Raw genomic sequence first — 72,089 nt, forward strand, 5'->3', positions numbered from 1 at the left:
ACAAGTTCAACCAGTTATACAGAGAACAAATTAGTTCATAAAACATAGATTTTATCTCCAAATTGAAAATTTGGCCTAACTCAGTAACAGATACTGTCATTTGACTTTTTTTTCCCCCAGCAGGGGAATTTTGGTTAGCTGGCATTTTCAGAGGAAGAGTAGCCATTAAGAGTGAGGTAACATAATTAGGAGAAAAATAGATTCCTATAGAATGTCAAAATGAGTCCATTGATAATATTAACATTTGCACCTATTTTTTAAAGACCTTAACTCTATCTGGTCATTGACACCAGTGATTCCAACAACTGTGGTTTGTTGGAATCACCATGCCTCATATCCATACAGTTCTATTTTTTAGTCCAGGGCAGGGACCTAGGAGTCTCCATTTTTTTTTAAGATTTTATTTTATTTATTCGACAGAGATAGAGACAGCCAGCGAGAGAGGGAACACAAGCAGGGGGAGTGGGAGAGGAAGAAGCAGGCTCATAGCAGAAGAGCCTGATGTGGGGCTCGATCCCATAATGCCAGGATCACGCCCTGAGCTGAAGACAGACGCTTAACTGCTGTGCCACCCAGGCGCCCCAAGGAGTCTCCATTTTTAATAAGAATCTCAAGTACTTTCCATGCAGGAGAACCTCAGAATCACTTGGAGCTCATAGGTTTGCGAACTCAAACTAGGCTTCTGTCTAGACCGGGGCAAGGCAAGTACCAGAAATGAGTGAATCAAGCTTGATGGGGACCATGGTGAACAAAGAAAGCCATGCTTCTCCTTCAGGGCGCACAAGGTACTGACATAAGTCAGTTTTTGCCCTGAAGAAATATATATCCAGTTTCCAGGTATTTCAATATTTTAAGAGAGGCCAAAAGCCTGAATTTTTGTGTGTGCAAAATACTCTGATTTTTCACATGTTAACCTAACATTTAAAATACTATGCAGATTAAACCACACATTTGCAGGCCATACTTTAACCAGAGAGGAAACTTCGATACCTCTATTCTAGGCCAGAATTCCTTGCAGGTTATAGATTATGGGCCTTAGTCATGAATGAATGAATGAATAACATGCTAATTCTTCAGGATTGCTGACCTTATTCTGCTTCTAGGGCAAAGATCTACCCTACCACTTGACAGTAATTAAAAATGACCGTTCCTTTGTGTTCAGTGGAGGGAATGGTCCAATAAAACAGCTATACACTTTCGCATTGTGGACACGTCCTTCCCTCAACAGTAACATTTTATTTTGTTTCGGGTGCGGTTGTCTACCTATCTTTCATGGTGCAGCTCATTGCATTTTTAAAAGATGTTTTTTCCAGGAGCTAATTGAGCTTTATCTATGTGAGTGAGCTAGAATCTGTCACTGACAGCCTGCAGAAGGCCATTTCTTCAATTGCTTGAAAGAACTAAAGAGTCAGACATGACAAACTGCGGCTTGGAATACCTGGCAGCAAGCCCATTAGTGCTGCTGTGCCAAGATGTGCTAATAAATTACTTAGAGAACACAGACTCACTTTATTTCCGTCATGAAACTCGCCACCCTAAAACCAAAGGAAAAGATTTGATTTTTTTTTTTCTATCATAGTTTGTCAGGGCCTTTTGGAAACAGAATGCATTATTTATTTTTCAGAAAACATAATTGCTGGCAAAACCACTCTAGACTATGAGAACAGCTTTCTTTTGTTTCTTGTATGATTTCTTGAGAAACAAACCTTGGGCTTTCTTTCTACTCCTTACTGTCTGCCAAGAAGCAACTGTTAACATAGTAGCAACTGTAGCAAATAAACAAAAATCAAACCGTGTATTTTTCCCTATCCTGTGTTATAAACTGGATACTTTTGCTTTAGCTTTCCTTGTAATCTACGAGACAATTAACTTTTTCCTAAGGGATGGAGCAAAAGTACCCATTTTACCAGAATGTCCTCATCAAACGTTGACTTAAAGGATTACGAATAAGTGGTGAAAGGTGTCTGCCTGTATCCTGGGGATTTGCTCTATTTAGTTTGGATCAAATCCTTCCATAGGCAAAGTAGGCCAGATAGGATTCTAGGTCTTAAATTGATGAGTTCCTCTCTAGACAATTCTCCGAATTGACTGATTCTGCTGTCCTCATCCCAGCTCTAATGTTCATTTCTGGTGACAGAGCACATACTATCTCATGGATTTTGGTGTTTATCTTTGTGTGATCCTGATTGTTGATACAGCCTTTGCCATCACCGAATCACCGCAGCCAGGGAAAGGGAATTCCCTGCCTGGCCAGCCCAGGTGGAGGAGCTTTTTGAGAAACAACATGAAATGGGGAAGGGGTACTTTCCCAAATGAAAAGTAGGTTACTATTGCCAGATGATAGGGGACGGAATGTAAGCAAGGAACAGCAATCAACACAAGCCCACTAAAAATCAGTCTGGGGCCCAAAATATGAATGTGATTTTCAGAGACTGTGAATTTTGGTCCAAAGAAAAACTTACACAAGTGTTTTTGAGCAATAGAATCCTCATAGGAACAAACGCACAGATTCGGAGGGCATGTATTGCATGGTGCACCGGGTGTTATACGCAAGTAAGGAATCATGGAACTTTACATCAAAAACTAGGGATGTACTGTATGGTGACTAACATAACATAATAAAAAAATATTTAAAAAAAAAAAGAAATATCCCATCACGAACCAGTGGCTTCACTGGAACACTTACTTATGTTGATAAATAATCTATTATTCATCAAAGGAAAGTAATTCTAAAAAAAAAAATGTGCACAGATTCCCAAGAGACCTTTGGCACTAGTAAGAGTACTCATTTGTTGGTAAGATTTCTTGTAACGATTGCAAATGCAGTCTCAGTGTTATTTGCTCAATGCTGTTGATACGAAAATCTGACAGAGATGGGTAGGCTATCAGAGGACTTGAAGCATCTTCTCCAGCTCATTCATCACTAGTCATTCATTTGATGCAGTTCTCCAAGAAAATCATCTTGACAAGGAAGCAGCTGTTCAGCCAATAGCCTGAATCACAGGGACAGGAGGTGAAGATTTTTAAGGAGTTCCTGTGCTCACCGACCTGCCCCGCTGACCAAGCCCCACGGAGTCATGGAATTGGTGTACGGAATCCAGGACTAGGCCACACTGAAGTTATTATTAGCAAGTTCAATCTCTGTGTTCTGAACCGTTCTGGGTTGAGGTTGAGATGGAAAGAAAACAAAATTCTGGTACTCATACTTTTTTGACAGACTCAAAGTTCAGAATATGTTCCCTTTATCAAATATTCCCATCATGTACAAGCCTTTTGAGCTTACATTGGCAGCAGCTTTGAGAAAGAGAGATCAACCTACTCTCTCGGTAAGGTTGCTCACATACATTTCCAATAAAATGAAGACTTTTGCTCCTTGCTACCTGGGTCATTTTTTTTTTCTTCACTTAGATGCCCCTCCTTGGAGAAATGCCTGCTTGCCTGTTCTCTGTGTACATCTGAATTGGCAGCCAAAGGAATACAATCAGAACCTAGTATTCTCTGTGTTCCTCCAGCCATTTCCCCTCTGTTCACAGCCTTTGCTACTAGCAACCATTATCAATTTTCCCTAAATTAGTTCCTCCAGATATGGTTACTCTCTTTGCTAAGTCTTTCTGGTTGATTGAGTCTCTCCTTCAGCAAACATTTATTTTCTGCCTTCTCTGCATCAGTACTGGGCATTGAGAATAAACAATTAACTGTTTAATTCAACCAACATGTGTGTGCCAGGCACAGTTTCAATGTCCTAGAGATCTCATAGTCTGAGAGGGAAGACAGGCAAACTGGAAGATACTTATGATAGAGAAAGGAGGTGATGGTACACTGAGCATGGTATGTTTTGGGGGACACAGAATGGATGTGGGATCTGAGTGGACCCAGAGATGGCCGTGGAGAACAGGAGTATTTCTTTCACTGTGGCTCAGCCAAATTCATGGTATGGCTGTTTTCCAAGTGTCTGTGCATATGGAATGGGACATTTGACACTGGATGCTCTTGTTCTAAAGAAACCTGATAAACTCAAACATACCATGGTATTCTCTTTTACCTCACACCCCATCCCTTTCATCTCCAGCAATATGAGTACCTGTTCTACTGGGTTCCTCTCCTATGTCACCCACCAGGCTGACAACGTTGAACAGAACACTCAGAAAAAATTAAAATCGAATCAAATCATTTGGATTGTTTTCATAAAATTAGTTAAAATAAAATACGAAGAACAGCCAAATCTCATCTCATCTGTCCCTGTGGTTAGGATTCATAATTTACGAGAAACATCACATGGGAAGTTTGCTCCCTTTCTTTGATCTTTAATGCCACGTGATTCTAGTCTATTAACACCTGTTGAGCTAGAAGACAGTACAAATGTCAATCTGTTGCAAATTTCATATGGTTTCCTTTTCTCCGAAGGACTGAGCCATCACTGGATGGAGCTCAAGGTTACGTATTCCTATTCAACATCTATATAGTCCAAGAGACTCAAAGCCACACTAGGCAACATGCACTTGCAAATGTAATGGTTTATAGTTGTGGTACATCCCCTTGCTACCTGGGCAAACTTGGGCCAGTGAATAAAATTCTCTGAGATTTAGTTTCCTCTTCTATAAAATGTGAAATTGTAGTAAGTTGAATGTGGCCCCCCAAGAAATGTCTTCACCCTAACCTCTAGAACCTACGAATATTCCTTCTATGAAAAAAGAGTGACTATTGCCTTAAATGGAAAAAAAAGTGACTAAGTTAAAAATTAAAAATCTTGAGGGGTGAGCTTATCATGGAAAATCTGGGTGGGCCCTACATGTAATTGCATTTATCCTTATAAGAGAGAATCAGAGGGAGTTTGGGTAGCAGATACACAAAGGAGAAGACACATAGAAGAGGAGGAGTCAATGTACAACAGGGGCAGAGATTAGAGGGCTGTGGCCATAAACCAAGGAGCCCCTAGATCCACTAGAAGCCAGAAGAGGCAAGGAATGGATTCTCTCATGGAGCTGTTAGAGGGAGTGTGGCCCCACTGACACCTTGATTTTAAGTGGCCAGAACTATGAGACAATAAATTTCTGTTATTTTCAGCCACCAAGTTTGTGGTAATTTGTGATGGCAGCCACAGGAAATGAGTACAGAGATAATAGCCACCTTGCTGGGTCAAAGTGAGAGTCAATGAGAAAGCAGTCAACTGGAAGGAAGTAGTCACTCAGTAAATAGTGACTGCTAGAATTATTATTATTATTACTGTCATTAGTATTATTACCATTTCCTCACTTCAGAGTATGCATTCAAGTGTCAAAGTTCCAAATGTTAACAGAATAGGCCTAATTTTTTTTCATGCTTCCAAGAGATGAAGAACCAACAAATGACCCAATTCACTTTTCCAGCTTTATTTTCTACAACATACCTTATACTTCGGATAACTACACATCCAGTTTTCCCAACATGTCTTAGTTTATGCCTGTTGCCCCCTTACAATTAGAACTATTTCCTCCTGTCACTCTCAAAGGGGCCTGAGTTAGACTAATAAACAATGTGGTTGGCCCCTCCACACACGAGGCATGATGTAATAATAATTACAAACAATCTTTGCATGTGTACCACAAGTTAGGAACTATTCAAAGCATTTAACCTGTATCTATTCATTTAATTCTCACAAAGATCTATGGATAAAAACACCAGCTTTATCCCCAGCAATAGAGTTCATGTTGTTCCCCGGCAGGCAGAATGTAGACCTATACTCATAATTATTCTGCTCCACCGCCATTTCGTTTCTTGACAATGCTCCAAAAAGTAGAAACTCTCATACCTCTTTGCATCTGCTGATGGCTCTCAGCTACAATGCTAAGTCATTGCTATAGTCCAGTCAATTGTGAGAAATCCCATATAGTGTTTATTACTACTAATAATGAGGGTTACATCAAATTACTCGTAAATAAATTAGAGCAGATTCAAGAGTAGCCCTGCAAGAACACAACACCTGCTTACTTGAATTCTTGGTCATAAGAGAAAGAAGGAGGGAAAAGCTGCAATGACAACAGACGTAATTCCTGGTATATGGAAGCACCACTGAATATGTACGTTCCAGTGGTGGGGAAAAGGCTGAGAAGTTTCCTCATCCTGTTTCCTTTGTCTGAAACATCTCCCTTCACCAGTCTCCTGTTGGAGGTCTACTATTTCCTCTCGTCTCAATTCACATGGCCACGAACACGTCCCCAAACACCCGTGAAGAACAGCTCCTCTTCAGAATGTCCATCGTTGGTAAATCATGTTTGCCATGCATTACACCATGCTATGTTGAACAGTGATCTAGATGCTGTTCTGTGTCCCCAGCTTCTCTGCAGGACCCTGTGGGCAGGGACTGCATCTTTCTTTTTTCTGCACTTCAAACATCAATCACAGTTCTGCACAGAAAAGTCTTCCAAGATGTCAGTTTGTGGACTGGACTGTGTCTCACAGCATATGTCTCTTTACCCTAGGCTGCCATTCCATAACCACTCTGCCCACTAAATGAACAGTCAGCACTGATTGGTGACAACTTGTTGAGTACCCTCTCTGTTCCAGATAGGCAGCCAGAACCTAAGAACATGTGGATGAACACTACCATCTCTTCTCACTAGACAGAGATTCATCTAGTGATTCCTGGAAGAGGGGATACCTGTATTCAGCGTGCAGCTTTAGAAGGACTTACAGACACAGAAGAAGGAAAGGGCACTCTGGGTCTGTGATTCTCAACGTGTAGTCTTCAGACCAGCAGCCTCCGTATCACCAGGGAGCTTGTTGGAAATGCAGAATGTTAGACCTTTCCCAGATCTACTGAGTCAGACCCTGCCATTTAACGAGGCCCCCACGTGTTCCCTAAGCTCATTAAAGCTTGGCAAACACTCCTGGAGACAGTAAGATAGTGAGCGTGTGAGGAGGCAAGAGAGAATGCTTTCAGGGGGGCACTGTAAGTTGTTGCATGCAGCTAGAGGGAGAAGTGCAAATTCGGGAGTGCGGAAAGGTGAGCCTGGACGGGGTCCGATTTTGAGGTGGGGCACCATCGGTTACCCTGGGAGTTTGCATTTCATCAGGAAAGCCATGAGGATTCATGGAGGATGATGCACAGGAGAGCGGCACGATCACATGTCCTGTGGAAAGATCACGTGGATGCCTGAGGGGAAAGTGGTTGGAAGGGGGCAGTCTATAGGCAAAGATTAATTAGGAAGCTGTTTTAAAAACAGATTTGCAATTGCAGTTGTGGGGGGGGAGCTGAGAGAAAAAAGAAATGCTTTAATATACATTAAAAGAGTTTTTATATTCACGTTAGATTGTTCTTTAGGCTTGAACATTTTACTATTACAGCCTTTATGGTGACTGTTACTATGATGAGTAACTGTACTCAATTCTGGGTTACAAAAAATAAAGAAGCTATAACTCCAGCCCTAGAAAGTTTACAGACTCTTAGAGGAGAAGGTAGACAAAGAGATCATTAGCAGACCATCTATTCGGCATGAACAAGTACTGTAAAATCACAGAGGCGGGCAAGAATTACTAAATCTTGACTGAGCCAATATGAGAAAGCTTCAGAGAGGTGGTTACATCTGGGCAACTGAATAAAACACAGTAAGAGGGAGGCACTGTGATGTTACGGTTCAGAGCATGCGTTCTGGAGTCAGACTGCTTGCGCTAGAATAAACCGGTTCCACCATCTCTATGTACCTGCCCTATACGACCTTATGCAAAGTACTTAATCTTTCTTTGCTTCATCTTTAGAGTGGGGATGATCATAAAAGGCCCATCTCATAGGGTTGCCATAGAACCAAATGAGACAGGTTCAGTTTACAGCACAGTGCCCGAAACCCAGGAAGTGCTCAAAAAATGTTACCTATTATTACTACAATATATGAGCTAAATTTTAATGATAAGAGGGTGTTTTCCAGAGACAGAAAAGCTGAAAATAATTCCTGGCAGTGGTGTTTGCACAGGCCAGGAAACATGAAAAAGCTGGCACTGAGGCTGGGGAATGGATAAGGCATTCACAGTAGTCACAGTGAAGAGAGGGTGTCCGGCAAAAGACACTGAGGAAGGAGGTTCAGGGAATGTGGCAAAAGGCCTGGAGTGACATTCTCAAAAGCTTCTGTTTTATCTTGAGGACAACAGGGATGTGGATACAAAGGAGTACTGGGATGATATCAATCTATTACGGAGTTTCAAAGGTGGAATAGAGCGAGAAGAGCCTGGAAGCACAGTGAGCTATTAAGAGTGTGTTGCCACAATCTTGGCAAAAGATGATGGTCAAAATAATAATGTTAGTGATAAAGAGGGGCATGCCAGATTCAAGAGACATCTCTGAGATAGAAATCCTAGGCTTCGGTAATAGGATGACAATGAGTTTCCTGTCGAGGGTGACAAGACAGACAATGGTAAAGCACCTCGCCAAGCTTAGGGGCAGCTACAAATACCAGAAAACCAAAACCAGCAGGGTTTAGAAACACAGAGGTTTACTTCTCTCAAGTAATAGTAGTTCAGAGCTAGGCAGTCAAGGACTGAAACAATGCCCCAGGGTGTCAGGGACCAAGTCTCCATTTTATCTTGTGGATCTCATGCAAGGACTCTCTTCCAAAGGTCACCTCATGATTCAAGTTCCTGCACTGGCCCTGGCTCCGGCTCCAAACATTGTCTTCTCATTCCAGCCATAAGCAAGGAAGAAATGGATGAAGCAGGTAGAGTATTTTCAATGGCAGTCATTTAAAGAAGGTTCCCAGGGCACCTGGATGGTGCAGTCAGTTGAACATCCAACTCTTGGTTTTGGCTCAGGTCGTGATCTCAAGGTCATGAGATCAAGCCCCACATCAGATGCTTCACTGAGCGTGAAATCTGCTTGAACTTCTCTCTCCCTCTCTCTCTGCCCCTCCTGCTCATGCTCTCTCTCTCTCTCTAAAATAAATAAATAAATCTTGAGAAAGAAAGAGAAAGAAGGAAAGAGAAAAGAAAAGAAAAGAAAAGAAAATTAAAGAAAAGAAAAGAAAAGAAAAGAAAAGAAAAGAAAAGAAAAGAAAAGGCAGTTCATTCCCAGAAGCTGTCACATGACCACTTATATCATCTTAGAAAGAATGAGCAAAGGAGGTTGAGAGGTATGTAGATATTATTTTGGGTGGCCTTTTGCTCAACTAATAGAGATTCTATTACTATGTTAGAAGGATACAGTAGATCCTGGGGAATAAGAATCAATCCCTGTCACAACCAAACAGGGGATGGGATAGGGGAAGCAAGTTTAACAGAGGGAAAAGTAATATTTGAGCCTAAGGTAGCTATAAGAATTTCAGTGAGAAATATTCAGCAGGTAATTGGAGACATATCTCCAGAGATTAGGAGAGAGATGTAAAGACATGGGTAAGAAGTTTACATTCCTTCCCTCCTGCTTTCAGTTGTCATGAAATAAACCTTTGAGGCTCTGAAAGTAGCCTATTTATTCCAAAAATAGATAAATTTGTTGGCATGACAATAAACCTGCAACAGAAATTATTACATTATGATTGTCAAAAACACAGAGTAATTCACAAGGTTTACAGGTAAGAACCTTCTCCCAGGATTGCTCAGTAGCTCTGCTAGTGATGCCTATGGGCTGTTCATATTTTCCCCATGTCGGATTTTGGAGCTGACATTTTGCTCCATGATTTTGAGGCTATGAACATTTGAAATCCCTTATAGCAATGTCTTTAAAACAAACTTCATATCCAAGTGCTTATGCTCTGTCAGGAAACACATTTATTTTCATGACTCTGAAATTACAGAATTTCTTTAAAGAGACAGAACCCTTCCTAGATTTCATGGTACCTGGAAAGTATGGGTACCCCACTGTGCCCCAGAGTGTCATACCCTCAGAATAAAGGTCAATACTGTCCTCAAGTTAACCTTATATTCCTAAAGGACTCCTCATTGTAGTTCTATGACTTAAGAATTTAGGACTCCAGAGACAAATCCATACACTCTTTCCAGGAAGGAGACTAATGGACTTCCAGAGTTGACCAGTCACAAGTTAAAAGTAGCACTGGCAACATGAGGAAGTCCAGAGAGTAACTCATATGGTGAAGGGCCTAAAATCAAGTGCATATGGGACAGTTTGAGGAATCTTGAGAAGAGGGAAGCTTAGCAGGATTGCAAGTTTCAAATACCAGAAATATGAGCAAGAAACACACTTACTTATAAAATGAGACCAAAAGGAAGAAGTTGCAAGGAAGCAGACTGAGCCTGAAATTAGGTATCTTTTCTAACACTTGAAAATAACCTATTGAAAAAAAGTGTTTTTAGTAAAGTAGGAAAATTGGAAGCCATGCTTGATGTAGTAAAGACTACATAGCATCAACCAACATCCCATTTAAAACTAGAGGCATTTCCATTCAAATCAGAAATAAAACAACAACGCTTATTGTTGGCACCGTTGTCCGACATTATTCTGTAAAGTCTAGAGATTGAAAGATGAAAATTTAAAAAAAATGAGATGTATAATCACGGGAACAAGGTGACAAGACATTATTTGCAGATGATATGATTTATATTTTTACCCAGAATCCCAAGCAAATCAACTGAAAGGCTATTTAAACTAATAAGAGTTTAGGAAGATAGCCAAGTATAAAAAATGTAGAAAATCAATAACTTGCCTATATATCAGTAGCAGTGAATTAGAATATACAATGGAAAATTATCCTATTAATAATGAAATGACAAATATCAATTTCTTGTAACATGCCTAACAATTTGCTGCGCTAAGTATAAGGGCACATAAGCAGAATAAGCAGAATCCATCTGATCCCCCCAAGGTCTTATTATTCCAATGGGGGCCATGCTTAGGCTGAGCAGTGCTCCAGGAGAGAGCCCCTGGCCTTATCACTTCACTTATTTATATGAGGGAGGAGGGGAAGTTAGGGGAACCCAACTGACTGTGCAATGATGTGAGCTGTATATGTTCTGGGAAAGAGCCTTATATAAAAAGGCAAAAAACAGGCATCCTGAGCTCATCCAGGAGATCTTAAAAATCAACACTCTCTTCATCGGCCAGAGATACTGCTGTCCTATTGTTGAGCTAACACAGGCCTGCTGATAGCTCATAGCAAAGCTAACGGAAAGGGGCATGAGACTGCCTCTAAGGCCACACAGGGCACAAAGATTTGTCCCTCCTCTCAAGTCAATTGCAAGACCTCCATTAAGGAGAAGAATAATTTTTCTGTAAGGTATTAAAGAATATTTCAATAAATATATTTATTCCATCTACTCATTCATTTACTGAAAAATATCTTTTGATGCCACAAGCATGATGGGTTGGAGACTGGTAAGAAGAGCATCAATAACGTGCAGGAGAGAAATGATCACGGCCTGAACTAAAGCACTAGCAACGGAGATAGAAGAGGGGAGATCCAAGTAGTATACTGGAAATACAATCAAAAAGAATTCTTTGGGATTATACGTGCAAGGCAAAAGGGGAAAGAAATCAAGGAAGACTTCTGGGTTTCTGGCTTAAGCAACGCAGGTGGTGGTGAAGTGGCTTAGGAAGTGTTTAGGGGAAGGGAGCTCAAGAGATCAGTTCTGAACGTAACGAATTTAAAGAAGTTGTTAGACATCTTAGAGGAGCTGTCAAGTAGTCAGTCAGCTATAAGAGCCTGAATTCCAAGGAGAGGTTTAAGATAAAAATATAAATGGCACTGTCAGCATATCAATGGTTTACTCCAGGGAAAGAATGAACAGTTTAGACAGTGGTTCCAAACCGAGTCACGATATCTGCCGTGCCTACGTGGTAGCATGTCTACGTCCTACCATTCACTTAATACTTCTTCTAAAAATCAACTAAAATGTTCACTGAAACACCCACTGTAATCTCTTCCAAAGTAATCATATCTGTGATATCTCCTGTTTAATATGATGGTTATATTCTAGTTTAACATGCATTGAAAATTAACTTTGATTCCACCAGGAAAATGCATATCACAACTCAGGGAATAATGACATGAACAACAGGAAACACTGAGAATATAAGAAAATCTAGGACTGAGTGGAAGAACTTGAATATTTAAAGTTGGGATAGATGAAGAAAACTTTGTGAAAAGTTTGCAAAGATAGAGCAGCTAGAAAGGAAGAAGGTAAACCAGAAGAGCAGAGTGGAGTAAGTTATTATAATATGCCACTCAGAACGCCCTCCACTCAGAAAATTGGTCTCAGCTGGAGAGGGGGCCACACTCCCTCCTCAGGGGGCAGCCATATCCCATGACATCCACATCCAATGATTATCCAGAGTGTCTAAAGGCCATTCCCTTCACCACAACTCAGGACTATTCTGAAGAGCCTGTTCAGCTTCAGAACTCCCTGTGAGGTTGGCCAAAGTCTTCATAGAGCCTGGCTTCTCTTTCTGCTCCATTTTATTTCCTTCCTTTCCCTACAGGTGTCAATCCCAAAAGGTCTCCCTAATCAATTTCCTCCATGTTGATAGAAATCAGCTCTAAGCCTCAAGGCAGTTTCCTGGGAAACTCATCCTGCATAATGTGGTATTTCAGAAGGCAAGAGGGAAAAGTGCTTCAGGGAAAAAAGGATACTGAGAAGTCAAATAACAAGTCATAACATATGGGCACCTACGTGGCTCAGTTGGCTGGGCACCTGACTCTTGATTTTGCTCAGGTCCTGATCTCGGGATTGTGAGATTGAGCCATGGGTCAAGCGTGGAACCTGGTTAAGATTCTCTCTCTCTCCTGGGCACCTGGGTGGCTCAGGAGGTTAAGCGTCTGCTTTTGGCTCAGGCCATGGTCCCAGGGTCCAGAGATCAAGTATCTCACTGGGCTCCCTGCTCAGTGGGGAGTCTGCTTCTCCCTCCCCTCTGTTCATGTGCACTCTCCCCCCCCCCAAATAAATAAATAAAATCTTTAAAGAAAAAAAAAAAGATTATCTCTCTCCCTCTGTCCCTCCCCACTGCTTGTGTATGCTCTTTCTCACAATAAATAAAATATTTAAAAAAAAAAGAAGTCATAACATAATTCTTGGTGGAAAGTCTCAGTGACTACAAAAATGTAAATTGTCATCAAATTAATGTGGGTATTATTTGGAAGAGGAAAAAAAACAATTGATCTAACTGGAAAATAAACAAGTGAAAGGCATTTTTAAAAAATCTCTGAAAAAGAAAAATAATGAAAAAATTCCCATTTCTCTAGAATCTAGATATTAAAACACACTGAGGAGTTACAGTAAGTCATGCAATATAGGATTGCCAAAAAAATAAAACAGATTAAGATAAATGGAAAGCTCACAATGGACTGAAATCAATATGTATATAAATACATAGGTATAAGCAGGAGTTACTCATGCAAAAATGAGATGTAAGAGTTTTCCAGCAAAAGAAATCGTGTGTTCAAGGGCCCCAATGTTTAAGGGGAAACAATTCAACAAACTGAAATTTATTTTACCTAGGGCAAAACAAAGAAGGAGGGTGGGGCATGAGATAAGACAAAAGAGGTAGTCATTGCAAGAGCCTGCTGAACCATATAGGTACTGAACCATAGAAAAAATTTTGGATTTTGTCCTAATGGCAATGGGAAACCATCTAATGCTGTGCTGTCCAACATAGTGGCCGCTAACCCCATGTGTCCATCTTGTACTTCAAATGTCATTAGTCTGAATTGAGAAATGCTGCAAATATAAAATACCCACCAAATTTTTAATTTTTTTATATTTAAAAGTATATTAAAAATTCATTAGTAATTTTTATGTTGATTATGTATTAAAATCACAATATTTTGGTTATATTATAGCAAATAAAATATATTATTAAAATTAATTTCACCTCTCTTTTTTCACTTTTGAATGTCACTACTTGAATTACATTTATGGCTCCCATTTATGGACCATATTATATTTCTGTTGGATAGGGTTGACATGGGGCCTTCAAGCCAGGAAGTGAAATGATTAACTTTGCATTTTTAAAAGACCTCCCTGCCTTCAGTGAGATTCATCCAATCTCCTCTCATTCATGTGCACGCGGAGTTCTTGATCTGCACTTCCTCTTCCAGATCCTCTCACCACCCCCCTGCAACACCCTCCCCTCTTTTACATTATCCTCTTAGGAAAAGGTTTTATCTTAATATGTACAGGCCATTTGCATAGGATTTCAGGTGTTGGAATTTTTTGTCTTGTTTTGTCTTTAATTGTAGAAAGTAAGATTTTATCCCCTCAGGAAAGAAGGGCAAGTATGGGGAAGCCTGGAAGATGGATATACAATATAGCATGTGATGTCACCTCAGGTTGCTGAGTGCTCCCTGTCCAGAAAACTTTCACAGCACGATCATTTTCCCATGTTGGGCGTTATCCCCACGACCCCCAAAGAGCAATCATTCCCTACAGACGGCCCAATACTGAATCTGCTCCTTCCTCATCAGCAGTGCTCATGGCTCCCAGAAGCCTCTGCTACCCATTCCTGCAAACAGAAATGTCCTGAGGTAAGAGATCTATGGTGTGCTTAAGGAAAGACCCCTCCTCACTCATTAGCTTAGAGTATTCCCAGCAGTTAAATTCAGGGACTTCAAGGGTGACTTGACTAACCTAACCTTTACCAGCAATGGCCACAGCTTTTCATACGCATAAGCTGTTGGGGATTTGGGGGGTGGGGGGGTTTGGCACCTGCTGACAGCAGTTATGGGAGGCCTATATTAACATCAAATCTTAAGAATACCAAGTAAGTGCTAATAAGCTTCCTCCCCTCTGTGTCCTCAGACCCCTACCCCTCTCTTTAGCTCATATAAGCTTCATGTTGCCTCCTTGTCTTTGGAATTTCACATCTGTGTGGAATTCCCATACAGACACCTATTAAATTTGATTTTCTCCTGTAAAAAAAAAAAAAAAAGAATACCAAGTAAGAATTTATTTCTCCTTAGGTGATTAGGTAATTGTACAAGAAGCTTGAGCTTGGAAAAGCCAATGTGTATGAAAACTCAGTAACTCATCTATAGCACATGTTTGATGATTGCTATTGAATCTGAATCTGCCCTGCCTTCAAGGGGCCATCGCTCTCAAGCGGTTATAATCATTATTAAAGGGCTAGGGATCAGAGGGAAGACCGCAGAGCAAGGGATCTTCAAAGCCAGGCAAGAGAGCAGGGCTGCTGTTTTCTAGTTGCAGGTGGCAAATTGGAAAGCCTACCAGAACCAGGCAGGAAACATGAATGAAGGAAGCAGGCAAACATGGAGCAGGGAAAACACATCTCCAGAGTTTATAAATGAGACTGTTACAGTTCAATACCATGTGTTTTGCCAGTTTCTAAAGAAGCTGGATTAGGGATTGGTTTTATGTGAAATTACTCACTTTTTGAAAGTTAGCAGCTAATTCTCTGAATACATACACACAGACTCACACACGCTCATTCTACATATACTATTGTGCAGACCCAACAAAACTCCCCTGTGGGTTTCTATCTGGGGCTAACTAGTTCTCCACATACCTGGGGCAGGCCAGGTTGTGTGGCTTTGCTTTAGATCAGTGATTTCTTTTTTTTAAAAGATTTTATTTATTTATTTGACACACAAGCTGGGGGAGCATTAGGCAGAGGGAGAAGCAGGCTTCCTGCTGAGCAAGGAGTCCGATGCGGAACTCAATCCCAGTACCCTGGGATCATGACCTGAGCAGAAGGCAGATGCTTAACGGACTGAGCCACCCAGATGCCCCCAGATCAGTGATTTCTAACTGGTGATCTTTAAATCTATGGCTGCTGTTGTTTATGTGTTAATGTTTGTTGAACTAACCATAAAAAATAAGTTAGCATCAGTTGGTTTTTAATATTAGAATTCAAAAGCCAAGTCAAAGCTGTTAGCAAGAGCAAGAGGACTAGAAGCATAGAGGACGGAAAGCAGAGGAACAAAGATGATGACAGAAAAATGCCTGGTAATAAACACAGTGTGCACCGGATAAAGAAATTACCTTGTAAACATGCTTTGCTCCAACTCAGTTAGCCTAGTGTGGCTGGCATTTATTTTTATGTAAATGGTTATCTCTACTGAGATCCACACATGGGCTAGCTAATTTGCATACAACACAAACAAGACCAAGTCTCATAAAAGAGAGTAACCTGCCACCTTGACAGTTCACCAAAAGGGCTCTTTGAATAGAACCTCTGGGAGACAGAGCAGGGAGTGGCTTCTGCCTTGCACAACAAGCCTGGGCCTCCGCTTGGACAGCCAGACAAGGAGATGGCCAGGCAGCATCCTGAGGCCTCAGCAGCAACAGCACCAGAGTCCAAACCATCTGCCTTGCTTTTCCCTTGTGGTCTGTGTAGGGCCTGTGGACAGTAATGATCCTTCTGGCCACAATTACTATTCATTATTCAATATCACTCTTACTGGCTATCAATCCCAACACTTTGCAAATCACAAATTTGTGATTGCTGGTAACATACCTGGTTGTGAACTTGGAGGTGACCAAACCAGCAATGAAAGGACCCACTCGGTGTGTGGGTGGTTCAGTCGGTTAAGTGTCTGACTCTTGATTTCGGCTCAGGTCACAATCTCAGGGTCGTGAGATGGAGCCCTGCTTTGGGCTCTGCGCTGGGCATGGAGCCTGCTTGGGATTCTCTCTCAGCCTCTTCCTCTGCCCCTCCCCCCCAATAAATAATAAATAAATCTTGAAACAAAAAGGGGGACCCACTCATCAAATGCCAATGTGTACCAGACACTGAATATCTGGAAATCCAAAAATAATGAAGGCTCTCTCCTATCTAGAAGAGCTTAGGTTCTAGTGGCAGTAAGTATCCATGACAGTATCCATGTATGTAAGCTTGCCAACAGAGAGAGATTTTCATCTCCCACCTCGTTCTTCCCCCGGTTTCTATGTCCCTCCAATCAGAACATTCCATGCCACCACACCTGGTATTATTCACAAGTTTGTAGTTTTCAAACCCTGAAACTGGAAAGAATTTACCATGTGCCTCCCCACCATGCCCCAGGAGGCTTAGATTCCATAAAGACACACACACACACACACACACACACACACACACACACACACAAAAACCTATATTTAAGATAAAAATCCCCAGAAGGGTTTCCTGTGATCACCTTGGCTAGAGCAGCCTGGTTCTTACCCCTCGCTTCACTCTCCGTCCCCAAAGCCCTGACTGTTTCCGCTGGTTATTGAACTACCAGCCTCAGGGCCTGAAAATCAGAAACGTGGTCCTGATCACAAAGCTCTGTTCACAAAGACTGTTCAAAGCCATAGAACGCTCTGGCTCTTTCATAATTGTAATAGATATTGAAATGAAGCACATTCTATTCTCTCCACAAGGAGAGTTTTTTCTTTTTTCTCTTTCCGTTCAAAGACTCCTCCTGGTACCCTGATAGCATAATAATTTGCTTTTCTTTCCTATTTATGCGTGCTTATGGACACAAACTCCTCTGTTTTGGTCCTATTTCAATAAAAATTATTGACACAAACTTTACAATAAATGGCTCTGATATAACTGATTGTTCTCCCGTTGAGTAATAATACTCATAAAAAGAAATGGAAAGCACAGGAGAATCAGAGAGTGGGCAGAAATTGGAATCGTAGAGGGAAACTGTTTAGCATTTATAACTTCCATAAACTTAACCTTGTATTTGTGTCAGCTACTTTATAGTTTTCCAATTTACTTTTTAATTGAGTCCCTTTTTTTAGTCATGTTTGGAAGATATAACTCTAAGTCGTCTCTCAAAACCGTCCCACTTTAGTTCAGTTCAATTGATCGTTGCTTGTATTTATTATTCTTGTGCCCAACATACATCACTTTCCATTTGGCCAACTGCAAATGCAATTTACCATGCATCAAGCCACTTACACAGCAGATCTGCATTAGTTAATATTTTATTTGGAGCCATCCCTTCCATGTTTGCTGTTAGCCCTGATCGCTGCCACATACCATATTGCTCACGTTACAAAGACAGAGGGAATGACTCAGGTGAACTGATTTACTTGCTGACTATAGTTTAACCATGGGATGTGAGGCTGCTGTTAGAGGCACGTAAATGTGAGTTAATTGAACCGACTTTGGTCCCAGACTCTTCAAAAATTCCACAGGGATGTAAAAAGTGCCCTTTCGGGCTTCCTTTTTAGTGCAGTCTCCTGGAAATACCCTGGAGTTTGAGAGCTCTAGTCCTGGATCTGCTACTTTCACGTTCTGTGCATAGGCACTTTCCTCTAACTTTGCTTTTTGTCTGTTGCCTGATCCTGGAATTCCCTGAGAATACCTCCTAAAGAGACGTTTCATTGTCATTCTTTGGAAAGGTGAATCAAGAAAACCTGGTCAATCCACAAAGAGAGGGATCGAGTGAGTAGCAAGAAGGGAGAGAGGTGGAGCCAATAGGGAGTCTTTTTTTTTTCTAATTTTAATGTTTTTTTATTATATTATGTTAGTCACCATACAGTACATCCCCAGATTCCGATGTAAAGCTCGATGCTTCATTAATTGCATATAACACCCAGTGCACCATGCAATACGTGCCCTCCTTACTACCCATCACCAGGCTATCCCATTCCCCCACCCCCCTCCCCTCTGAGGCCCTCAGTTTGTTTCTCAGAGTCCACAGTCTCTCATGCTTCATTCCCCCTTCTGATTACCACCCCCCTTTCTTTATCCCTTTCTCCTCCTACCGATTCTTCCTAGTTCTTATGTTCCATAGATGAGAGAAACCATATGATAATTGTCTTTCTCTGCTTGACTTATTTCACTTAAAAATCCAGGGAAAGACAGTTTGAGACACTGGAGTGGGAACAGGCAAATAAGAAATGGTTTAATTTAGATGCAGAGGGACTGTAGCTCTACTTAAAAAAAAAACAGGCATCCGTGATGCTGGGGATCACGTCTGCCATTCTCAGGGCATCCAGAGAACTGGACAAAAGTCATGGGAAGGAGTTTTGGAGGGGCTTGTTTTGTTTTGTTTTGTTTTGTTTTAAATGGGAAGGAGTTTTAATTAAGTATGTAGCTGGGTGCTGAAGAACACACTCCCTACCCTCTTGGCTCTCAGGTTTAGAGACTTTATAATGCAAAAGACTGGAGACAAATTATTACCACTATTATTGGTCTGTTGAAATGAGATCAGTTCTAATTCTCCCTGCTAATTCTCCCTAATTCTTTTGAGGTTTTTAAATAAGTGCCACTAAAATAAGTCTCACCACTGTGAAAGTGCCATGTGACCAGTCCCACAGTTTTCAGGGACTTAATTCAACCACCTTCCCAGCTTCTAATACAAATTCTAACCCTCTCACTCAGAACATGCAACCAGCTTCTAATTCTTAGTCTACACAAATTCTAATTTCTCCACAAACCGCAAATATTTGTTTAAAAGATATATATTTATCTGAAGACACCTCTGATTTCTATTTATATCGGCAAAGTCCCATTTAGACTTAATCATTCTTCCTATATGCCCATAGAACTTTCCCCATGTATCTGTTACAGAGACTATCTGATTGCATTAATTATTTCTACTCAGTCCTTGAGGACAACAATCATGTCTTGTTTTTGTGTCACTGGCACCAAATGCAATTACCAAGCACCTACCATGTGACAAGCACTGTGGAAACCACTGGAGATACAGAGAGGATTATGTTCCCAGCTCACCATCAAGTGGGGCAGACATATTTGTAAACAAATAAGTGCAATCATGCCTTATCAGTTGCATCATTTAGCATGCTACAGGCTACAAGTAACACAAAAGTTTAGAAATAAACTTTAGGAATAAAGAAATTTCCCTGCCCCTTCCATCTTTATTTCCTTTTCCCATTTCCCTACCATTCTCATGTCCCCTTCACATCCCACTGCGGGGCAGAGGTGCTAGAATGTCCCGAAGCAAGGAGATCAGTGGGTGCAGCATGGAAGGGGCAGAGGGAAAAGATGACTGCAGTACTCGAAAACTGAGCAAATAAGTTGATTGATAGAGCAAATAAGGAAATGCATTGAGGATCATGGAAACCAGGTTTCTTACTCTCTGGGAAGGTATTTTACAAGCATAGAAAAGGAAAGGCTAAAAGAACCTTGAAGTATTATTAGATGGGGATTTTAAGCCTCAGTATGAACATACAGGCTTTTCCATATTCAGATTCAGATAAATATGGAAACAGCATTTGATAGAGATGTGTGTGTCCATGTGCACACATATACATAGACAGGCACATTTATACACTTCCTAACTCTGTCCTATGAGAGGGTCTAGATGCAGGAACACCCTGGTGCCAAGGATCACATTCAATATCCAGATGGTGGTTTCTAAATTCCATCTTCCAGTAGAGTCCGGTCAGAGGGAAACATGAGGCAGGTCAAAATGAACAGCCATACTGTAGAATGAAAGACCTCTATCCTCTAAGACTACTGAGGACATGGAGACAGGAAAAGACTGAGGAACTGTTCCAAACTGAAGGAGACTGATGAGACATGACAACTAAATGCAAACATGCTCTTGGATAGGATCCTGGACCAGAAAGGAACAAGAAGCATCACTGGGACAGTTGATGTAGATTACACTTTGACCTTAATACATGCCTGTGAGTTGCTATTTAAAGATTTAAAACTGTAAGACATTTCACTCAACTGTTTTTAGCACTTGCAGAAGCCCCATTACAAAACTTTTATTTTTCCCCAAACATTTGTTGCCTTCATATAGATGAATAGCCAGTAAACCATTTTTAACTGACACATCTGATTTCAAAATCACTGTTTCTGAGAAAATCATCCCAAAGCCTCACTGTGACTGATAATAAAATGGGGTCACAGTTATGTTAATACCCAAATTACAATGGCTTAGCGCCTCCACCTGCTGTATCACAACTCAAAATACCCACACCCACCATTGCTTCTGAGTCTATGTTCTTCCTGTTCTGGTTCTTCATCAGCAGCCCGCCCCCCGCCCCCGCTATGGCCCCCAGACATGATCTGCTGCAACTCTGGGATCACACAGGAGATTTTGGAAGTTGTGTTGGTCTCCCAATGTCACTCAGTCCCATATCTGGAAGAGAACCTTCCCTTGATTCTCTACAGCATCACCCAGACCCAGCTTGAATTTTTTTTACAAAATATTGAAAGTTTAGGCATAAAATAAGGAAATAATAATACAACTAGTAATGTATTCATACGTGAGACTCTGAGAGCCCACAAGCCCCAGGCTTATCCTTAGTGATGTCTCCTAGATTGTCACCCTGCCTAGTTACCAGCCTGCCTCCAAAGGATCAACTCCACCTCATCCCCACCACTATGTGCTCCATATTCCCTACATTCCAAAGTCCAGGTCCATCTGCCCTGAAGATTCTCCATTTCTCCAATCCTTGGATTTTCTTTTTGTCTGTGGATCAGTCTCTTCCAGAAGAGTGGGACATGCCCCATGATAAACCATGACCATAGTTTTAACCTATGGACCCAAGAGAATCACTGCAAAATAATATGCCCTGAAATCTCATCACATTCCAGGTTATTATATCTGAAATACTGTGTAAGATATTGTGTAAGATATTGTTACGGGCTGAATTTTGTCTCCACCCCCAAATTGAAGTCCTAAGCACCCTAATACTTCAGAATAGGACTGTATTTAAAGATTGGGTATGCACAGAGACAATTTAGTTGAATGAGGTCATTAAGGTATAATTCAATATGACTGGTGTCCTTATAAGAAGAGGAAATTTGGATATAGACACGTATAGAGGGAAGGTGATGTGAAGACAGAGAGAGGAGACAGCCATCTACATGTCAAGGAGACAGACTTGGAACAGATTCTTTTCTCAAGGCCCTCAGAAGTAACCAACCCTGCCAACACCTTGGTCTCAGACTCGTGTCCTCCAGAATTGTGAGAAAATAGATTTGTTATTTAAAGCACCAGTCTGTGGTACTTTGTTACAACAGCCCTAGCAAATTAATATGGACATTAAATTTGAACTGTGTCAGGTTAAGTCCAGTTTCCTTTTGGTCCTCCTTCCATTGGTAGGTAGGAGGTAAACCTTTTGAGTCTCAGTAGTATTACATTTTTTGCCAATGACTACTGACAGGAAAATGAAATTTTCTACAAGAATTTTGTACCTCTTTCAGAGACTCAAAGCATCCTGAATCTAAAATTTACATATAGAAAAAAATCATTTTCTTAACGCCTTCCCCACCTCCACCAAGAAAATAAAAGCCAGCAAAGTCTCCAATATAGATTTCTGGCTCAACCACAAATAGTCACTTAAACAGAAAAAACACTAAGATGTTCAATGTAAAAAAAAATCTGCCTCATGATTTTCAACAAGAAAACTTACAAATATGTAAAACATAACAAAGGTATGATATGCCCCAAGGAGGAATTCAAATCTCTATCTCTTAACAAAGAGAAAAGGGTTTAGACTTCAGAATCACAACTGTGCCCACATTTGACCCATCAGGGAAGAGCTGAACTTCATTCAAGTCGCCCCTTCGCATTCCACAGAACATCATTTGTGTCCAAAGTATCGACGAATGCAATCAATGGACGAAAGTGAAAGAGGGTATTTATTTCCTTCTCTGCTAGGAGCGTAGAGCTGCACATCATCCGAGTCCAGCTCTCCTGAGGACCAGCTTCTTTCTCTCCATCTGAGCCCATCCTTATTCTTTGTGCCTTCCCCCTTATCTCAGTTTGCATCACCCCTATTTACTCCATCACCAACCTCTTTCCCATTTCTTTCCTCTAGCTCGTATAATCCCCTTTTCCTTCCAGGCTGCTACATGGATGACCGCCTCTGTTCCGAGTGGGAACACTCTGTGTCATGAATTCAGTTGACAGAAGAGCCATCAACACCAAGAGCAGCAGTGTTCAGAGTGGGGTAGGTGGGCCAGTGGTAGCAGATGAAGTCATTTTAGGGAGTCCACAAATGAATTTTTAAATTTTAATAGACGTTTTCATTTAAATGTACATGAGAAAAATAGAACTGGCACATCAAATCTTTAAATCCTGACATAAATGAACAGATGGAGGAAGAATTTGGAGGCTCAAGAGCGTCTTCCAGGTGACCTTGAAATCAAACCACATTAGATTTTATAAACCTAAGTGCTTTTTCCGACACAGTCAACCACTGAAATAGTGCCGGTCTCCTTGCTATAAAATCGCAGAGCACTGTGTACCTCTCCTTTACAGCACTTAGCCCAATTATAACTCATTCTTCGTGCAACTGTTTGTCAAGTGGTCATCTTTACTACTAGACTGTTAGCTCTGAAGATGGGCCCGTGACTGCTTGTGTGTTACCATATCCTTAGCTCTCAGCTCACTCTCAGGTCTATATTAACATTCCTTAAGTCTTTGTACAATAAATGTATGAAAAAACAAATGGATAAATAAAGCTTGCCCTGATTATATAATATACCCATCACTTTCCTAAGAAGATTTCTGAGCAAAAGAACAAAACCCTCATCTGAGAATCGGGCCCACCATGAAATGAATGGGTTAAGTGCAGAGTGTAGGGAAAAGAACAATAGACTCAGAGCTGCAAAATCACCTTCTGAGTCTCAACTCTGCCAATAACTGGCAGAGTGACCTCTTCTTTTTTTTTCTTTTTTTAAAGATTTTATTTATTTATTCGACAGAGATAGAGACAGCCAGCAAGAGAGGGAACACAAGCAGGGGGAGTGGGAGAGGAAGAAGCAGGCCCATAGCAGAAGAGCCCAATGTGGGGCTCGATCCCATAACGCTGGGATCACGCCCTGAGCCGAAGGCAGACGCCCAACCACTGTGCCACCCAGGCGCCCCAGAGTGACCTCTTCTTTAATCCCCCAAATCACTCCACCTCTAGTGGCCTTGTTGTCACGTGTGCGGAATGAGCAGATGTTCTCTAAGACACGTCCCTATTCTAGGTGCTACACCATCAAGTTCGCATAGTTCGAGAAGAGTTTCCTTAAGGCTGTGCCTTTCTTCCCCTCTTCCTCTGTATGCATGTGTTCAGTGACTATTATTTGGGACTAATAAATACTTCAGTCAACCACGCTACTACCAGTGGAGAAGCTGTCAGACGTCTGGCGAAGCAAAACACATTTAAAGAAATCATACACTTTAAAATAACAGCGGAAACATGAACAGAGCAGCTGCTGTGGAAACCGCTTGGGCCTTCCTCAAAGAGTTAAACAGAGAATTCATGACCAGATGACTCAGCAATTGCACCCTAGGCGTATACCCCAAAGAACTGAAACCAACGTTCAGGCAAAAACTTGTACGTAAATGCATACAGTAGCATTATTCACAATTGCCGAAGGTGGTAACAAGCCAATTGGGGAGTGGACATACAAGATGTGGTTAGGCCCATACGGTAGAACAGTACTTAGCCATAAAAAGGAATAAAGGACTGATACATGCTACAACACGGGCAAACCGCACAAGCATTATGCTAGATCAAACTCACCATACGCACAGGCCAGATATTGTATGATTCCATTTATATAAAATACCCAGAACAGCTATATCCACAGAGACAGAAAGCAGGTTAGTGAGAAAGACAGAATGAGGTGTGACTGCTTCAGTGGATGCATGGTTTCTTTTTGGGACGATGACAATATTTAAAACTGGGTAGTGGTGATGACTGCACAGCACGGTGAATGCGCTAAATGCCATTGAATCTTACATTTTATAATGTTTATAATGTGATTTTATATGCTGTGAATTTTACCTCAATCCTTTAAATCCTTCGGGTTCTATTGTTTGAAGATAGACAATTATCTTTACCAAAAATAGTCACTTGATACCAAATAAAGGCTTTTTTATGAAAATCTCTGAAAACAGCAGGGAAGAATTTTAGACAGGACTGAGTGGTCCTCCGCCCATGCCTGTGGCCTTCTGACCTTTAAGTTGTGGCCCTTGATATCACAACAGCCACGAAGATCTCAAAATATCCAAGCCTCCAACCAATAATTCCTATCATGGACTCACATGCCTGCATTTGGAAAACCGTTCCTGAGCTGAGTGATTCCAGCTAAGCCTCCTTCAGGGATTACAAATGCTATATTCTGTGAATTTCAGTCATGTTGTTATAAGGTTAAAAACTAAGTTAAAATGATCCAAGAAACCCATCACTTTCTTCACAAACACAGTAAGTAAATAGTCTAGAACTCCAAATTGGTCCCATATCCTGCTAGTTGAACCCACAGCGGTCTGCATGCCAAGTTCTAAAAAAAGTGCATGTCAATTAAAAGCTCCAAACTTAGAAAAGTCATGCTTCTGAGTGCAAAAAGACTTTTGCCCAAAAATAGGAGCAGAAAGCAGAGCCTTACCGCTCTCCTTTCCTTTGATATTGCCACACGATTCCAGGAGCAGAGCTGCCATGACTCACACACACCAAGAAACTGCCCAGATGTGAAAAGATAGGCATCCACACACAGGCTCACTACCAGCTCGCCAAGCACATCTGCCCATGCCCTTCAAGACTAGTCTGAAAGGCAAGCTTCACACTTTATAGAAATCGAAGACAAAATCCTCTTTTGAACTTGTTTTCTAAATGCCCACTAAAATGGCTCATTTGGTCAGCTTGACAATGTGTTTTTAGAAACAGCATTGATGTTTTGCCACAGGATACGTGACTACACAGTGTGGTACTTAAAGGATCAGGTCATGAGATACCTGTTAGAGGGCAGCACCTATATTGTATTGCATATTTTTCCTTTTTCTTTTCCTCTATTGCTTCCCTTTTTTCCTAAGTATACAAGCAACGCAGCAAACATCAGAAGACTTGGAGAAAACAGAAACATTAAAAAAAAAAAGAAGAAGAAGAAGAAAAATCATCTAGAGTTCCACAATCCAAGCTAAATCACTACTAACATTTTAACCACTGACTTCTAACCCAAGTCTAATGATTTAGTGAAGTTTTAATATGCATTTTCCATTTTACTGTCTTTCTCTGTACCATCAGATAATAAGAGCATTTTCATTATCAGGCACTAAAGTTTACGTTAAATGCTCTATAAAGTATTTTTGGAATAGTTCAGGCCCTTTTGAGAAAAACAGTCTTATCTTATAATCACCTCCTTCCAAGTCCCAGCTTCTATGTCACCTCCACAGGGAAGCCTTCTTAATTCTCCAGACCACGTTAGTCCCCCACGTTAGCACTTAGGTGCTCTCGCAGCATCCTTTGCTTTTACTTCTCAGCATCTGTCACAATTAACCATATGGATCATGATCAGCTATTTTCCCCAACTACAACATAGGCTCCCAGAAGGAAACAGTCTTACTCTCTCTGTTTTCCAACAATTAAGTGAGTTTTATATATAAAAGATACTTAGCCAATAGTTAATGTGTGGGTGGATGGGTGAATGACCAAAGAACAAACCTTCTCAGTGATGCCGTCTGGAAGCATGACTGACTGAAGATATGGAACTGGTGTAGCAGGATAACTGCATGGATAAGAGCTGAGTTTATACTGGGATGAGTTTATATCCTTTAGATTCTCCTTCTCAGACACCAGGACGCTGAGGCAAGACCGCTGCTGTGTGTAGAGACCCTGCTCAGGGAACTTAACCCGGTGTGATCACAATGCACAAAGATTCTGGACAAGATGGAGTCCCGGGGACTGGATTTCCCCTTCCACTTGAAACAACTAAAAAGAAAACAACAACAACAAAAAAAACCCAAACAAACAAACCCACAAAATATGGCTTTCAGACATTGAATATCAGGGAGCACAGGACAGTGGTCCCTAAGGTGGGGCAACAAATAAAGTTAGCCCTATCGCCGCCCCATCTTACTGCCTTGAGAGAGTTTTCAGGCTGCCGAACAGGAAGGACGTACCCAGGAGGTACTGATATTCTCCCTGAGTTTGTTAGTTCACATTATCAGGTAAATTTTAAAACTGGCCCCTACATACAGAAAGCAAAGAAAGACTGAAGAAAGAGGCAGACCACCCCCAGATTCATAGGTGGGGGTTTTAGCAAGGAAGGGAACATACACAGGCGGCTTGTCTTGGGCATCCGCAAGACAAGCAGATCTCCACATCCACCACCACAATCTGAAGAGTTTATATGGAGGCCTTAACAGCATTCAGTCATGTATACAGTCCAGATGGTCTCAACAACACATTACTTTCTCAAGGCTGCATCCATGAAAGGGCTTCTGGAATGGGAACAGTGATTGGAATATACATTCCAAGCACAGTGGAGAGGGTGAGGAGTCTCCAGTTGTCCATGTCCAGCTCAAGAGTCAACTGGCAGTCACATCCTCATGACCTCCTCAAACACAGTAAAGGAGAAGGAGCTCATTGTCTGGGAAGGTCACGACAGCCAGTGCCAGGGCAGAGTAGTAGAGGAGAGAGAGCTACACAAAAACAGAACTCCAGAGATCTGCGAAGGTCCCCTCCAGTCTTCAGCTGAGTCCATGTAAGTGAAAAAACTACCTGAAGCCATGGAAAGCATCACCTAAAGGGATCAGAGGGAACAATCCAGGCTGCTCATACAGGACTATGAATTGTTCCTGTCCTCATGGGTCAAAACAGAAAGTCTTCAAATTTCACGAAGAAGGTGGTATACTTCAGTAGTGGCAGAAAATAGCTCTGGTCCCACTGTACCCAAAAGATCAAACCATTTCTAAGTACCTTAAGTGAATACTTTGACAAAGCCCAACAGTCTTTATAGAAATACAAAAATACTCAGCACCCAAAAAGGTAAAATTTGCGATACCTCACATCCGATAAAAATAATTAGGCCTGCAAAAAGCAGGAACATCTGACCCATAATGAAGAGAAAATAGCAATGGGAGAGAGAGTATCTGAGGGAGGAAACAAAGTGAAATCCTGGCAGAGCATCTAAAAATATCATTAGAGAAAAAATCTGGTATATACACTGACACAAACATCCAGATGTGCAAACCATCTCCACCCTTTACCAAGTAAATCTGACTCAGAAACCTATTTTCATAACAACTGGTTCCACTTTTTTTTTTTTTAAGATTTTATTTATTTATTTGACAGAGATAGAGACAGCCAGCGAGAGAAGGAACACACGCAGGGGAAGAGGGAGAGGAAGAAGCAGGCTCATAGCAGAGGAGCCTGACGTGGGGCTTGATCCCATAACGCCGGGATCACGCCCTGAGCGGAAGGCAGACGCTTAACCGCTGTGCCACCCAGGCGCCCCTACTGGTTCCACTTTTGTTTATCTCTGCTCTTATAAGGACTGGAAAAATTGAGATGTCTGTACATAGAGGATTGCTTCAATAAACACAGCCCGAGATTTTCCATTTTGGATGGTCAAGCCATCAGCTCCTCTGAGACCCTTCTACAAACTCAAGAACGCAACTCCCACTGCTCTAAGAGAAGGGGCTGGGATTTTGGAAGCATTGCTACAGCCTCATCAGTATTTGCCTCCAAAAAATTCCAACCATCTATCCTGAATTTTGGACTCTTTTTTTCTTTGCTAGCGGTTTTCATAACATGATTCAAAGAGGATAGATTTTTCATCAATTAAGTGACATAGCACATTGCCCTAACATGGCATCAATTTCCTGGATTTCTCAATATCTTGTCATATGAACCCAAATTTAGCAATATTATCAGACTGTGGCTCTACATATCAAGATACTTAATGTTTGTGCCAATAACTGAAATTTATCGTTTCTTGAATTTAATAGACCTAGTGTCATTGCTTCTTTCGGATTGTTTTAGAACGAACTAAACTTTTTGAAGTCAATAAACCATGTCCTGTCTTTAACATAAAGTCCAAGTGTTCTCTCTTAGCTGCTTCCAGGACCAAAATACTGCTTCTCACCTCTAGCAACTTGCTTTTTTGGAAAAGGAATATTCTTTGGATTTTACTCATGGAGCCATAATTGAGTCTCTGAAAAGCAGTTTTAAGTGTGACAGAAGAATTACTGAGGCCATGGGTCCAAACATGAGTGTGCAATGGCAAAACAGACTTCTTGGCTAAATGAAAAATACCAAACAAAAATGCCATGCCTATCCCATTCCCCCCTCTTCTGTTTACCCCCCCTTTCTTCTTCCCTTTCTTCTCCTACCGATCTTCCTACTTCTTATGTTCCATAAATGAGTGAAACCATATGATAATTGCCTTTCTCTGCTTGACTTATTTTGCTTAGTGACTAACATAATAAAAAATATTATTATTAATTAAAAAAAGAAGATGAAATAAAAAAAAAAGATGCCATGCCTATTAAAGTACTGCTCTTTTGGTAAACAATTTGGTCAAAGGAAATCATGCATTGGACACCCTGACTGCTATCCAGCCCATCTGAAAAGTCATTACAATCACTGGTGGCACAGTGAAGAGGAGACACAAGGCAGGAGGGAATAAATGAAGAAAGACTGAAACCAAAAGACAGATCAGTGATGGAATGTGTATAGCAAAACCACAAAGAGTTATGGAAAAGATACCCAAACAAATTGAGTTATAGCATCAGTGAAAGAAAACAAGGAAACAAATGTAAGTGTTGGGCACAGCTATCTTTTGTGCTCTGAAGACCCACACAGCCAATAGAGACAGTAAAAAAGACAGGGTCTATAGCTTCTGCTATAGTCCTAACAGACACCCTGAATGAGAGAGTAGTCTTGGCCATCATTCTGACAACTTGTGGCTTAGATAATACCTAATTAGGAAAGCCATAAAGAGGTTCAGGGCCATTAAAAAAGCAATTAAAGAACAAATATGGATCTTAGCAGAGGCAGGGTAAAGACAGAAACAAATCCTAGCATCTGTTAAATCACAAAGGGAGCAAAGAAACCAGAACTCATGCATGTGCATGTGTACACACACACACACACACACACACACACACTCCCTCACTATGGGAGGGAACACAGTCCTCAAATTGAAGGCCTATTGGCTACTAAAAACTGGCATGTGATACAGGAGTTCCAAAATCTTCTGTGGAAAGAAGGTAGCTGGAATCAGACGAGTTCTTATTTTGAAAGTCCTAAGTGCCAACGTGGCAATATCTCAGGAAATGATGAAGATACATGGCCCTTTCCTCTGAGTTTAGGACACAAATTAAAGAATAATTCAAGAGAGAGAAAAAGATAGCAAAAGAGGAAATAAAAAATTATTTCTCACATTTTATTTTCTGTCTCCTTCACTAGACTGTAAGCTCTAAATGATAGAGATGTTTGTTTTGCTAACCACTGAATACACAGTGCCTAGTCTGTGCCTGGTGAGTGGTAGATATTCAATGAGTAATAAATTAAATAAATAAACAAACAAACAAATAAATACGGATTTACTGCTATAGAGCAACAGAAGGACGTGGTAAAGGCCTAGATCCTCAAGGTGGAAATAATCTTAGAGGTTCAATTAGTTAGAATTGGCTTGACTCTAAGTAAGAGAAACCCAAAGTACGGGTGGCTTAAGCAAGATAGCACTTTTTTTAATTCACAATTTTTAAGAAGTCTGGAGGTTGGTAATGCTAGGGGTAGAATCATGCTTTCACAAAGTGCAGGGACCATTCCCACACTTTTTTCTGCTATCCCTTATCGCTGTCCCTTCTCCCAAGGTCCAAAGTGGCTGTTAGAGCTCCTGTCACCATATCTTCATTCCAGGCAGAGTAGAGGGATAGAAGGACGTGAAAGGACAAGATGGACAGATCCCTTTATTTGATACCCCCACACAATACTTTTAATTACACGAATTAGTCAAAACAGTCCCTTTTAACTACAAAAGGAGACTGGGAAATTTAGTCTCTCTGCTGGAAAATAATGTTCCAAGCTTAAAATCCATAATCTTTTATTAAGGAAAAGAGAGACAATAGATATTGGGCACTTTCTGCCATAATTTGAGTATCAGTTAAAAATCTCTGGAATGTAAGGAGAGAAAATAGAAATGATTTGGCATTAAGAATATTGTCCCTTGGGGCGCCTGAGTGGCTCAGCCAGTTAAGTGCCTGCCTTCAGCTCAGGTCAGGATCCCCAGGTCCTGGGATGAGTCCATATCAAGCTCCTTGCTCAGCGGGGAGCCTGGCTTCTCCCTCTCCCTCTGCCTGCTGCTCCCCCTGCTTGTTCTCTCTCTCTCTCTCCCTCTCTGTCAAATAAATCTTTTTTTTTTTAAAAAAAGTATATTGTCCCTTTTGTTCAATATTTTTGAGAAGAATAAGCAAACTTTCCTGAAATACTTAAGAACTGTAAACTAACCAATTAACATAACCCTCAGGTAACAAAAGATGAAAGTATAGACTTTTTGCCTTTTCTTTCTCCCTCCCTCCCTCCCTTCCTCTCTCTCTCTCCCCCTCCTTTTCCTTCCCTTCCTTTTCCTTCCCTTCCCTTCCCTCCCCCTTCCCTCCCTCTTTCTTTCTTTCTTTCTTTCTTTCTTTCTTTCTTTCTTTCTTTTCTTTTCTTTTTCTTCCTTCCTTCCTTCCTTCCTTCCTTCCTTCCTTTCCTTCCTTCTTTCCTTCCTTCCTTCCTGTCTGTCTTTTTGGAAGTTCATACCTCTTAAATCCCATCACCTATTTCACCCATTCCCCACACCCACCTCCCCTCTGGCAATCACCAGTTTGTTCTCTGTATTTAAGACTCTGGTTGTGTTTGTTTGTTGTTTGTTTTCCTTAGCCCCGTTTTTTAAAAAATCCCCAGGAAGGACTGCTTAAGCTCAGGAAGTTGGCCATCTCCATGTTTTTATTCCGCACAATCTGGGGCTCTGTCAAGTTGGTGGAGGCTGGGACTAAACTAATCTACGCCTCTACCAGTGCTCACCCACCCCCTCCAAATGACTTCACTTGCCCATAACCTGCAGCCCAAGATGTTTTTTCACTGCTTGAGGGGTGGGGGGTGGGCAGGGGGAGATAATACCAGACCATAATAAGACAGGCATCCATGAAGGCCACATTTACTACTGACTAGTAAGAGAATAAAGCAACCACTATGGTAAACAATAAATAAATTGAACTAGAAAAGAAATCATGACAACAGGTTCCAACTACTATGTGTTTGTTTGTTTGTTCATTTTCCACACAGGATTTTAGCTGGTGGTATCAGATTAAATGTTTCTTAGAAACCACAACCACTGCAAAGAAAAACCATTAAGGTGGTACCTTGAGTCTGAAAGTTTTAATTAATATCTGAGGACTATTTGAAGTGTGAAGTCATGAATCAAAAAGAACCAAAAGGATTTTTTTCTTAATGCTGATGAAAGATGCTATCTTTAAATCTGCCTGGTTGTTGCCTGGTGACAGGAATTGGAGGGTAAAGATTTTAAAGTGAAGTTTTTTCAAACTATTCCTCCTCATCCTCAGCCTAGTAATAAGGGAAAAACCGAAATCTTAGGTGGCATAGAGCAAACCAATCAAATGTCTTGGGGTGCCTGGATGGCTCAGTTAGTTAAGCACTGACTGTTGGTTTCAGCTTAGGGTCATCAGATTGAGCCTGGAGTTGGGCTCTACCCTCAGCAGGGAGTCTGAGATTCTCTCCCTCTGTCCATCCCCCCACTCACATGCACGCATATGTAGGCGCCCTCGCTCTCTCAAATACTCTTTTTTAAAAAAATCATACATTTCAAACAACAACAACACCAAATTTCTTTCCTTTTTCTACACACCCCCCCCAACCGCCCCGTAAAGACTATAAAACCATAGGAGACTTACAAAACTCCCTGCTCAGATTAAAGGTCAAAACTTAATACCCTAAAACTACTGGGGTGGTTGGATGGATGCAGGACCGATGAACATCATGATTTGGGAATACATAAATTCTGAGGGTTCTGATGGAAAACCAAATTCTTCAAAGATCCAGTTCTGGTGGGTCCCATCCAGGGATGATAGTCAATGTATTTAGCAAATGGTATTGTACAGGCAGCAACCCACAGAAATAGCACTGGCCAGGACACTAGCTCAGGGATCTCTAGTCACCCTAAAGCACTACACATTCACTCTGTAGTTTCTGGATTTTGAAGAGGATCTCAGGACAGGGAAGAGCTCAGCTCATGGATATTTGTCAACCAGTATTTTCACAATATGTACGGTCGTCCTGGGGCATCCCAAATCAATATCACCCCCAGTTCCACTCTTCCAGGCACTAGTGAAGCCAGGCCCATGACAATTATACCCCCGCTCTTGCTCTCCACCATCATCCAGTTTCAGAGGGTCACTTAGCTCTTGCCACTTTGTGCAAATGGCCACCCAGTCCTGGACAGACCATTTAGGAAGACACTAACCCTACCTCTCTGTAGATCATTAACCACAGTCACACCAGAAACATCAGGTAAGGAACAGAAGTCTCCATTTAGCCTTAGGTGTCCCCATATTCACTCAGGACTAAACAGAAATATACAGTAATAAGATTTGAAAGGAAACTCAGAAAACTGAAATGTTTAGTCTTAACTTTAAATAATGTCCTTTTCCAATTACACCTTGGTCTCCTCTGGACAGGTAAATTAGATTGGAATGCGTTCTATGTGTTTGACCTGCACATTTAAATCAGTGTCACTTTAATTCTCACTTGTAAATCATGTGAATAAGATTATGAAATTATTAAGAGGGGAAAAAACACTTGACACAAAGACAGGCTCATTGATGACAACAATCACAGTGAGCAGATATAGTGGCTTGTTTAATTACTGTCAGAAAAAGCAGATTCTTAGGGGCGCCTGGGTAGCGCAGTCGTTAAGCGTCTGCCTTTGGCTCAGGGCGTGATCCTGGCGTTCCAGGATTGAGTCCCACATGGGGCTCCTCCGCTGGGAGCCTGCTTCTTCCTTTCCCACTCCCCTGCTGCGTTCCCTCTCTCGCTGGCTGTCTCTGTCAAATAAATAAAAATAAAATTAAAAAAAAAAGAAAAAGCAGATTCTCTTTAATAGCTTTCTAAATTTGATGTTTTCAATACATAGTCATTCCTTCTCTTTTTTTTCCCCTTGTGAATTTTCATTTTTAGTAAGTCTTTTTTTTTTTCAAGATATTGGAAAGAACAACAGCTAAAAAAAAAAAGTGTAGCTTTCCTTCTTGGTTCTATAATTAATGGGTTCATTATTTATCTTGTCAATATAGATACCCCATAATTTGATCAAAAACTGACATCAAAATTAAATCCCCATCCTGTGGCAATAGCATAAACGCCAAATCTACCTGGCGCTTTGGTTCTTGAAAAGGTCACTGTGACAGAGTCACAATGGTATAAATATAAAAGTTCACATTATCCACCCTGGGTGAAGAAAGTAATGGCACAACTACAGTTGTAAGGTTCAGCTAAGGCTATTTCCACTGAAAAATAAATAACTTTTTAATGAAAATACTGTCAAGAGTTACTTTGGAGAAGTTAGCTAAAGAGTTGGAAAGATAAAGGAATTTTTATTTTTCGTATTATATTATTTGTGCTTAAACTTTAATGAAAGTGTTAAAACTTTTATTTTACCATGGGCACGCATTGCTTTGTTAATGAAAGAAGTAATTACTTTTCAGAAGGATTATTTCAGAAAAAGAAACAAAAAATGAGTTAGGAAAAGTCATCTAATTTTTAAAGAAATTTTCCATTACAAATAGATAATGCAACCCCAGGAGACATATGCTCCCTGGGGTAAAATTGCAATTATCAATAAAAACAAAATAAGAAGCAGTTTTAGTGCCTAGAGGAAGAAAATACAAAGTACATGACCTGTGGTTTTTGAGCAAACCAGTGTATTCAAAATACCTATCCACATAAGATCAGGTGCCCCTGCTGGAATATACATTAACACACTGCTTCCTTCTTTAAGAAACGTCTTGCTACCAAAAATAAACAAATCAGATGAACTGAAAAAGGTGACTAATGACTAAACTGATTTGCATTCCAATGCAAATTGGTCACAAACAGTTGGGTGACCAGAAACCACACTTGGGTCCAAAAAAGAAATGGAAGGAAAAGGGTTTACATTGTGAGTCAGTCAGGGTCCAATGTAGGAAAATAGAAATCACTCTAGAAATTTCAAGTAGAAAGGGATTTAATTCAAGGAATTCATCCCAGAATTATAGAAATTTCAGAAGGCTAGAAGCACAGGCATCAAGTCAAAAAGGCACCACATAACCAACCTGAAGAGATACCACCATAACCATTTGGAGATCAGGAAGTTATGATTACTGCCACTGCCACTGCTGCTTCTTAGCAAGTTAAGAGCTGGTGGCTAGAGAGAGGAATGCTAATCTGGTCAGTGTGATTGCCTCTAAACCTGCATGAGCTTGCTTCCCAGCTGAAAATGGCCTCCACCTCTCTTCTGCCTTCCAAAAATCATACTGGTCCATCTCATTGAAACAGTCTACCCTGCAACCAGAATCCAAGCTTCAAGGAGGTCTGGAAATGTAGTCATTAGCTTTTCAGTCCCTGAAGAATACTAAGACATATGGAAGGCTGTGGGAATAGAAGTCAAGTGCTCGTTGACTACATTTAATCTGAAAAAGATATGTCTTAAAGGGAACAAGTCTTCAAACATATGAAGGACTTTGCTGCAAAAGAATAATTAGACTTATTCTGAATAGTGCCTGAGAGCAGGCTAGAACACTTGTTCTGTCCTAGTTCATCTTCCTAAATTGGTGTTTACTGGGATCTACTCCTTTGGATTAAGGTCACCTGTGCTTTATACCTGCTCATTCTGGGGCCCAGGCTGAAGAAGCAGTGCATATCCAGGACATAATCACCTCATGGTGATCCAGCCAAACTATACAAGCACATAAGACCTCTCCCAGCTCACATCACATCTACTAACATCATGTTGTCAAAGCAGGTCACATGGCCAAGTCTTATATCAATGTAATAAACTCTCCACCCATAATAGAAAGGCACTGTGATATTATATAGCAAAGAGCATGGATGTACTATAACAAGGAAGTCAAGAATTGGGACCAATAACTCAATCCATGACAACTTCTACAGTCTTTTTTGATGCTACAGTTTTGTATTCTATAATTCTATGACAGAGACTCATGAAGATGTATGAACTCCCTCAAGTCTCTAGTTACTCACTTTCTTGCCTTCAAAACTCCCCCCAAAACCACACATAACTAATCTCAACCAAACATCCTTTTCATAGCCCTTTCTATCTCAAAGAAAGAGTTATCTCTCTCTCCAACCAAGCCCCATTCCCAAGCTCTGTTCTAAACTTCAATCCAAAGTCTCAGAGACTGATTCATCCACCTGCCCTATTTTATCTCCTTAAGACGGTATTTGTGGGGATACTACCCTGACCATTTTCCCATTCTCTGATGTCCCTTGGAAATTCCATCCATTCCTGTAACTTTCATTGTCACTCCTGTGCCGTAGATCCATCTAACTGGATATTTACCTGGTTCCTAGGCATCTCACCTCAAGGATGCCCATATACATCTTGAATGCAAAATGTCAAAGTAGATTTGCCATCTGTTCCCCAAAGCAAACCGTATCTTCTACTGTCTCTGCCTATGTGAGTGCCTGTCTAAGCCCAAAATATTAAGAAACATCCTGACTCCTCTCTCTCCTCTCCCCCTCTGCCCTCTATATCACATTATGAGGTCCAATGAACTTCACTTCCTAAATAACCATTTCTACTGCTCTTGCCTTAGCTTGAACCTTCAGTATCCATTCAAATCCATTTACTACAATATTTCCTCAACTACTATACCCAGTCTCAACTCTTTTATAAGGAACATCTTTTGTTTTGTTTTTTTTTTCTCTTCTTTTTTTCTTTTTTCTTCTAATTGAACCTCAATTGCATCTTCTTTTGTTAACAGCATCCCAAATTTTTTGAATGAACATAAGCTGTCAGTGAGCACAGAATTTTTAAAGAAATACTTTTCAATTGATGATCTTTGTGTGATACCTATGGCAGTCCCCACTGAGTGCAATATTTGATTAACTAAAACTGTCTATTGATTAATAATGGTAGAGAACAGACAAATTACAAGAATATGTTAAAGGCCACGGAATTAGAAGACAACAAAGGCTTTCATAATAAAAGTTAAATCCATCAAATGAGAAGATCAATGATTCTTTGGTTTCTTCTTCCTGGTCACTAGTAATGTTTTAATATCCTCAGGGCTCAACTATGTAGCTTCTGTGGGTTTTGTTTTAAGTGAACATGCTTCCTTTGTGTAGAATTCTCTGTAACAATATCCAAGTCAGTGAAACCCACTCCATAAGCTTATGCTATACAAATTTGTACTTTCATCTCTGTAACTCCCCCTGAAACACTTTTCTATCAAAGTAACAGTTACCTTAGATGTGTTCAAACCCACCTAAACATAAAGTATTCACTTTAGTCTGTCACACACTGCTTCCTCTACCTTATACAGAAGGAAGTCCTTTGGTTTGAAAGCTTTGCCAGTATTTGAGAAAGTAAATCACTTTCAAGTTCAGGGTGAATATTTTCAAAAGGATTTTACAAAGGGTTTTAATGACAACATAGTCTCTCTTCCCCCACCCTCAGCTCAAGCCTGATTTTGAACTCTTTAAATTCAACACCAAGCTTAGATTCTTAGACTACATGAGCTGAAAAGAACTTTTGTTTCCATCTCAATCCCACCTACTCATTTTACAGTCAAGGAGATAGACACCTGGAGAGAGAAAAGCATTTGTTTGAGGTCCTTATGTGTTTGACATATTTAAGATTTATTTCCCAAATAGTCTCAGGATTTCAAAAGCAGGGATTTCAGTAGCCCTCAAATTGAGGTACCTGTCTCGCCTGATTCCGTGGCTGCTGGCTGTAACTCAGTGTCGACTAATGATCTCCCACAAATGGTCAACTTTGGCCTCTTTCCCTTAAACCTGAAGAGCCCTCGTCCTCAAGCCTCTCTCAGAGGAAGGAGCCATTGGGGGTGGAGGTGGGGGTTTTTGCTGAGTGATGAGCCCCTGCTTCTGGTGGCTTATCTTTCTTCTCAGAAAGCATCCTGAGGTATATAGATGTTGCCAAAGCCCCTGCCTCACAGAGGCAGCTGGGTATCCAAAATGAAAGACCAGAGATGACTCTGGCTGTCCAATAGAACTGTGAAGCGGGAAGGGAGGAGTGAGGGTAATGGCAGCAGAATTTTCTCCTCCCCAATCACCAAGATAAAATGGTTGGGGTTTCCCCCTTCCTTTTACAATCCTCCTGAATGCACACATACATGCACACACAATAACAACAATAACTCCTAGCCGTCCTAGCCAGCTACCATTTTGTGACTTTGCTACATATTTACACCTGTCAGCCTGAGGGTGGTGTGGGGAAACAAAGATACAGTGTACTTTCCTCCAAGTATCTTACTTCCATAGTATAACCCATATCTTATAACCTCCTTAAGCCCAGATTTGAATTTTTCCACTCTTTCCAGAGTCATCATCCTAAAGTATAAGGAATATACATAAAATAGCTAAGATTCCCATAAATAGCCTTCTACTTCTGGAAAACAGGAAGGACAAGTATTCATTTTTCAATTCTTTTTTTTAGTCACCCAAGAAGACAAGTAAGGGAGAGATACCAACTCAAAATAAAGAAGAACACCTATACCATTATACCATGAAATATGAAATGGGATGTACCTCAAAGTGATGCCATCCCCATCACTGGAAGTATTCAAGCAGGGATGATAAAAACAGCTGATCAAGATTTAAAAGGGTACCTGAAACTGAAAGAACACTGTGTGTCAACTATACTCAAATTTTAAAAGTTAAATTAAAAAAAATATATATTCTGTTAAAAGGGGTTCAAGCACCCAGCTAAGGGTTGGAAACGATGGTCTTTAAGTTGCCTTCTAAGACTGAATTCTCTTAGACCAGTTATGGATATGAGCTAAATGCAGTTCCAGCCTTAAATGGAAAGTGAATTGCAAATGGGAATAAGGGAAGGGCAGAACAAGGCTTCACAGAAGCTAGTGAGGTGAATTTCAAGGAAATACCAGTTCTACAAATCAAAACACCAAGGCAGTAAGTCCTTGATTTAGTCAATATTTATCTTTCAGGTTAATCTGTCTGGACACTGAACAAAAACAAAAATTAAGTGCTCTGGCTACCTCCCCCATATACATAATCGCTTAAGCGATGCAAGTTAGATTGGTGTCTGGCTACATAAAAATTGACTATAGGGATGTTCTTTTTGCAAAGAACATTCCAAAGGCAAAATGGCCTAAAGAGCCTGTAAAAAGTCATTATTTTCTTTCTGAGAATTGAGTACAATTGTAGTTAAGGCAAACATTGTCATTGAACTCAGCAGCAGCGGCTGGTGGAGAGAACCCATTTGTATATTTGAATTGACTAGTTAATACTATTACAAAGTGTCATTGATCCTACACAGTGTGAATGATAACAAGGCAGGCTACTTTCACTTCTTTTTCCTCTCCCATCACAAAACCAGAGTTTTATAGTTGTTACTGCCTTAATAGGTGGAAACTCCATGTTATTTGAAAAGTGTTCCCCCACCACACAGCTTTCCTCTTTAGAGAGAGGACCAGGCAGACAAAATTGGTTCAGAATCAAATGGCAGAAGAAAAACCCAGGATCCAAGAGAAGAGGTCGCTTAATATAACAAGGACAAAAGTACCAACGTAGGTAGGAGCAAGAACAGTGTGTTTATGAGCAGTGGTGTGTAAAGGGTGGGAGTATTTCATCACTGACATTGTTTAGAATCACTGATACATGGGGATAATGCAAAAAAAGGCCAACTGCTAGTGAGTTTTATTACTGTTCTTCAATTTTATAGAGACAATGTGTCCCCTCTTTGCTGCACTAGGGAAGAAGCCGCCTGCCCTCATCCATGGTAAGGCATTGTCGGTAAGCATTCTATAGCTTGTTTCCCTCACAGCCCCTTTCCGACACACCTTCTTTTGGAGGAATATGCCATGTCTGCTGCTGGTCCTCAGGCCCTCGTATTTTGCTAATCAGGATAATGAATAAAAAGATTTGAGAAATGGAAGGAGTAAAAACAAAACAAAACAAAACCCAGGGAATTTTTTTTAATTGAAAAGAGAGAATTTAGAGGAACAGAAAAGGAATAGGAAGTCCAAAAATGTGCAGGGGGTAAGACAATCCCTGTGCCACCACCATAACTGCCCCCACCAGAATCATCACAGTGCAGTTAAGGATGCACGCAGGACTCAGGAGTCAAGAACCTCTTGAGCTGAGCCTCAGGAAGTGAGGAATTGGAAGGGAGAAAGCTTTGGGGGTAACAAGACTGGGCAGACTGCAAAACGGAGAAGTGGACTACAAATGAGCAACCAGGCCCAGTTTGATCAATGAAAGTGAGGGCAGAGTAGTTATGGTACAAAAGAGTATTGGTCAAAGGACTTCTTTATTTGTCACCTTTAACCTCAGGAGCTCAAGACAGTATAAAACTCTTTAGATACAGCAATCCTTCTAACTTTTCTGAGAATCATTTCTACCCCCATTCCAAATAGGGAAAATCAGGCACGAAGGCTCGATTTCATTTACTTGAGGTCCCATGCCAAGCATAGAATGAAGCAGGAACCAATGCATAGGCCTCACGAATCCCATTTCACTACCCCCTTCACCTAGGCTCTTCCTCCTTCTCTTCCCCTCTTAACAACAGTTTTCAAAGTCAACCAGCGCCAGCCCACACATGGCAAAATATCACCTATGTCTGTGATTTAATTCCCTGAGAATGGTCATGACTTTATGAATATCCCTGAAGCTAGAATAAGAACCCCTGGGTTTTCTCTCTCTTGTCCTTAGAATGGGAACACAGGAAAGTCAATATGCCAGCAAAATACTAGGCATCACTTTCCCTATCCTTAACTCCTTCTTCTTTCCTCTCACAAAACTTCTCCAGTCAACTCACCGGGGCAGCCCCTCCCTTCCTTCCTCCCACCCTCCCTCCCTCCCTTTCTTCCTTCCTCTCCTTCCTTCCCTCCCTCCCTTCTTTCCTTCCTTCCCTCCCTCTTTCCTTTCCTTCCTCCCTTCCTCCCTTCCTTCCTCCCTCCTTTCTTTCCTTCCTTCTCTCCCTCTTTCCTTTCCTTCTTTCTTTCCTTCCTTCCTTCCTTCTTTAGTATGCTTTCACTAACTGTGAATCAATGAAGGAAGGAAGGAATAAAAGTCTATCTTCCCTTCAGACCCAAATGAAATTTAAAAATTACTTTAGCACTTTCTGATGAGACCTAGAAGTCTAACAACTTTGCATCATAATTATTGAAGGCACGTAAGCTATCTGGTTCCATGCAGAGAAAATTAAAATAACAAAAGCAAAGATCTTATCCATTAGGAAATGTGTGTAGTGCTGACGCTCTGATATTTATCTTGCTCACTCCTAATTTCTTCAGATCCCTCACATCAGAGAAGTTAAAATCTTTGCCTTATCTCTGAATAAATTAAATTTCTGATTAAAGCCAATGGGCAGTTTTACATAAAGGAGGTTTTAAAAATGAGACAGTTCTTGCGGGAGCGTTTCAGAGCTGGGTCCTCAACTGCAACAGGACAGTATGTCGCTGACCTTTAAATTCAATGAAGGCTGTACAGCCCAGACTCTTACTGTTCTTCTCAGGGTGGTGGGGTGAGTATTCTGGGAATCCTGCCAAATGTCCCATCTCTAAAGTCCAGGATAAATATAAAGAGTAGGTATTTTCTACCATTTTAGCCATTCAAATTATTATTACACAGTAAGTACTGATCTTTTTTGTTCTCTATAACCCAGGAACCTTATCAGTATTCCTATCCTTTGGTAGTCAACTCACTCGTAATGGATCAGGGAAGAGTTAAAAGATTTACTGAAGATAAAAATAATTTTACTTCTGGGATAACGGTAGCTCAAGGGTGAGCCATACGTTTGACATATTAAGTATAGCTCTTCTCCTACTTTCTGGAATAAAGGAAAGTTTTCCAATTATGGGACAAAAAAGATGATAGAAAAGTATCTTTAGAGAAATAGGCTTCCTAGTGGCACTTTGCCAGACACAGTTTCTTTCTGCCTCAGCACTCAAGGGCTAGACAAATAACCCCTCCCTGGACCCTGAGACTGAGCAGTCATCAATATTCAAAGATCTAAAATGGCTTGCCCATGGATCTATATGGAGTGTGGTCAGCATGGCCGCTAGGCAGGGTAACCTATTATAGTCAGAAAGTCCTAAAACGTATTTTGGTAAATGGCATCAACTCCTTTCTGGAACAGCATGGATTATAATAATTTAATTAAACACCAGGAATTTTGATCAGTGAGGTCACTAACCCAATATCCATGTAGCCGAACAACACAGGCTTCCACAGACCACTGAGATTTCTGAGCAAAGGGTCAACAAGCTAGTGCAACCTTGTTGAAACAAACACACAAAGTCACACAGGAATGAAACACAAAGCTCAGAAAGCCCTTCTAGGAAACTGGAGGGCTCGGTATCTGACCCTCTAAGAAAGTTTGCTCATGCTGATATGTAAGGCAATATAGGAATGTGGAATCACGAAGAAACCAAAAAAAAAAAAAAAAGGACAATGAAAGAGCAACATTAACAAACAGCAAGAGATAAAGCCGAGAAACTTCACTTTTAAAAACTAAGCATAAATATATTGGGAATCTGTGAGCCTGGGAACCAAAGATGTTACCAGATTTTAATAAAGGAAAGCAGGAGTTTAAAAAGACTCATGCCTGTAAGGTAGTCCTAAATATTTTGAAAATCTGTTTACAGCTCATCTTTTGTGTTAGTCTAGTTTTGTACAATTAATGCCTTTGTGTCCATGGTCTTGAGTTAGAGGTAAAGGGTCTTATTCAGCTGTGAGGGTGGAAACACTAAAAAAATACTTTAATAATTCAACCAGATATTTGTGAACCTGATGTTGGTGCCCTGGCAGCAATACATGAGACAATGTCTTTCATAACATTCTTGTGTCTGAATTGAAACCAGGGTTCCTCAACTTCAGCACTTTTGTTATTTTGGACTGGAGAATTTTTGTCCTGGGGGACTGTCCTGCACATTGTAGGAAATTCCGCAGCATCTCTGAAAATAGCCTGCATGTGCGCACGCGCACGTGCACACACACACACACAAACACAGAGTTATGTCAACAAAAAGTATCTTGAAGGTTTGGGTGGGGAGACAGGCAGCAGAATTGTCCCTGGTTGAGAAACACTTAGACTAAATCTAAATCTACTCTGAACATTGCCCAGCACATACGGTGATAGTTGCTACTCCGCATAATGGTCATGCAGCATTTCAAATTTAAATTCTTGGCCTTATTAATCTCTTCAGATCAAATTTCCAAAGGGCTCTTTGATTTTTGCAAATGTCATTACATATTTGCTTGCAGGCAGTTAATTAAAATCAAATTTAAACTATCAATGTTGAAATAAAATCCCCAAATTTCCCCACCATAAAATGAAAGGACATGTGAACACAAGAGAAAGAAGTGCGTGAACTTTTGTTTGTTCCTTTAAAAAAAAAAATGTACGTGTGCATGTGGAAAGAAAACACTTCTGTTCACTTTTTAGGACACATTACAATCTACCCTTGTTGTTCTAACAAATGTTTTCTTCCCTGTTGGAAGTAATTCAGACTAACAAGAGATGGGTCTGCACTCTTACAAGGATTTTGAATTTACATAAAGTTGGGTGTAATCACTTACTGATTCATACAAGCTCTCCACATTGCCTTCCAGAGCAGTTTCAACATGGAGAAAAAAGAAAAGAAAAATGCCAGGGGTACTGTCTTAATGGCAGAGTCATGTATAGTGATCAACTGCCAGTCATATGGTTTTAATGAAAAATGGCTTGTAGAGAGGGGCTCCTACAAGAAGACAGAATACCAGTAGTTACATTTGACATTCAGAAAAAATTGGAATGTGATTACGGGTTTCTCAATGGCCAAGTCTGTGGAGGAAGTAGCCATTCACTCTTCTCCAGGTTTCTCTGACACTACCTCTTCTCCAGGAGTTTTTGAAGGATATCTAAGTCTAAATGATTTCCAAGGTTATTTCAGCATCCCTATCCTGAGACTTATCTACCATATGATGCTATTTGTTTTGGACGACATCAGCAAGTAATATTGTTTTCTGATGTTGAAGCCTTGGAACCTTCTGGGCGCCCCTTTGATTTGAATGTCCTTACCCAGCTGACCTCTGATAATAATCCACACATCACACATTTGACCAACTAATAAATCTTGAATTCTTTGATCTACAGTCTGAGGTTGATGCTGCACCTGAGTCTTTGGAAATGGCATTTGTAACCAGTCTCCTTGGCATTTGACTGCCTTCTTTCCCAAATGCCTTTGACCTGTCTTGTACCACTTACTCTCCTTGCCTTATAAGGACCCTTTGGGAAAACACTGACCATATTCCAGTTATAGACTCCTTTTTACTGACCACTGAGTGAAACCACAAATCTTTACCTTTCCTTTATGAACAATAAAAACTGAGAAACCTGTGGTCAATAATAAAATACACAGAGGTATGTGGTCTAGATTGATTCAAAATTCCAAAAACCTTAAATCAGCCTATTTTTACTATACTTTCCAGCAGATTATATTTTCCAAAGTTGTAGCAATTCTCTTATCCCACACGGTCTTTTAAAATATTGCAACTTCCCCCATCAAGAAGTTGAGTCAATGTCTTCTCTTGAACCTGGGCAGGACTTTTTAACTGCTTCAACCAACAGAATATAACAAAGGGATACTTTGTAACTTTCAAGGGTAGGTCATAAAAATGCCATATATTTCTACCTTGTTCTCTTAGGACACTCACTCTTGGGAACCCAGACACCATGCTGTGAAGAAGCCCAAACAGTCCATGGAGAGGCCCATGTGAAGAGGGACCAAGGACTCTGGTCCACAGCTCCCACTGAGCTCCCAGCTGACTACCAACACCAACTGGCCAGATGGGTGACTGAGCCATCTTGAAAGTAAATCCTTTACTCCCTGAGTGAAACTACTCAACCGACACCGTTAGAGACAAGCCTTCTCTGAGAAAAGGCAATTTGAGCTCTTCCCATTTTGCAGATTTGCAAGCAAAATAAATGCCTGCTTAAAGCCATGAAATCATGGGGTGGTTTGTTACACAGTAATAACTGATATATGATGACCTCAGGAACTAGCAAGTATATGTCTAAAACAATGAATTTCAGGAATTTATCCAGATAAAACTCTGAGACAAGGGCCAAGGTAAATATTTTTAAACGGTGTTTATTACAAGACTGTTTACAGCAAAAAAATAAAAAAATTAAAGGAGCTCTTGGGTGGCTCAGTCAGTTAAGCATCCAACTCTTGATTTTGGCTCAGGTCCTGACCTCAGGGTCGTGAGATGGAGCCCCACAATGGGCTCCGTGCTCTCAGCTGGAGTCTGCTGGAGATGCTCTCACTCCCTCTCCCTTTGCCCCTCCCCCTCCTCGTACAGGTTCTAAAATCTTTTAAAAAAATTTTTAAATCCAAGTGCCTAATAATTTGGTATTGTTTAAATAACATGGCACATCTGTACAATAGTGTGATGCTGGGCCATTTTTGAAAGGCAACATTTAAAGTATATTGAGATAGAATTTTTAAGACAGTGTGCATATAATGATTCCATTTTTGTCATGTGTGTTTGTGTGTGGATGTGCATATTTACATATGGGGAAAATCTTAAAATCTATACTTCAAAACATGTATCAAGGTTACTGCTGCATAAGGGGCTAAGGAGTGATTTTTATGATTTCCTGCTTATTTGAATATTCTTTTTCTTACTGAACAGGTAATGCCGAAATAATTTTTAAAGCCTTTAGAAAAATAAATCAAAGGATTCTCTTTATAATTTTAGTGTAAAAGAAAGGATCACATTGGGCCATCTCTGTTTGTGGTTGTTTCCAGAAAGTGGATTGACCTGTGGCATATTCAAATGCACACCACAAAGTCTTGTTATAACACGATTCCTCTCCAATTCCTGATTCCTATTTCCCTCTATTTCACTTCCCTGAGTCTCCAGATCAGGAGGATACAAATTTCTCTTCCTTCCAGAGTGGTAACCTGGAGGCTAGGGGCACAGATGCCAAGCAAAGAAACCCCTCTGTGATTGAAACTTAGGGGCTGGCAGCAACAGCATCAGGAATGTCAAAATGGGGAGAGTGATTCAAGTGACTGTTTTGTGGAAGGAAAAGTTAATGCCTTGTGTCTGAAAGGGCAAGTATGCACAGAGCCCTAGATGATGGTCAAAAAAAAAAAAAAAAAAAGTCAGCCTTCAAAACTAGGCAGTTTTGCCAACCCAATCTAGAATGTTCAAAATCAGCTCTCGGGAGGTTTTCCCATTTAATTATGCACATTCTGCCTTGTTAGAAAGCCCTTGTTTCCTTTTCCTCTATCTTCAAATAGTACATTCAAAACTGTGTTCTCTGCCCTCCCCTAGTTATGCTAAGGCTCGTAGTTTCAATGCATCAGCACATCACACCTCTGGGCTTTCAACAGGTGTGAGGGTGGAGCTAGAAGGGTGACCTTTCACCAGTCTTGTCACCTGAACTTGAAACTCATGCTCTTCAAGAAAAGGACTTCTGGGGCACCTGTATGGCTCAGTCAGTTGAGTGTCTGACTCTTGGTTTCAGCTCAGGTCATGATCTCATGAGGGCCTGGGATTGAGCCGAGTCGGGCTCTGCACTGGGCATGGAGCCAGCTTAAGAGTCTCTCTCTCTCCCTCTCCCCCTGCCCCTCTTCCACCACACGTCGTCCTCTCCCTCCAAAAAAAAAAAAAGAAAAAGAAAAAGAAAGGACTTCAGCTCCATAATTTAAATGGCTGTCAGGGAAGTGGCAAGCTCACTCACTTCAGAATAAAAGGGAAAAGCTGCGCTATATTTTCCTCTATCCTCTCCCCTTTGCCTCCTGCAAAAGGGAATTTTCACTGAAGCTATTTGCTGTAGAACACAGCAAAATTTCATTCCTATTCCACCATGGACTGCAGTTTATCCAAAACCATCTGATCTGTAAATAAATTTGATCCTAAGTACCTGTTAGGGGTCAGCAAGGGATAAAAGAGAAGGGCTGACAGTTAGATAAAATGTATTACCTGGAGTCAGTTACCTGCCTGGGTGACTATCACAGTAGAAGGCTAAAATGTAAACATCCCCAAGATGTTAACCCAGGTTTTCCCAACCACAAGTAGGAGTCCAGGGTCTCTTTCTAACTTGGAGACACAAAGTAGCAGAAGAGATCAGAGAACAGCACTTGTGAACTGCTTGCCGACTTCAAAGTAGCCTAAGTAATTTCTAAGTACCAGGCAGAGAATATACAAATTTTATAAAGAAGCTTTTGAATGCTCCAGTCTTGGGGTTTCATTCTTGCTCTACCACTTACCAGTGTGTAAATATGTGCTAAATACTTCGCTCCTACCCTGTGACATAGCTCATTTTATGTGTCAAACTGACTGGGCTACCAGGTGCCTAATCATTTGGGTGAATCTTATTCGGGGTGTGTCCATGAGGGTGTTTCTGAAGAAGATTAACATTTGAATCCATTGGCTGAGTAAAGCCTATTGCCCTCCCTAATGTCATCCATCCATCCTCCCTCTTCATCCAGTCAACTGAAGCCTGAAAAGAACAAAAGGCCATGTAGGAAGAACTCTTCCTGCCCAACTGATGAGCTGGGACGTTTGGTTTCTCCTTGCCTCCAAACACAAACTTATACCAACAGCTCTCCTGGTTCTCAGCCCCACAGACTTTGACTGGAACTAAACCATTAGCTCTCTTGGGTTTCCAGAATCCCTTGCCAACTGTAGACTTTGGAACTTCTCAGCCTCCATAATCACTGAGCCAATTCTTTAATGTAGATAGATACATAGATAGATAGATGATAGATAGATGATAGATAGATAGATAGATAGATAGATAGATAGATAGATAGATTCCCTGCTTCCCCAGAAAACCCTAATACAACCTGCTTCCTCATCTATAATATGGAGGTAATGCCTACCTGCTAAGGCCTGAAATAAATGAAACGCAATACATCAGGCCTGGAACAAAGTAGGCACACAATAAATACTGGCATTCTCCCTCAGCCCAAATTTCCTACAGTAAAGTTTGCTTGCAGGTTCTCCCCTTTCTAGTAAATCAGTCCTCCAAGAGATGTTTATGCCAGGTTCACTGGTATCAGAGTCCACAAACTCATGTGTATAAGGAACACTTTCCTTTATAGCAACTTAATTCAGACCCCAGGCACATATCCCATCAGATTGAAGGTAAATTCTTGGTTAATACTGAGATTTCCCAGGAAGAAATCCAGAACATTTTGTGGTGCCCCAAAAAAGTAGGAAAAAGTAACATTTGCTCTCTAGTCATACTTGATCAAGACATCCTTGAGGTTCTGATGCATCTGCTACTGTGCTATGCACAGTTGCCTGGAATCCAGGTGGAGGCTGGACCCCCTGGTGCCTTGTCACCTCCCCTCCACCTGGCTCAGCATCCATAACCCTGAGGATTCCTCAGGTGCTACCGCCCCAGAGAGGACCAACCTACTCACAGGAAACTACTCACATTCAGCTCAGACTTCACCTGACTGCAGACAATCTGGGGAAGTATAAGATACAGTTTTCTGTGATTAAACTAAATAAAGGGCACAGAGGATAAAAGCACATCAAACCACCTGAAGAAGGGAAAAAGGGGTCATTTCTATTATCATCTCATATTTTTGTAAACCAAATTCTTGGAGTCAACTCTTAGCCAAAGCCTGGAATAGATTATACTCACTTTTGGAGCCTAAACAAATAGCATTTTGTAATCCTGTCCTTCATAGAACGCCATTGAGAATGTATATTGACAGTTCTGAACTTTTTACTATTTTGAACTTTATACTATTTCTGCATCCAAAAAGTCAGAGGAGAGCTCATGCAGCTGAATATAGCTACACTGAAAGCCAAAAAAGGAAACAAGAAGAAACAAAAATTAAACCTTCAAAATATTTTTAAAACACAGATAGAACATAAGACCAGAGATCACCAATTATGTTTCTGTATTTCTAAAGAAAATCCTCGAGGCGTGCCGGATTGAGAAACCCACTCAGTCATACCATCTGGCACATGCCAGCAGCCTCAGATCAATTTGACACCTAAGATTGGCAAACTCTGGCAAGATTTCAGATGACACAAAGCTAGCCAAGATGACCGGTCAAAGAATCAAAGTTCAAAAACCATCTTGTCAGCACAAATTAAGTTGCTAAAAATAAAAAACTAGGTAATAATTAAAATAATAATAATTTCCAAATACTCTAAACCTGAGTTGGGATTTCAAATGTCAACCACTCCAGTACAAACAGCTATGGGTAAAAGGTAAAGATGACCTTACATTAAAAAAAGAGTAGTGTATGGGTCTCATAGACTCACCAGCAGTAGAAATCACTAAGCAAACAGCAGTCACATCTTATCTGACGTGCATGTTCAGTGCTCAATGCCAGATTTTCAAATAACATAGACTAGGACAGAAGATCCCTGTGGAAAGAACTGCTTAACTGCTGACAAGAATGGCTCCAGGAATAAGAAATTCTTTTCTTTGGTTCTTGCCTCAACCCATCCAAGAGTGAACATCCTAGGAGAAAGCAACTCACTGATTGAGCGAAAATTCCTTCACCACCCTTTGGGTGGGTCAGAGTGGTTAACAAAAAGATTTGGGGGAGGGCGGGGCAGTCTCTCCAAAATCTCTTCGCCTTCTGTAGTGAAAGTGCACACGCATCCGGATTTATTGCACTACCGAGCCAGCGTACCTAACAGAGAAGAGGTAACTTCTCAAAAAGAAATGGAGATAGCAGATGCTGAGTAATAAGAACATATGCTGTTAATAAATGTAACGACAACCATTTAGGTGAATATAGGGAAAATGAATTAGTAGTTGACTTAGAGGTTAGTCATTTGTCTTCCCAGCGAACAGAAAGGCTTTTGGACATGCTAGACTGTCCAAACATGGAATTTTTTTTTTTTCCATTTCAACTCCTATGTTTGACCAAAATCCAGCAGGAGTAGGGGAATCCTGGCTTGAGCACCTAAGCCAGGTTCTCCCCCAAAGACGGACACTGCTGGGCAGGCCCACCAATGAACCTCATGGGGAAGAATTCATCCCAAAGGAAGAGATAGACAGACACAAGGACAACAGGCCAGAAACGTCAGTGAAAGACAATTTTGAGTAAAGCACTATCTCACTAAGTTGTCCTGCCGGCCAGCTCAGCCGCCTCGGCTCAGTCCTGAATCTTAGTAGGAAAAGATGCAATATATATAAAGGAAGCACCTCTGGCTCAGACAGTGTTAAGTTTAGTCTTAAGCCTCCCCATCCCCACCATGCTTTGCTCCAAACAAATAGCAATGATAAATAAACCACATTCTTTAAAAGAAAATCTAAAACACCTAGTCATGTTTGTGTAGAGGAAGAAATGAACTACAACACAAAGCAGTGAGCGAGGCTGAAGCCGCGAGCCTCTGGGTTCTGGGTCTGAAGTCTGCGAGAGAGGCTGAGAAGAGTTAGGATAAACACCCCCCCCCACCACCACCTCCTGCACACACCACGGGGGACCTAAGCTGATCTCTCTGCTTGAAACCAGTAGCTACGGTGGGACTCTCTTGTCATAAAAGAGATGCTAAAATAGTTTACCAAGCTGCACCGTGCTTCCTTGGGCTATGTGCTCACCAAGAAAGGTAGGGAAAGTTGAGACAAATACAGCCTCTCATGTCACGATCTCGGCCAACCTCCGGGCTCAGGGACAGTGAACAGAAGAGTTAACAGCAAATCTGAGGCTGCCAACTTTAGAAGGGCCTACTTGCAGGGTTGGCCCCTGACTGGCATCTGGGCATTTGGCACCCAAATCATCCCTAATGGACAAGGGAGCCTAAACTGTACCTAGACCGTACAATATGACTTAGGATTAACATCTGCTTTCCTTCTGGGAGTCTGGAATGTCAGCACAAGCTAAGCGTAAGATGCTGATATGATCAGCCCCCAACAAAAGTCTAGAACTCTGGTTCTCTAATAGGCTCTCCTGAGCATTAGTACTGCACACATGCATCCACCTTTGTTTGCTGTTGAAAAAAACAAACAACCACATTTGGTATTTCTCCTTATGGGAGAAAAAGAGTATAAGGAGGCGTGTTCATAGATTTCTCCAAGATCCTCTTGTGTCTTTTTTTCCCTTGATGACCCTGTCACATGTGCTTTCACTGTAAGAGACCTCAGTCATGAGTCCAACTATGGGCTGAGTTCCCTGGGTGCTTCTAAAACTTCTCCAATTGTCTGTGGCCTTGAGGATCCCCAAAGCAGTGCTGGCCATGGGATTCACTAGACCAGCTCCAATTTGCTAAAATATGGCTACAGTATTACTGGAGGAGAGAGAGCTGGGGGAGGGAGAGAAGAAAGGTAGGGGATGACAAAATCCTGGTGCCTGGGTGATTACGGAGTTATCCAGGGTACAAAAGAGCAGCTGAACTTCTGTCGTGAGAGGTAAAACTTACCTATGGAATCTGAAAATAGATTCAAGCCCAGGGTGCTTGATCCATTGGACCCTCTGGCTTCTTTTGGCCCTGCTAGCTAAAATGAAGAAAAGAGAGAAGCCTGGCTGATGCCTTTGTTTTTTGTGCTCTCCACCTGGTGGGAGGAAAAAGGGATCAAACACCCCCAAAGGTGGGGCTTTCAATGGGCCAAAGATAGTAAAAATTAGCTGGTTAGTAGCTCTTGCCTTTCCTTCAGGCAACAGAAAAAAGCGGTGGGGATGGGGGGGCACCCAAGCCTTTTCTGCAGCCTACTAACAGCACCCCAACTCTGTGTTCCACTGGGATCTCCCCTTAACTGTAGTTTTAATTTAATTAACCCTGTAAATGCTGAATTTACTGCTAAGGCTTGGAGCAAAACTTGCAAGAGGAAGAAGAAAGAAAGAATAAATGTCTTTGCTTTTTATAGCTATTTCATCTATGTATGATTAATATTTAGTTTAAAAGTATATGCTTATAATTTCATAAATGCTGGAAAGGGATCATCACGATCAGGGAAGGCCACTTTTTGCCATGAGTGGGAGAACTGAAATTTAAACTCTGGGTATTGAAAACCGATTTTTGCTATAATTTTTGCTCATTGGAGCCTCTTTTAAAGGGATCTCCAAATGGAAGTGTGCTTTTCATTAGTTTTAAAAAGCAGTTTTTAGTTTGCTAATGAATTCTTGTTGAAATCAAATACCTGACCCTTAAAGGCTGATTATTTTTCCTGCCTAATGTGCATACTTTAGAGTGGGTCAATTTGGATTCTCAGACAAGGTAAAGGGGCGCCTTGGGAAAGCCTTGTTACTTGGACTCTGAACATAGCTGTCTAGCCCTGCAATGTCTTGGGTTTGCTACTACAGAAGAAAATTGGTTGCTGGCATCTTGGAAATCCTGAATTCGAAATCCTAATTATCTGGACCTGACTCTGAGCTGAAATCTTATACCATCTGCTATGTGCTATTGTGGCCTTAATACTTAACTGTGCTGGACTGAAATCAGATGTGATCTCTCCACTCAATGAACAAGACTCAGACTCTGGGGCCGTTGAAAATCTAGAACACCCCTCCATGGGGTGTAAACTATAAAATCATTGTAGATGCTGGTTGGCCTGAGTTACATACAGATGCCCATGGAAAGGGATTTGTTCTCTGACGGGACCATCTGATATTGAGCTGACTGGCTCTATACTGTTGCTACAGAGACTAGTTGCATCCAGGACTATGGTTCCTGCCCAAAGCTACAAGTTGAGGGAGGCATATCACTTGAGGAAGAAACTAAGCTTTCTAAGATAGATCTTTATGTTAAATGGGTTTTGTTTTTACTGGCAAAATCAAGGACTCTGGAAGGCATGACTTAAGTCAATAAAGCAGGCTGGTCCCTACATCATGGGTTCCTAATGAGAATAATTTTGCTATAAAGATACCTTGGATAAGGGTGAAGGGGGTAGACTTTACAGAAAAGAGCTAATCTAGCAAACTTGGGTTGTCATCTTTTGAAGGGCCTGTTTCCAAGATTGGCCCTAAGGTGATATCCGGGAACTTGGCATTCAAACAGTTCCCTTACTTACAAGGGAGTCTCACTGTACCTGGATTGTTCATATGAACAGTGCAATTTATTGGGAACACTTGCTTTTCTTCTGGGAGTCTAGAATTTGGGTACATTCCAGGCAGGGGGTGCCTATGTAATCAGCCCCCAGTAAAAACCTTGGGCACTATAGTGAGTTGAGTAGTGGCCCTCCAAAATTCATGTCCAAGTCCTAATACCCAGAACCTGTGAATGTAATTTATTTGGAGAAAATAAAAGGGGGAGGGGGACTCTTTGCAGATAGAATTAAGCATCTTGAGATGAGATCATCCTAGAGTTAAGGTGCTCCCTAAATCCAAAGGTAGGTGTTATTATAAGAGAAAAGCAGAAGGAAATTTGAAACAAAGAGACAGACACATGAGGCCATGTGAAGATGGAGGCAGAGATTGATGTGTCTACAAGCCAAGGAACGCTAAGGTTTGCCAACAGCCACCAGAAGGTAGGAGAAAGATATGGAATGACTTCCCCATCATAGTCGCCATCAGGAACCAATGCTCCCAACACCTTGATTTCAGATTTCTGGCCTTCAGGATATGACAGAATACATTTCTGTGGTTTTAAGCCATCAGGCTGTGGTAACTTGTTATGGTAGCCTCAGGAAACAAATATAGGCACTGAGTCTGTAATGGGCACAGAATATCACACACACCTTTCTGTGTTATTTTACCTGGAGAGAAAGAAATATGCCAGGTGTATCTCTTCACACAAGAGGGTGTAACAAAGTCTGTGCATGCATTTCTCCAGACTCCTCCCATGTCTTTATCCCTTACTGATCCTGCCATGTAATCTCTAGTGATAATAAACCTTAGTCCTAAGTACCTATACACTGAGTCCCATGAAGCCTTCCAATCACTGAATGTATGGGTGGGTCTTGAGGACCCCCAAAAGAGACTGGATATATAACACCCTCAATATCCAATAGAACACGAGCTTTAAGTCGTTAATGTAAGATCTAACAGTGAACTGGAGAACCCAGCTTACCCAGTGGGGGAAAACGTAGACAACCCTATTCAGGGTGAGCTTAGTAGAGAGAGAAGGAAAAAACACTAACTCAAAGAAAGTCTGCAAACAACAGTCCAAAACACATGAGAAAACTAATGCCAAGAGAGGGCCTAGAAAATCAGCAACAGGCTGTTAATTCCCCCCGCTCTACCCTACCAAATGAAAGTAATGGAGCAATTACAAAACGGTTTTAAAATAAGATTTTACATTCTTAAAGATATAAAAGACAGAATAAATCCTTTAAGAACCAGACATATTGATGCAAAAACAGGGGAAAAAATGAAACGAATGCAAATTTTTAAAAAGAGCCAATTAGAAATGCTAAAAGAAATACAAATTAAATTAAAAGAATCCAACATGAATCTACATATATTCAAATAGAGATCAAGAAAAAAAAATCAAAGGGAATGACAGAGAAACAATATTGAAAGATTAAGAACCTGAAAGGTGAGCAGATAAATCCACATTAGCACACTTAGTACAATATAAAACATTAAGGGTAAGAAAACTTTAAAGGCCATTGGGCAAAAATGGCCTGACAAACTAATGACCAGTGGACTGAACATAGACTTCTAATCAGTAACAATAGAGAGTAAGACAATAGAGCATACCTCCAATGTACTAAGAGAAAGTAACTGTTTACCAAGAGTTCTATATGCAGTTAAGCTAGTATTCAAAAAATTATATATTTTGATACACATAAAACTAAGTCTCTTACTTAAAAACTACTAAAGGAAGTACTTGAGCAAAAAGAAAATAGAGTCCGGAAGGGAAAAGGAAGATGGATGAGATACGGGGTGCACAGAAATTAGTAAAATTGTTAAAATTAGCTAATTTTTACTATTAAAAATGATACATTTTTGTGTTAGAATCAAGCGACATTAAAACTCCAGACAACAACAAAGAATAAGTGAAGATGTTTTCAATCACTATGTAAAGTGCACTGAAATTCTTGTACTTTTAAGGAGCATAAGAACAACACTGAATGCCTTTATAACTTGTTAGAAAAATCTATGGTTGAGTGTGTGTGTGTTAAACATTTCAGAAAAATATGCCATGGAGTATATGTCACATATAATATATATTTAATACAAATAAATATATTGTACGTTAATACATAAGTGCATATATTTTAATGTACATATTTATTACACACTAGATGCATAAAATTTACATATGTATTTAATACATATATAAGAAAATCCATAGTTTCCAACCCAGCAAAGAAAACCAAAGAGGAAATAGAGAAAATATTATTAATTCAAATAAGGCAGAAAAGTAGAATAAAACAATTGATAAAAAGATTGACTTAAAAGACTACAAGAAGACAACAGAAACAACTCTAAATATACCAGTAATATATACTATATAGATGAAAACAAATTAAACTCACCAGTTAAAAACAGATCCATGGATTTTGTTTTTTAAGGACAAATGGGATAAAAAATGGTATTCAACAAAATAGAATTTAAAGACAAAAATCATTAATATGTGTCAAGCAAGACATTAAATAATAAAGCTTTGTCAAGAAGTTGCAAAGCCATGAGATAGTGCGCCTATCGGTATATCCCTAAACACATAGTACAATGGCAAAGTTACAAAAAGAGAATGGCAAATCAATCAGAACAGCAAGAGATTTTACTGGACCTATTGTAGAAACTGATATAACATGCAGAACTGATATATCATGTAGAACATTTAAAGAAATATAATTAACAAGCTTGTTCTAAGAATGATACACAGAAGGCTAGACTCAATAATTAAAGATAATGTATTCATTTCCAGGACACATGAAAATCCACTATGTGCTAGGTACAAGGAAAATTCTCATAAAATGTTAAAGAATCAATATCTTACTACATTCTCTGACCACAACACAATTTTTGAAGTTATTTTTTAAAATAACTAATCTAGGTTTGAGAATTTAAAAACAGACTTCTAAACGACTTTAGAGGAAGATTGCAATTCCCAGACATTTAAAATTAAGTGATACTGAAGGAACGACATATCAAGACTTGCATAATCAGGCAAAAGCAGTAGTTAGAATTAAATTTATAGTCCTAAATTAACTGATTACAAAAAAAGATTAAAACTCAATTAATTAAATGTACAATTTAACAAACTAGAAAAGAAACAGCAGTATAAAACCAAAGAAAGAATTCCATGAAAATACTAATAAAATAGACAAATAGAAAGACTAATCACATGAGCAAGGCAGAAAACAAACAGAAAAATGGTATAGGCAACATAAATCACTAATATTAGGAACGAAAAGGGAACATAACCAAAGAGAGTATAGATTTTTTTAAAACTTTCTATAAATACTACAAACGACTTTATGGCAGGAAATTATCTAGAAAAAGCATAGATTATAAAAGCTGACTCCAGAAAAAACTGAAAAGCTGAAGAAAACAATAGCCATTATAATGATTGAGTCAAGAGTCAAGAATCGCCCCTCCCCTCAAAATAATAGGCTTATATAATTTTGCAGATGAATATGACCATACATTTATGTTACAGATTATACCTATCCCACACAAGCTATTTCAGAAACTAAAAAAAGAGAGAACTTTCCCAAATTATTTCCATTAGGCTAAATAACCTTCAGACCAAAACCAGACAAGAATAGTACAAGTGCAGAAAAAGCTTACTTAGGAAAGCAGATGTAAAAATCTTCAATATCAACAAATGGATAGTATTATGGGTTGAACTGTATCTCCAGAAAAGATATGTCAAAGTCCTAACCTCAGTGTCTCAGAAAAGGCCCTTCGGAAATAAGGTTGTTTGTAAATGTAATTAGTTAAGATGAGGTCAAACCTGAGTAGGATGGGGTCCCTAGTCCAAATAACCGGTATCCTTATAAGATGATGAAGTGAAGACAGGAGAAAAAAATTTCCTATGATGTTGGAGACAGAGATTGGAGAGTTGAGCAGCTGCAGGCCAAGGAATGCCAAGGATTGCCAGCAACACCAGAAGCTAAGAAAAGGGCATGAAACAGACGTTCTCCTAGAGCCTTCCAAAATACTTGGCCTTGCCAACACCTGGATTTCAGACTTCTAGCCTCCAAAACTGTGAGATGATAAATTTTTGCTATATGAAGCTACCTGGCTTGTTTGTTACAACAGCCCTAGGAATTAGTACAGATTGCAAAGTAAGGAAAGAATTTGATAAATCTGGGTTATATTAATACAGAACTGATGCATGTTATAGGATTGAGATAATTCATAATGTTAAAAAAAAAAAAGTCAGTTCTCAGCAACATACAACATTGAGAACACAGGACAGCATTGTTCGGAGGGATAGGCTAAAGGAAACTTTTCCAACTCAGGGTGACTATAGGAACTCAGAAAAAAACAGTAACCTCAGCCATGAGCCAGCCCCATAATGTACGGAAGGAGAGAAGCAGTTGAGGGCCTGACTGAAAGGGTTTCATGGCACAGGCACATGTATCAGTTTTGTATTGCTACCATAACATTGCAAAGCAACCAACCACACAATGCAGTGGTTTAAAACAATTAACATTTGTTTAGCTCAAGAGTCTGGTGTGTTGACTGAGTAGTTTTGCTAGTCTGGGCCAGATGTGGCTGATTTTAGCTGGGCTGACTCAAGCAATCCACATTCTACGATCCTGAGCAAGCCCCCAGAATGGCCTCAGCTCTAAGAAATTGGCTTTGTTTTGTATGGTCTTAAATCCTCCAGGAGACTAGCCTGAACAGGTTCTCACGACAAAGGCAGGGGAACAAGAGGAGAAACAAAGACATTAAGGTGTTTTGCAAGCCCTGCTGGTCAGAGCAAGACACGTGGCCAACCCCAGAAGCAGAGTGGGAAGAGCCTACAAAGTTAAAGAACAAGGGGAGGGGGCAGGCATTAAATGGGGTCATCAATGTAATCCATCCACCACTACCACTTCCGTTATATTAAATATCTGACAACAGAAAAGGAGAAGAGTGAACAGGTGTGGTAAATTGAAATGATCAGTCAGAAATACACTGAGGAACCCCCTAAATGCATCGGGAGACAGGCAGGAACAAGATTTCTGCAGAATGTGGGCAGTGAGAGAGAGATGGGCAGAATCAGAGAAATCCTCATCTCCATTGTTGCAATCCTACTTTATCCTATCCAGATAGTTCTGGAAACATTAGTGACCCTTCCACTAATGAGTCTACAAAAGAGATCTTCCCAGTGTTAGGTCAGAGTATTTTCCAAGGTTACTCAGAAAAATTAAGCATCCGTAGCAACAACCACCATCAGCTATGACTGATGCACAGAGAAAAAGTTTAAATACAATCTTGTGATTTCTTCATTTCCTCCCTTTTGGTCACTACTGTGACTCTTCTGACAAGTGTCAAAAAGCACCATCCACAGAGAAAATCTGTAGGATACTAATGCAAATTCTGGCTGGCAATTAATTAAAAAAAAAAAGACAAAATGACAAAATAGTATCAAACTCAGAGTACCAACAAGCCTTGCATCCACTTCCATAAGGGGATATGAGTGCCAACTATTATTTTCATTAATGACAATATTCAGAAATAACTCACGCTGTCTCCAAGAAATCCCTGTGAGAAATTTCTCCATCCAATGTGTCCCTCCTTTACAGAAAAAGAAATGTGGCCTCTTGCTGTCAGATCCATAACTTGACCTACTGGAATATCGGGTGAGAGATACATTCTAAGTGAGAAGCAGCATTTGATCTGACTGGCTATAGAACTAGGATCACCTATTGAGAACTATTTACTCAGTGGCCTGTGTTTGCGATCCGGTGGGAATGGTGCAGAGAGACAGAAACGATAGAAATCTACTTTTACTGGTAGCTTGGACTTCCATCTGGAGTCCGCAAGTCTTGACCCCATTCTTGCCCCTTTGTCCACACATAAGCTACCTCTTGGAAGTGGCTGATTTATTCTGTACACATGTATGGACTTCCAGGCGAAATAGATGTGATCGATCTTTATTTTATAAGCTAGACCTCTCTGCATATCTCCTCTCTTAAATGCATAACATAAAACAACTGATTTCCTTTCCTTATGTCTCCATCTTATACTTTAGTGGACAAAAACTGGCAGGAGTTAATAGCAACCGAAAATATTTAGTGGGCAACTAATAAGAGTCCTGCCCTCATTGACCAGTTGGGACTAATTTAACTAAAACAGTAGACTATCTCTATGATGTGGTTAATTTCTAGCTCCTCCGTGATAGCTAATTTCTGTTTTTCTAGACTCTTGAGGACATGCATATCCACTTTGATCCATCCAATGGAATAAAAGATCTGCTTATTTACACAGGTGGACTTGCTTTGCAAACAGTGTCGATAGTATGGGATTTTTTTTTTTTTTTGAGGTTTAGCTTATATAAAGCACACATCTTAAGCATAGAGCTCAATTGATTTTTACGTATGTGCACATACATATAGAATCATCCAGATCAAGATATGAAAAATTTCCAGCATCTCAAAAGGCATCCTTATGCCCCTCCCCTATTAATATTCCCTAAGAGTAAATACTATTCTGGCCTCTGTCATTTTAGATTAGTTTTGCCTACTATGGAGTCTTTTATATATTATCCTTATCTCTACTTAACATGTTCAATCTTTTATATATTTTACTGAGCATATGGAATACAGTTATATAACTGTTCTCATTTCTTTGTCTACGAATTCTATCATCTGTATAATTTTTTAATCAGTTTTAATTGATTTTTCTCATTATGGATTGTGTTTTCTCCTGTGTCTTTGGATGCCTGATAATTTTTCATCAGATGCCAGATATTGTGAATTTTACCATTGCATGTTGGATATTTTTGTGTTCCTGTATATATGGTCAAGCTTTGTTCTGGGACATGATTGGGAACAGTATGATTATTTTGGGTCTTGCTGTTAAGCTTTATTAGGTGGGACCAGAGCAGTATTTAGTCTATGGCCAGTTTTTCTCAACTCTGAGTTCTGAGTTAGTACCCTACCCAAAGCCCTGTGAATCATGAGGTTTTATCTTCTGGGTGGTGGGAACAGGAACTATTCTGGTCCTGAGTGAGCTCCAAGGATTATTCTCGCTAATCCTTGTGGGCGGTTCTTTCCCTACATTCGAGGAACTCATTGGTACTCAAGTAATGACTCAAAGGGGACCCTCTGCAAATCTACGGATTTCTTTCTCTGCCCAGCTTTCTCCTCCTCGTACGTGGCATGAGAATTCTAGCCACTGTGACATCCAGATTCTCATCCCCACCTGCTCTATGTGGCTCACCAGCATTCTCCCTCCCAGGGCTGCAAACTGGAAACTCTCCCAGGGCAGGCTGGGGTCACCTATTTTCTTTTCCATCTCTCAAAGATCACTGTCCTTTGTTGCCTGATGTTTAACATCTTAAAATCATTGTTTCACATATTTTGTCTGGATTTTAGTTGTTTCGGGAAGGAGAGTAATCTTATAATCCCTGTTACTTCATTTTGGCCAGAAGTAAAAGTCCTTCTTTTTCCTGTTATTGGACTCCATTTACATGCAATAATATTATAGGTTTTCTTCTGTAACTTATTTCATTGACTGAACATTAGGTCTGACCCATTCATGTTGTTGAGTGCAAAAGTAGTTTGGTTTTTGCTTGTTTTATTTTGTTTTTCTCGTTAGTATTTCCACCAATATTTTAAAATTGGAATTGAAATCGATAATCACCCCAAAGCCCTTTACAAGAATGATGTTAGTCATGTTCAGGAATCATGGATTCAAACCCTCAGCTTGACTTTTTTTTTAGTTACAAGTTCTTGAACAGGTCACTTAGCCTCCCTGTAGTTGCTGGCTCAAAATTAATGATTTGATTCTAGTGCTTTATAAGCTATAAAGTACTCTAGAAACATAAAGCAATTCTAATGTATGAAATCAATGTTTCCTGGTTTTTGTCCACAAGAAAGCAAGAATCTGGTATCTACTCTGTCCAAATAACAGCAATTCTCATAAAAGTCTTCACTGAGTGACAAGTGGAAATAAGTACTTCCCATATACACAGTACAGGAAACTCTTTAACAATGATTACATATAGTAGCCCAGACATTATTACTCAGTTATCACACAATTAAGAGGCTTAATTTGCCTTAGGATATCAATGACGATAAAAAACAATATGCAAGATTATGAATACCTTTTTAAGCCCAGAGGTATATTGAATAGGAACCAGTAGGTTGGTTTTTGGTGACATAATTGGGCTTCAAAGGGCAACAAAAGTGGAGTTTATGTATTTTCCTTTTTGGATAAAACTTCTGTTGCATTAATGAGGTAAGAAATTTCATTCATATAAAAGATGAGTGTGTTCTGATAATATGGTTATAATAACACTGAGCTCAGTAAAGATACACTGCAGGAATCTGTTCTGCAAATATAAATTCAATTTCACTCAATGCTTTTGAGTTTTTCTTTCTTTCTTAATTTAAGTGCCTGAACATTAATTATTCCAATATCAGATAACATACTTTCAATCAGTTTGAGGACAAACTACTCCCATCTCAAACAAAGTGTTATGAGAGATCTTCACTTGATTCAATGTACATTGTAAACACATTAGGTCTTAGATTTTCTTGCTAGTGAGGACCCCTCAGTATTTTCAAAGGCACTGGTCTTCTCCAGAGATCAACTACTCATCTACCCCTGTCAACTCTTCCAACTGACAGCCTGTGTGGACGAGCTATTATATTGACTTTTTTTTTTTCCCCTCAAGCAGTGGGTAATTTGGAACAATGGAGTTAGATTGCTTCTGCCACAACGTGGCCAGGAAAGTTATTGATCCTTTGAATTTGTTTTCCTATCTGTAACAGCAATAGCCTTACATACCAATTGGAAAATTTAAATTCTGCAAAAAAGGCTTTTGGTACCATGCCCAGCACAGAGAGCGAGCTATGATTATTACCACTAGTAAACTTGCTTGGCACCTCTATGCATCCTCCTTTTAGAGTTGCTACCCAGCTACTGGCCAAGAAGGGGACCTCTCTGATCCCGAGGTGGCAGCAGCTACTCACGCACAAGTCCCACATACACTGAAAGGCTACTCGGAATGACAGTCTTCCTTCCAGTAAAATTTCCCTGGTTCTGAGCTCCGTGTATCGTCGCGTGGCTTCTTCTAAATCCTACTTGCCTTGTTTTAATTTCCTGAGCAGTCTCACATTGACTTAAGAAGGCAAATTCTGGAATCCAACTGTCTTACGTTTAATCTACGTCTACCACTTAGCATCTGTGGGACTTGAATAAGTTAGCTACTTCATCTTTCCAACCCTGCTTCCCCATCTGTAAAGTGGGGATAATAAAAGTACCATATTGGGTTACCGTGAAGACTAAGGTTTGCAAGATAGTAAGGACTTAGCACAAAGATGGCACTCGGGAAGCACTCATTAAATAGTATCTTCTATTAAGAGATAAATAGTTAAGACTTTATGCTACAACCAGACAGGATTGTCTCCAGGTGGTATATTACCTGCTGATAACAGGTAAATTCCCTCCTCTAAGGTAGCAGAAACAAAAGCTCATTAACCAAGAGAAAGTGGTTTACAGTGTGAGCTGCTCTTGTTACAGTGCACCACTTAAAACACCCTGGTCCTCTTGGTCCTACTATAAAGACAACCTCCACCCACTAATGATACCTTCTATCAGGTTTATATAGATAATATATTTAGATATATAGATATACACTATCTATGTATGTATGTAAGTATCTACGTGGTGGGAGTGGGAAAATTATGACATGTCAATTAGATGAACAAAGTCTGTCCTGGAATGGTGGCTGTCCCTATAAAAGGTTAACCACCTCAAACCTAACAGCTCAACTGAGGTAATCCTGGGGCCAGCCTTGCTTTGTACAGGTATAGAGATCACTGAAGAAAATCTTCCTAGCATCCAGCTTTGAGGAAAAGTGGATTTGTCTGTGCCATTATAACAATCCAAACAGGCTTAGAAAAATTCCAGTACCCAATTGTGGGCTTTCTGCGATGGTCCCATCCACAGAGTCATCCCAGAAAACTCAGAACTGCTTTGGTATTTTAAAATTCATTTCGTTGAAGGGTGATGAGGAAACTCCTATGGTATTCTTTGTCCCTGTCATTTACTATTTCTTTAATCATTGTACTTATCCCCTAGATCCATTATTCTTTTCCAGAATAATCAGACGGGCATCTTTGCCCATCTCTGTTTAATAGAAATTCCAAGAGCCCTGAAGGGCGAAATGTCACAGCCGATCTCCCCACACACTGACATAGCTTTGGGGGAGCAGAATTACAGGTGGACTTTCTTGTACAGATTAGATTTCTCCTTTCCAATTACCCTCATTACTCCCTCTCCTCTTATGTAAATAGACGTGTGGGTAAAGGAAAACTTAAGAGCCTAAAGTGAGACGTGCAGATCCCCTGCTTTTATTCTGATTCTGCCAGGGGCCTCCCAATTGCCAAGGGCTCTCTGCAACACCCCAGGTTGCTGTCTGCCGCTCCTCTATCTCCATGTAGGACCCCACTGTACTCTGCATTGGGTGCCAGCCGGGTCTGCACGACCTGCCCTCTGTCTTTGTGCTCTGACTACCTCACGCTTTCTCACCCTGTCATCAAAGTTCAATCTAGAATTTCAAGCTGAACCAGACTTTTGTTCTCTCCTGTTCAGCCAAATTATCACATGCCACATGGAGCTTAGTGACTTGTGTGTTTATATTTTTTAAAGAATTTTCAAAATCTTAGTAAAAAGACGTTATTTGAATATTGGATTTGTTATTTAAAAGAGAAGTTGGCAAGGAAATAAGGGCAGGAATGCTTGCTTCTTTAAACTCAATTGTTGAAACTATGACCTCCTGTTAAGCCATTGGCAGGAGAAAGACGATAAGGGCATTTCCACGGGTTTCCTGGATGCAGTAAAGATATGTGTTGGCCGAGACCAAAGAGGGGACCGGAGAAGGTGGCGTATGGGGAATAAAAATCAGGGAAATTAATTACCCAATCACTCAGCTTAATTCCATGTTTGTGAACCTGACTTTGCCTATTTGGGAAAGAAACCATTTGTTCAGCCATTTTGCTCCAGACCACTCCACATATTCTACCCTCTACTCAATTCCCCTTCATGACCAGAGACATACTTAGCATTTGTGATGACTGAAAAAAATGACAGACCCAACACTTTGGAAAATAACTTGGGTAAATGTTCCAAAGCCATAAAAACATTCGTTCTCTCAGACCCAGTTATCAAACTCTAGGGAATGTAATCAAATGAAAGAAGCATTATATATAAAGATGTTTATTTTTTTAATATTTATAATAGCAAAAGAAAAGGGGGCAATAAACAATGGAAGAAACCAAAATATGTTATGGTTTATGTAATCAATAAAATCCTATACACTGGCTGGAAATGTTCATTCAAAGCTCATAACAATACAGAAAATGTTTAATGAAGTCTATTAAAACAGCAAAATTGTATCCAATCTTTGATTGTAACTACATAAGGGTCATATCTACATATCATCAAATATCATAAAAGACTACAGAAAATGAAAGTGGAAAGCTTTTCATGAATTACTTGGCCATTTTGTTCTTTTTATTATGTTAGAATAAAAAAAATAGCGTCGGGAGAAAATGAAATAAATGTTCATTTGTGAATTTAGTTACCTGGGAAGTATACTAAATGGGGATAATCTCTGCCCTGATGCCTTCTCTGATCAAAAAAAAAAAAAAAGTTGGGACAACACTGAAAGTAGAAAAATGACATATTGGTCTTCCCAAAAAGAGGAAACTACTTATCTTAAATGCAATTATATAATGAAAGACATCAAAAATGGGCTAATGGGGAGAGCTTTTCTTTGGGGGGAAAAGGGGATTATCTGGGGAAGTTATGAATTAAGGACCTTATACTTCTGAGCTTACTCTGGAGCTCCAGAGAAAGATAAACACTCTTTAAAAAGGATCAGCCAGAGTGGTCCTCCTGAGGGCTAATGCTGCCTGGTTCAGTGAAAGGGGAGTCCCACCTCTGATAATTTGCTCAGTTCACCTCAATGTCAACCACGTGTTTGAACACCAAGAACACATCAACCAAAGAGACAAGAGTACCCAGCCTTCAGGGGTCATCCAGGATGTACTTGGTCCCAAACACGAAGAGACATTTAAAGAAGCGTCTGGATCATGAGGAGATCAAAGAAGCTGTCCAATGGGGTGAGGGAAAGCATGGAAGGCCAGAGATGAATAGATTGAGTTTTACCCTCCAAAGAAAACAGTAATGAGAATCCACAATTGCAAACTTCAAAGAGCATATAAGAGAGCCATAGGGAGCTACGCTGTTACTGATCTTCAGTAGGGGATCAAATTGAGGAAGCACAGATCTCACAAAGAACTCCATTCTAGCCTCCAGACTCATCTCCCTAATGTCACCTGGATCTGCAATCCACGCCTGTATATACACCACAAAGAGTGACTCTTTTAACAGAAACAAGAGCCGTGGCTTAGTTAAGTGACAACCAGGGGAGCAAAGATGCCTAACTAGATACTGATCAATATCATTTCCTTGTGTTTGAAGAAGAAACTGAGGCACAGAAAGGGAAATTGCTCTATGAAAAAGGAAACCACTTTGCACTAAAGCCAACCAGCCAGGTCAGAGGAACATGGCCCAACAGTGGTCTGCCTCTGGCTGGGACTGAAAGCAGGCTGATGGATGCCAGCAGCCTCTGGGAATGCTAATTTCAAATGCTAAGTCGGGGTTCCTAATTTCTTTCTTTCTTTTTTTTTTAATTTTGGGAGGAAACAAAAAATGGGTAAATGTCCTTATCCAGAGTTCAGATAATAATGAGATTATGGAGATCTCTGTCTTCTTGCAAGGAAATTGTTCAGCCTCCTAGACTCGTGATGCTAGGAGAAACTGGTAGAAAAAAATGAGGATGCAGTGGGTGGGAGCTAAGGAGATCAAGGAGACAGGGGGCAAAAGAGAGCTAGGTAGGGCTAGGCAGTGACAATGGAGACCGAGTAAGCCACTGCCACCCAGTGACCATGAGTGGAGGTAAGAAAGAATTAAGGAAGCTCCAAATTCCAGGTAGACTCCAATTCCAGTGACAAACCTAAATCCTTCCCTCAGGGAAGTGGAAAAGGTGGAACAGGAGAAGGAGGGACCTATCCAGAGGATCCTTTTGGGCAATCAGGAGACAGCATCAGAGTAGTAGGTGGCTAATGCCTCTCGTTCAGCAACCCTGGATGTGTCACAGCAGAAGTGAAATCACCAGAGGTGAGATCAGCATGGGAAATCCCCAATCATAAAGCCCACTATAGAAAAGCTCTCAAAAAATGTGTGCGTGTGTGTGTGTGTGTTTAATTCAATTCTCAGGGATCCTGAGGGTGAAAAAACATAAATCATAAATACCAACCCCCCAAGCCAAGACCCTCAGAGGGGACTAGAATTCAGAGCCAAGATAGGGGAATTCCTAGGCTTCTAAAAATCCTTCCTTTACTTTGGAGAAGTCTTGTGGTTCACTTCTAACCTGTCTTCCAAGAATGGAGCCTGCATATGTGCTACATGCATTTATAAATGAAGAGGAGGGCAACTTGAACAGGTTTACAAGAGACTGTGGTAATTCACATTGAAGAGACTGTGGTAATTACCATCTAATTTCCCAGTGCCCACCACAGACTTCTGGCTAATAATGAAGACTGAAAGCTATGGAATAAGAGACACCAGAGGAGCCCGCTTAATGACCCAATAATGTGCCAAAGAGATCCAGGACCAGGACCTCCAACTCTCTAATTCCTGGGGAGAGTGGCCCTTTTAGCAGGACTTCCAGGCCACTGTTCTCCAACCAGAAGCAGAGTCCAGCCCTTCCCGGACCCCAAAACACAAGGTGAGGCAAGGCTTAACTGTGCAGGATAAAACTTTGGGCCCCATCAAGACAAAGAGTATGGTGAAGATGAGTAGAACAGCTCCACCCAAGAGACCAGTTCCTGGGGGAGTCATTAGGAAGTGTCACTGCTATGTGCCTGAGCCCATACAGAGCAGCCTAAACAGGGAGCGCTCTGAAGGAGAGTGGCTCTTACAACCCAGCCACTCCACTCCCCACAACACCCCCACCAATATCCAACAGCCACACCAATCATGCCAGGATTGAAATATCTCCATTCAGACCACCCACTGCCCTCACAAAAGGTGAAAAGACCAGATCGTCCTAGAGAGAAGCAAACCCTCAACAAGGTTATTTTTTATAAGAACCATAGTCACCATTTCTATCTCCATTGTTGAGGGGCCCATCTCATTGCCTACTCTGTGGGCAGGAGACAAAGCACCAGGAGCAAGAAGAAACACTCCACACCGGCCCATGGGCCCCTCGACAGAGCAAGAAGGGGAGGTCCATCAGCAGGAGGCTCCAGTGAGGTCCATGGTTATCTGGGTCACCCACCAGCAAGAACCAGTCCACCTACCCTAAGGGCCAGCAGATTCACATCCTGGGTCTGGAATCCCAAAGACCTAGGATTTCCTTTATAATCCAGAAGGATATGCACAAGTCCAAGAGGAAACATTCCACAAATGGATCAGAACCACCTTTGAGGATTTTGTTCCTATCTTTGTACCATGAGAAGATTGGGATGAAGTTCACAACAGAAAGAGATATGTACACAGGGCTACTTAGGCCGGATGCCTGCTCGGAGGCATATTCTTCCCTCATGTGCCCTTTTATGCCATCTTTGGTATAAATCACAGTCACTGACACAGAGCAGATTGTTGAATAAATGAAATACACACCAAGTTTGGCTCTGATTTCTATATCCCCCTGAAAGATGACAGAAACCAGGTCCTAGGAAAGAGGAGGGGGTGAGAGGATATAATTGGGAGCACTTTAGAGCAGGGCAGAATACAAGTCCAAGAATAACTAAAAGCTAGACATAGGAGACTGCAGGGCCTAAGCAAAACACCCAATCAATAGGAACCATGCACCCAAAAGGCTTTGAGGATCCAGAACAAACCCCTCCAATTTCTGCTCCTACGACGCCCAGCTCCACATAACTGGCATACATGAAATTTGGTTAATATTAATATCTCAGACAGTTCCAGAGGGAAAGAACCCAGAAGTCCTGTGAAGACAGATCCAATAGAAATGCCACTTAGGTCTCAGTCCCAGGAATGACTGTGCTGCTTCTGAATCACAGGTCTGTGATGATAATCACATTTCCCTCTTTTAAGTGGGATAACAATGCTTGGAGCTAAGTATGTGGCTCCTCTCTACAAAATACATGAGTTAGTAGTATCATTCTATACAGTGCTCTTAGCTTCAGGTTACTATGACCTTTGTTTTCCCTTTGGCACAGGTTCTTTACCTGTTTTGTTTTAATTTCACGTATCTTATTCTCTATATAGTATCTCATCTATGTATGACATTTTTGATCATTTTTAGAACAAGGCAATGGCTTTTTTTAAGAAGTCATAAAGCCCAACATGCAGCCTGAGGGCACATGGAAATGGGGGATAGCCATTCACCTACTTTGTTCCAGTAATGCAGGGCTCATGCTGTATGAGAGCCGTGGCTTTCGCTAGCAGGGGCTGAGATAACCTGCCCTGTTTCCCTTACTGGATGCATCACTAATTCTCTAAGGGTCTTTCCAACCTTCAGCAGAAGGGGCCCCAAGCCAGGTGCCCAAGAAGATGGCCAGATATGTGATGGACCTAGAAGAATTCTGAGTAGCTGAGGGACAGTGACTGCAGAAGGACACGTGGAAGTTAGCATAGGATGGAAAAAGACAGTGAGCATCCTATTGAAAGGGAAAAGAAGGCACAAAAACTTGGAGACACTTTATGTTGAGTTTGGATCTAAAATCCATGGAAAGAGCAACAATGGGACAAGGGATAAGAAATAAGTGCTATGCAGGAGTCACATCATTAAAGGTTTGCTTACGAGTCTGGATTCTTATCCTGTAAGCAATGGGGAGCCAGTGAACTGTTTTAGGCAGAGGAATTTCTGGATCATATTTGAACTTCAGAAAAAAATGACTTTAACTGGGTGTAAAAGATTGATAATTTGGAGTAAGGACTTGGAATCAAAGTCATCCACGCAAGATTTAGTGAAGGCCTAAATTAAGGCAATTACAATGGGACACTGATCAAACTCAACGATGTTTGTGACATGGAATTGGCAAACTGGATAGCCACAGTGAAAGAGAGTACCAATTTGATTCTATCAGTAGACTCATGCTGCTCAGACTTAAAGAACTTAATAAGTAGTAATGTCACTCAGAACAGAGGAGGTGGGTAATGTTGAGCAGAGGGTGAATGGAGCAAGATATTGAATGCAGACAGCTTGGGTGAGATGCTCAAGGTGACTTCTGTGGAGAATAATGGTCAGATAAATGGTTGTGATCACAGTTCTGCAAAAACAGTATGTTTATTTGCACTAAAAATCTGGAGAAATACCATTAGAGAGAGGACAAGTGTTTAGAAAGCTATATACATAGATGTTAACAGTGATTGACTCCCTGTCAGTATTCTTTTTGCTCATCTGCATTTACTGATCTCTCCATAATAACCATGTTTTATTCCTATAATAAAAACACGGCTTTGAATTTCAAAAACAAAAAGAAATGTCATTCCCCAATCTAAAGGCGCAGACCTGAGGATATTGAGCACAAAGTATATAGAAGCCATGGTGGTTGTGCCTACAGCAACCTAGAAAGAGTGTGCAGGGTGAGATGAGAGCTGTGAATAGATCCGTGGGCAACTGGAGGGATTGAGTAGAAATGAGGACCCAGGAGAAAATCTGGAAGAAAGTAGTGTCCCAGAAGCCAACATTCCTGAAAATGTTATTATTGTAGCTTCTAAGTTCTTGATTGTGGGACAATTTCTTCTTCTTAATTGGTCTCCACCCCACTGGCACTCTCCATCTTCTGGTCAGAATCTACAGAGCCATGGCTGAATACATGCTTATAAATAAATGTTATCTTCATTCCCTCTTAGCCTCCATCATCTGGACTCTTGTGGAATATGCTCTCTGGGACATTTTCTCTTAGAATATAATTAGAAAGGGTTTGCAGAGCCCATAAAAGGAGAAGAAAAATGCCTCACCTTTCAGGAGACTCATTCTCCCTGAGAGAGACCATTTAATAAAGCTTAACTCAAATGCCATCTCACTGATTTGCATTTGTGGTGGTAAGACACAGAAGCAGTAATACTAAGGTCCAGAGACAGAGTTTAAGAGGCAAATCTCACTTCTAGTTGCATTAAAAATACCCCTCACGCAAGTGACCATAGATAGAGGAGGGCCAAATGTCTGATCATCAATACTGACAACACCCTCGGTAACCCCTGAAATTGATCCCAGCGGCAGCAGATTATACAGGACTATAAAAATTGTATTTGGGTATGAAAACTACATAAATATCTCAACCACTTATGAATAAGGGAGGAAGAGGACATGAAAAAAAAAAGAAAAAAAAAAGACTTCCGGGCTTACTGGATTTAGATCTTCTCATTTATAGAGTATTTTTACTGTTATAATGTTGACGCAATAAAGATCTTAAAAACAAAACCACAAAAGTCGAAGGAGTTGTGGCAGAGAAGGGGAGTAACCACACCTTGGTGAGTCTAAGCTCCTGGGAGGCCAGAGTGGATGCGAATGGCATCTGAAGTATGACACGCATAGAACATGGCTCAAAGGACTAGAAGGAAAGTGTAGAGGGGAAGTCAAAGATCTTACTTTCTTAATGCCAGGAAGCTATGTATGCATTCAGCAATGGTTCAGAAAAAGGAAGTGTTCTCCATGCTAGATTTCCCATTGAGGAAAGCAACTCCCCCTGCCCCAGAACACAATTTTATCCCTGTGGAGACTGCTACACTTGTGCAGTAAGTGAAAATCATCTCAGTTGGAGGTAGATCATTACAAACGAATTGTCTGAAAGTCAAGAACATACCAGCTACAGGGACAGGTGGACCCTCATATGAGGAGACTTCCCAGAAGCCATTCATGTCGCTGCCCACAGAGCTTTGCCAAGAGGAAGAGCCTCAGAAAAATGATGCTGTGAAATTAGCTGAGCCACAAGCCAAAAAGGGGGTAGTCAAGACACCTCTGGGCCCGAGGGCTGGATCAAGCTTTCCAAGAAAAGAGTGAAGTGGGGGAGATCTTAGCATTCCTAGTAGATGAATGTGGCCATATTCGTGACTATTACTGTCCTTCAGAAAGCCTCCAACTGTGCCTGAGGATTTACAAAGCCTCCAGGACCTGCTCCTTGAGGGGCTTATGCCTGACACTCATGGCCAGCACGGTGCTGTTGCCTGAGCTGAAACTAAGGTGCTGCTGTTGCTTAAAGTCAGTCACTGTCAGGGACCACCTGGGAAGCAAACAGGGAGATAAATAATCTAAGCCCAGTCCTGGATTTTCCAAAGGATGAAACCAAGACCCATTATAAGAAGCCCTAAAGATTTAAACAAGGGAATGGAGAGCCCAAAAAGCGGTTTCTCTTTGACAGTGAGAACTCAGTGAGGCATTCTACCCTGTGGTGATAGATGCCATTGTGAAGCTCACTTACAGGCTCTGGCAGCTCTATGTTTCCTGATCAAAACATAGGTTTTCATAGGGGATAATTACCGAGGACAGATGGATATGAGGCACTGGCCTTAGGAGTTCATGGGATCAATGTTCTCTTGGGAGAAAGGACCTCACTGATGACTCTAGTTTGTGAGTAGATAGATGCCTAGCAGGATCCCAGGGTATATGCAATAAGTGAGGATGAGCAAGAGAAAGAATGGGACTATGACGGATAATGAGGAACCCAAGGACACAGGGGCAGTAGCTAAAAGAAATGGTCAGAAGGGCCGAAGTATTCCCACGAGTCAGTGAAAATGTCTGAATTATAACAAGCGATCTAATAACTGGTGATTGGAGTAAAGGACAGGCAGGGGAAAGGGGAGTGGTCTTGGGCAAGAATAAGGCATATATTTAAGGGCTCCTATTGAATTCTGCATTTTCATTAGTTGAAGTAGAGCAATGGTGACACCAGCCTTATCAAGGAGAGCGTTCCAAACTACCAAGGCAGAGACCACCATAGTGGAAAGCCAAGGACAGGGAATGGAAGAGAATGTCCCATCTCCCCAACAATCTCTGAAATTGTAAGTCATGAGGGGGGATCACCAGAAGTGAAACAAACAAACATAATACCTAGTACATAATAGGCACTCAAAAAATATGAACAGTTTATGGATGTATATAGAAATCTTAGAAAGATTAGCTATTCCCTTCCTCAGAAACTTGGAGAAAGGGAGAGGATCCCTAGGCTCTTTAGAGAGTTCAGCATATACCCAGAATCCAAATCCAGAAGAGAAGAG

This window comes from Ailuropoda melanoleuca, chromosome 7 (assembly GCF_002007445.2).
Source record: "Ailuropoda melanoleuca isolate Jingjing chromosome 7, ASM200744v2, whole genome shotgun sequence".
NCBI classification, from domain to species: Eukaryota; Metazoa; Chordata; class Mammalia; order Carnivora; family Ursidae; genus Ailuropoda; species Ailuropoda melanoleuca.